We start from the raw sequence: 72,089 nt of genomic DNA, 5'->3' as shown, positions 1-72,089 counted from the left end.
GGTTCAATTCCTGGGGTGGGAAGATTCCCTGGAGAAGCATGCTAACCTTAAGCTTACAGTTATATGTCAATTACAACTCAATTGAACTGGAAAAAAAATAGGGAACCTAAAGTTGAACACACACACACACAATTCTCTCACTTGAATTCTGTATCTTCTGTTAAAACCTCTTTGGCCCCTGTCTTGGAGCTCTCCTAATTAGAAAGTTTAGCATTGCTTGATTCAAACTGATGTAAGCTCAAATAAAATTTTGACATATTTAGCACGCCTCAGTTTATCTTTAAACACCTACTGTAGCTCTATATTTTCTTGCTATACAAGAAGTGACCCTTAAAGCAGGCTCTCTGTGCATGTTCATTTACATCAACTTGCAATGTGAACTGGTATCTTCATGATTTTCACAAATGCAAACATCCATGAGGATGTCACACTGTTAAAAACTCTACATCTAATCAATTTGGAGAAAAATTATTATAGGAGAACAATACCTCACATTGTCAAAGGTTAATATCCTTAAAAGTCAATGTATTACTACTCTTAGGTTGTCTGAGCTCTTACACACATTTCTGCTTTTGAAATTGAATATAAAACATAGAAAAATAGTTTTAAAATAATCTAATGAAAATAGTATGTCAACTAATATGCATTTTGCCATGCAATGTGCTTACTCTCATGACTATGTTAGATCATTCTAACATGAATCCATTTTAAATAGAATCTTACTCTAAATTTAATTACAAACTCATCAAGTATTTGTGTAACATATATTAATAAGTATTCACATTTATCTTTATTACTGATCTTTTATTTTTTATTATGTGCAGGTTCTTTGGAAGGAACTATTGTAGATAGATATAGTGGATGAACAGACATGGATTCATTAGTTACTGAATGTTGACTAAGGGTGGGTGACTATTCTATATTCTTTACATGTATTAATTTATTTAATTTTTCAACACAATGATATATGATTAATCATTAGTATCTGTAAGGAAAAATCTCAACATTAAAAAATGTTCCAATGGAAGATTGGAAGAATAATGCATAATGGATAATGGATAAAAAGATAATGGAAGAATCCAGATATGAGATTCAAAAGAACCAAGAGTATCTTTTGAAATGTTACAAATAAATAGATTAGCAACATATGAGAGGCTCAGGAATTAAACCTACAAGTAAAAATATCAGTAACCAATTTATACTTGGTAGCTTTTACCTATGACATAGCTGGAAGGTGTCTCTGCAAGGTGAAGAAAGAGTTTCATGCTATCCCCATTTCATTCAGAAGAATTATAAATTCTGCTTACCACTCTGTTTTTATAACACCAATGACACTTGTATGATCCTGTGGCAATAATATGTGACAAAAGTTATTATACACTGAAAATAAAAATGGCTATAAATTGCAATACATGTTATAAAGGAAAAAATAGGGTACTTGGGCTTTAATACTTGTTTTATTTAATAATAGAACAAAGAGTCGCCAGCTAATCTTTCAATGGACAATGTCACTGGAATTGGAGTGTGACATAAGAGTAAGGTTCAGTTTGCTCTAGGGGTAAAAGCAAGGATTCCAATAATAGGGACCATGTGAGTAAATGTCTGTGAATGATGGGACAGTGTTTGCTCTAGGAACTGACAGAGGACTAGGGTGCATGAAGAGGAATGAGAAAAGGGAAAATGAGTTAGAAATGAGTATTGATAGCAAGAAGAAATTACCTTCAACCAATTATTTTTGGCCTTTATTTTAGCTATTTTATCTATGATCCAATGAAATATGAGCCACCACAGAAACACCAGAACTTACAGAGGACTGGGGAAACAGACTCTTGGAGGGCACAAACAAGACCTTGTGTGCACCAGGAGAAAGGAGCAGTGACCCCACATGAGACTGGCCCAGACTTGCCTGTGAGTGTTCAGGAGTCTCTGGCAGAGGTGTGGGCTGGCAGTGGCCTGCTGCAGGGTTGGGGGCTCTGAATGCATGGGACCTTTTAAAGGAGGTCACCATTGTCTTCATGACCTCCACCATAGTTTGGCCTCAGGTCAAGTAACAGGGAGGGAACACAGCCCTGCCTATTAACAGAAGATTTACTGAGCATGGCCCCACCCATCAGAACAAGACCAGCTTCTCCCCCAGTCAGTCTTTCCCATCAGGAAGCTTCCATGAGCCTCTTATCCTTCACCACCAGGGAAGCCCTATCCTTCTCCATCAGACAGCAAACAGACTGAAAACCACAGTCACAGAAAACTAACCAATCTGATCACTTGGACCCGGCCTTGCCTAACTCAGTGAAACTATTAGCCATGCCATGTAGGGCCACCCAAGACGGATGGGTCATGGTGGAGAGCTCTAACAAAATGTGGTCCACTGGAAAAGGGAATGGCAAACCACTTCATTATTCTTGTCTTGGGAACCCCATGAACAGTATGAAAAGGCAAAAAGACAGGAAACTGAAACATGAATTCCCCAGATTGGTAGGTGCCAAATATGCTACTGGAGATCAGTGGAGAAATAACTACAGAAAGAATGAAGAGATGGAGCCAAAGCAAAAATAACATGGGTTGTGGATGTGACTGGTCATGGAAGTAAAGTCCAATGCTGTAAAGAGCAATATTGAATAGGAACCTGGAATGTTAGGTACATGAATCAAGGCAAATTGGAAGTGGTCAAAAGGAGATGGCAAGCGTGAATATCGACATTTTAGGAATCAGCAAACTAAAATGAACTGTAATGGGTGAATTTAACTTAGATGACCTTATATCTACTACTGGGCAAGAATCCCTTAGAAGAAATGGAGTAGGCATCATATTCAACAAAAGAGCCCAAAATGCAGTACTTGGATGCAGTCTCAAAAATGACGGAATGATCTCTGTTCATTTCCAAGGCAGACCATTCAATATCACAGTAATCCGAGTCTGTGCCCCGAACAGTAATGCTGAAGAAGCTGAAGTTGAACAGTTCTATGAAGACCTACAAGACCTTCTAGAACTAACACCCAAAAAAGATGCCCTTTTCATTATGGGGGACTGGAATGCAAAAGAAGGAAGACAAGAAATACCTGGAGTAACAGGCAAATTTGGCCTTGGAGTACAAAATGAAGCAGGGAAAAGGCTAACAAGCGTTTTGTCAGGAGAATGTACTGGTCATAGCAAACACCCTCTTCCAACAACACAAAAGAAGACTCTACACATGGACATCACCAGATGGTTAACACTGAAATCAGATTGATTATATTCTTTGCAGCCAAATATGGAGAAGCTCTGTACAGTCAGCAAAAACAAGACCAGGAACTGACTGTGGCTCAGATCATGAACTCCTTATTGTGCAATTCAGACTTATATTGAAGAAAGTAGGGAAAACCACTAGACCATTCACATATGACCTACATCAAATCCCTTATGGTTGTACAGTGGAAGTGACAAATAGATACAAGGGACTAGATCTGATAGACAGAGTGCCTGAAGAATGATGGATGGAGGTTTGTGACATTGTACAGCAGACAGTGATCAAGACTACCCCCAAGAAAAAGATGAAAAAAGGGAAAATGGTTGTCTGAGGAGAACTTACAAATGGCTGAGAAAAGAAGAGAAGCAAAAGGCAAAGGAGAAAAGGAAAGATATACCCATTTGAATGCAGAGTTCCAAAGAATAGCAAGAGATGAGAAAGCCTTCTTCAGTGATCAATGCAAAAAAAATAGAGGAAAACAATAAAATGGGAAAGACAAGAGATCTCTTCAAGAAAATTAGAGATACCAAGGGAGCATTTCATTGAAAGTTGGGCACAAAAAAAGACAAAAATGATATGGACCTAATGGAAGCAGAATATATTAAGAAGAGGTGTCAAGAATCACAGAAGAATTATACAAGAAAGATCTTCATGATCCAGATAATCATGATGGTGTGATCACTCACCTAGAGCCAGACATTCTGGAATGTGAAGTCAAGTGGGCCTTAGGAAGCATTACCATGAACAAAGCTAGTGGAGCTGATGGAATTACAGTTGAGCTATTTCAAATTTTGAAAGATGATACTGTGGATGTGCTGCACTCAATATGACAGCAAAATTGAAAAACTCAGCAGGTCACACGACTAGAAATGGTCAGTTTTCATTCCAATCCCTAAGAAAGGCAATGACATAGAATGCTCAAACTACCACACAATTGCACTCATCTCATACCAGCAAAGTAATGCTCAAAATTCTCCAAGCCAGCCTTCAACAGTACATGAACCATGAGCTTTCAGATGTTCATGCTGGATTTAGAAAAGGCAGAGGAACCAGAGATCAAACTGGAAACACCCGTTGGATCATTGAAAAAGAGGGAGTTCCAGAAAACATCTACTTCTGCTTTATTGAATATGCCAAAGCCTTTGACTGTGTGGATCACAACAAACTGTGGAAAGTTCTTCAAGAGATAGGAATACCAGACCACCTGACCTGCCTCCTGAGAAATCTGTATGTAGGTCAGGAAGCAACAGTTAGAACTGGATATGGAACAACAGACTGGTTCCACATCAGGAAAGGCGTACATCAAGGCTGAATATTGTCACCCTGTTTATTTAACATATATGCAGAGTATACCATGAGAAATGCTGGCCTGGATGAAGCACAAGCTGGAATCAAGATTTTTGGGAGAAATATCAATAACCTCAGATGAGGTTATTTTCATCTGTCATATGCAGATGACAGCATTTTTATGTCAGAAAGTGAAGAAGAACTAAAGAGCCTTGATGAAAGTGAAAAAGAAGAGTGAAAAAATTGGCTTAAAGCTCAACATTAAGAAAAATAAGAGCATGGCATCCAGTTCCATCACTTCATGTAAATAGATGGGGAAACAATGGAAACAGTGACAGACTTTATTTTGGGGGGCTCCAAAATCACTGCAGACGGTGATTGCAGCCATGAAATTAAAAGACGCTTACTCCTTGGAAGGAAAGTTATGACCAAACTAGATAGCATATTGAAAAGCAGAGACATTACTTTGCCAAAAGGTCCATTTAGTCAAAGCTATTGTTTTTCCAGTAGTCATGTATGGATGTGAGAGTTGGACTATAAAGAAAGCTGAGTGCTGAAGAACTGATGCTTTTGAACTGTGGTATTGGAGAAGACTCTTGAGAGTCCCTTGGACTGCAAGGAGATCCAACCAGTCCATCCTAAAGGAAATCACTTCTGAATATTTATTGGAAGGACTGATGCTGAAGCTGAAACTCCAATACTTTGGCCACCTAATTTGAAGAAGTGACTCATTTGAAAAGACCCTGATGCTGGGAATTATTGAAGGCAGGAGGAGAAGGGGATTGACAGAGGGTGAGATGGTTGGATGGCATCATCAACTCGATGGACATGAGTTTACTCAACTCCAGGAGTTGGTGATGGACAGGGAGGCCTGGTGTACTGCAGTCCAGTGTGTTGCAAAGTTTTGGACACGACTGAGCAACTGAACTGAACTGAATTACACTCTTTAATACTTAGTAGTAGGACTGAGCCATTATTTATTTGATTATTGGTCTCATGGGTTTCTTCTGTGAACTATACATTCTTATACCTCTTATCCATTGAAACTTCCCTTCCTGAGTTGTGGATGGTCTGATATTTGCACAACAAAGGATTCTGGGCACATAATATATAGAAGGAAATCCTTATCTTCATCTTGGGATCCCTTTATAAGTCTTTAATTTGTCAGAAGCAGAGATGCTGTGATAGACTAAGCACAGGAAAAGGGGGCAAAAATGGATGAGATGGTCGGATGGTATCATTGAGTCAATGGACATGAGTTTGAGCAAATTCCAAGAGATAGTGAAGACTGGTCTGCTGCAGTCCATGGGGTTGCAAAGAGTCAGACAAGACTGTGTGACTGAACAACAAGAGAAAGTTTATTAAGTGTTACTTTTACTTCTCTTTCTCCATATTCCCAAAGAACTTCAGCTAAGTTTCTATATGCTCTGCTGTATAAATTAGGAAATTAAGTTAGTTTTGCCAAATATATCTGTGGTCTCTTTCTACCAATCTGAAATTCTCCTGTGGTACTCCAAAAATCTTAATCTAAGAAATAAGAATATAAGAAGGTTGGTGTTTATTTAAATAAAATGACTACAATTTTACTTTTTGATTCCTATTTTAAAAATTCTAATCAAGAAAATGTGTGCTTCAGAAACAGCCTTTCTCATGTGTAATGAAAAGGAGCAACATTCAAAAGAGACTTTAATTCTAACACCCGATATTCACAGCTACTTGAAGTTCAAATAGGAGGACTAAACCCAACAGGTTGTTTTGAATTCTGTTCCTGTTTTTGTTGTTTAGAAACTACTTTGCTGAGAATGCTTATGAGCCTGGAAGACTCTTTAAACCAAATTGCAAAATAATAGCAAAGAAAATGATAATCAGGGTAACAACAAAACTGCTTTTTGCATACTCTGACTTCTCTACTAGAAAAATCAAGATATGGAAATATAGTTTTCCATTGACAAAAACTAAAATTTTATTCTGAGAAGTATTCAGTTAAATCAGTGAAGCAATCACCTCAATCAAATATAATGAACTGGGAAAAATACACAATTAAATTCCATCAGAAAAGTTTGTTTCTTGAGTTGTAGAACAATCTAAAATTATGAGTAAACCATCATTGAAAAAATTATGCAACATTTAAATCAATTATGCCCTTAAAGGTCTTGACAAGTAAGTAGTCAAATCAGTAAAATCTGCTACTCATTCAAAAAACAGTGCATCCTGATCATTGCATTATGGTGTTCTATCACCAATGGGTAAATGCACATTGAAATTAATAATATTTGTTTTCAACTTTGTACAGGTTCAAAATCCTAGCCTAACAACCATGCCTATAGAGATCATATTACATATATATTTCTTCCCCACATACAAACCTGATACATATCAAAGTTCATCATTAATTATATCTGGGACCCAGATAATACAGGAATAGATATTAAAGTAAATACTAAATATAAATATAGCCTTGATTTCTTCAGACAGTCTATGAGCCAGAAAAAAAGTAAACTCATTTTGTACTTTGTAGGTATGTCAGCCACACAGAGTTTCCAGATTCTATTCTTTAGCTAGATCTACAAATGACTCCACTATGATCCCACTAATTTGCAGAGAATAGATTCAAGGTTATCTTTGTGTGTGTGTGTGTGTGTGTGTGTGTGTGTGTGTGTGTGTTTTAATTTGGAAAAGAAGATCTTATTCATGATTTTAGACAAAGGACTTAGGGCACAATACTAGCTTTCTTCAGTTTTCAATGTAAAATGAATTTTTTCATCTAATTGGAGTCCTTATAACAGAAAAATTACAAATGTTGGGAGGTAAGTACTAATCTTTTTTCGCTCTTGTCACTTTTTGTTCCTCCATCCTGGCTAACTTTTAAAATTAGTGTTCTTATATTTCCAATTTTCCACATTTCTAATTTAGATGGTAAACAAAGATCACTCTCCTATACTTATGATTCATCACTCAAGTACATAACTCACAAATATAAACACCCACATGCCTGAACACATGCTTGTCATGGTGGATCAACTTCCAAAAATGTCAACAATGTGATTGGAGTTATGAATCATAGTGTATGTGAAAGGCCTTTAATATTAAAATAATATGCACTGTAGGTTGTAGTTAGGTGCCAAGTCACCCACAGATTCTCATTCAAAAAGAGTGAAAACAAGATAGAAGTATGAAAGAAGTAAATGTATGATGATATAACAAGATCAAAGTGTGGCAGTTGAGGGGGTATAGTGGGGATGGATAAATAAAAATGTGTAAAATTACATCCAAGTACTCTATACAACATTTTGACCTAAACCATAATAAACTTTTGAATATATCCTTAAGTCCTACCTTTCTAAATGCTGTAGTAATGAATCATACCAAGAATTAATTGCCAAATTATGGTGAGTTTTATAGGATGACCTCCTGCCCTGTAGGAAGCAATTGCTCTGGAAATATGTCAAAATGAATACTGTATCACTTGTAAATATTGAAGGTAAAAGGTAGTGGTATACATGGTGAAGAGGCAATGTAACAACCTTCTTGGCTTCTCTGGATATAAATGATTACTTTATCTAATATATATTGAGTCCAAAAAATTTTAGGAGTCTTAACATAAGGATAGTTTATGTAACAGAAAGAGTGTCTACTGTTATTTACACTGTATGTCAGGTCCTGTGAATTTAAGATGGGTGATCTAATATAGCATAGTCCATAAGGGAAAGTCTATCTCTAAGCAAAGAGTGGCATATGAGGTAAAAAGTATAATTGGGAACTTAGAAGTTAATTGTTTTCTGGAGCTGAAAGATTTGAGACAAATTTAGTGTGAATCATGAAACAGTTTGAGTACAATAATAAGAGGCTTAATTTATTTCAAACAAAGTGAATAACATTTGCAGAGACACAGATTACAAACCTGTGTGATATGGTGAAAGAACAGAGGTTTAGTTAATATGGATGGAGATTGATTATAACTAGAAATTCTCTCTGGAAGCTGATTATGAAAAACTCTGTATGTTATATTTGAAGGTCTTATAATTGGAAGGAAAATCATGCATTTAAGATTTTGAGAAAAAGTTGGGGGGAAATGTCTGGGAGCTGACTTTCGCTCAGATCATGAACTCCTTATTGTGAAATTCAGAGATAAATTGAAGAAAGTAGGGAAAACTCCTAGGCCATACAGGTATGACCTAAATCAAATCCCTTACAGTTATACAGTGGAAATGACAAATAGATTCAAAGGATTAGAAGTGACAGAGAGAGTGCCTGAAGAACTATGGACAGAAGTTTGTAACACTGTGCAGGAGGCAGTGATTGAAACCATACCCAAGAAAGAGAAATGCAAAATGGCAAAATGGTTGTCTCAGAAGGTCTTACAAATAGCTGAAAAAAGAAGAGAAGTGAAAGGTAAGGGAGAAAGGGAAAGATATGCCCAACTGAATGCAGAGTTCCAAAGACTAGTAAGGAGAGATAAGAAAGGCTTCTCAAGCAAGCAATGCAAAGAAATAGAGGAAAACAATAGAATGGGAAAGACTAGAGTTCGCTTCAAGAAAATTAGAGTTTCCAAAGGAACATTTTACGCAAAGGTAGGCACAATAAAGGAAAGAAATGGTATGGACCTAACAGAAGCAGAAGATATTAAGAACAGGTGGCAAGAATACAGAGAAGAACTATACAAAAAAGTCTTATTGATCCAGATAACCTTGAAGGTGTGATCACTCACCTAAAGCCAGACACCCTGAAGAGTGAAGTCAAGTCAGCGTTAGGAAGCATAACTATGAACAAAGCTAGTGGAGGTGATGGAATTCCAGTTGAGCTATTTCAAATCCTAAAAGATGATGCTGTGAAAGTGCTACATTCAATATGCCAGCAAATTTGGAAAACTCAGCAGTGGCCACAGGACAGGAAAAGTTCAGTTTTCATTCTATTCCCAACAAAGAGCAATGCAAAAGAATATTCAAACTACTGTCTAATTGCATTCATTTCACACATTAGCAAGGTAATGCTCAAAATTCTTCAATCTAGGCTTCAACAGTATGTGAACTGAAGAACTTCCAGATGTACATGCTGGATTTAGAAAAGGCAGAGAAACCAGTGGTCAAATTGGCAACATCCGTTAGATCATAGAAAAAGCAAGAGAATTCCAGAAAACATCTACTTCTGCTTCACTGACTATGATAAAGCCTTTAACTGTGTAGATCACAACAAACTGTGGAAAATTCTTAAAATGATGGGAATACCAGGCCACCTTACCTGCCTCCTGAGAGATCTGTATACAGGTCAAGAAGCAACGGTTAGACCCGGACATGGAGCAATGGACTGGTTTCAAATTGAGAAAGAGTATGGCAAGGATGTATATTGTCACTTTGCTTATTTAACTTCTATGCAGAGTGCATCATATGAAATGCTGGGCTCTATGAAGCACAAGCTGGAATCAAGATTGCCAGGAGAGATATCAATAACCTCAGATATGCAGGTGACACCACCCTTATGGCAGAAAGTGAAGAGGAACTAAAAAGCCTCTTGATGAAAGTGAAAGAGGAGGCTGACAAAGCTGGCTTAAAACTCAACATTCAGTAAACTAAAATCATGGCATCTGGTCCTATCGCTTCAAGGCAAATAAATGGGGAAACAATGGAAACAGTGACAGACTATTTTCTTGGGCTCCAAAATCACTGCAGATGGTGACTGCAGCCATGAAATTAAAAGACGTTTGCTCCATGGAAGAAAACTAGACAGCATATTGAAAACAAAGACATCACTTTGCTGACAAATGTCTGTCTAGTCAACGCTATGTTTTCTCCAGTAGTCATGTATGGACGTGAGCTCTGGACCATAAATATGACTGAGTGCTGAAGAATTGATGCTTTCAAACTGTGGTGCTGAAGAAAACTACTGAAAGTCCCTTGACAGCAAGGAAATCAAGCCAGTCAATCCTAAAAGAAATCAATCCTGCCTATTCAATGTAAGGACTGATTGTGAAGCTGAAGCTCCAATACTTTGGCCACCTAATGTGTAGGCTGACTCATTGGAAAAGATCCCGATCCTGGAAAGTTTGAGGGCAGGAGGAGGAGGAAGCGACAGAGGATGAGGTGGTTGGATGGCATCATCACCTAAGTGAACATGAGCCTGAGCAAACTCTGGCAGATAGTTAAGGAGAGGAATGTCTAATGTGCTGCAGTCCATGCGGTAGCGAAGAGTCGGGCATGACCGAGCGACTAAACAATGTATATTAAAAGCAAAATAAAGCAAAAAAATTCAGCTACTCTATATTGAGCTAGAGTAATTATGTTACTATTTATTCAAATATCTAATTCCAGAGAAATATCTTAGTGGCTGTTCTCAGCACATGAATTTTCAAATACCAATTAATTATGTTACAATTTAAGATATAGAAGGCCAAAGTTTTGGGAAACATGGTGCTGTTAATCGTTTGTTACAACCAACAGTGTAACCTAAAATGATGCAGAAGACATCTTTAGCAATTTCCTGGGTAACACATTATAGGTGTGAAATCTACAATTCTTAACAGCACTTCAATGACTGTTCTGTACAGTTGATGATCAACATACTGTTCTTGATTTCAAGGAGGATAGAAAGACTCAAGATCGAGAGCAATGAATGGAATTTAAATGTCAAAGGCTTAGTTAGTTTGGACTATTTCCTGAAAGAGTTTGGTCTATAGATTCTTTTTTTCAGCAACAGCTGAAATATAAAGTGAAGATTTTGGAGCAGTCTATGAAGGTAATTTTATAAGAGATGTAAAAACTATTACATCAGTTAAACAAATACTTCACTTGAATCCCAACAGTAAGAGTTGGCTTTGGGATGCAGCTGGTATTACAAATGTGGGTAAAAGTTGTAACATAATCTTGGGCCTCTAGAAGGACTCTCTAAGGATTCCTAGCTCTTTCATTTCCCAGACACCTTTCTGAAGACTCTCCCACCAAGACAGTCTTCCTCCCAAATGGAGAAATCAGACAAGAGTCCTTTATAATAATATTCTTCCACAAAAAGGAACATTTGGATGGCAGATAGTGTTTAGTCGCTTTCTACCACTGTCAGTCTTCTAAATTGCTTTGCGCTGGTCACATTCTTTTGATGACCCTACACTACAGATCTCTCACTTGCCACACAGGGGAAATTAAGTGTGGTCACAGTGTGCTTTTCTTTCATTACAAATGGTTGCAGTGGTTTAATTTTTGCTGGTTTCTAGCTTCTGTTTCTAGTTTCTGTTCGGAATAAACTTTAGATCAATCCTCTCTCTGATGTCCCTCAACTGAACTAGTTTTCCTAATTCAAAACTGAAGTGACATTTCTTTCTTTCTAACAATAGTCTTGCTGTTGGTTCTTTACCTCTGAAACTAAGTTTCAAAATAATTTCTTTTAGCTGTACCAACCCAGAAAAATCTCAACCCATTCCTTTTTGTCAAGCAATGCTATTGTTTTATTATTCATCCTTTTTGGAAATTTAGGCTTTTTAGATAGTATTATCTCTCCATTTTATCACCCTTTCTTATATTCTGATGACTGATTTCCTCATCCATAAAGAGAATGTGCATCCTCTTCTTATTTTACAATATAGTTGAGCACTATATATATATATATATATATATACATAATATCTGTGAAAGTTTTTTTTTTTTTATCCCTTAAAACACACAAAAATGGAAGCAGTTTAATACTCTTGAAGTATGCTGCACAATTTTAGAGTAATATGGTTTTTAAAAACATACTTACAGGTATTTCTTGAATGTTTTTTTTGTTGTCTCAGTCCTGGATCCTACTCTGTCATTAATTTAGCTTTTCTGTGCCTCTATTGCACAAAGAAAGGAAAACATTGACTTGGGCTAAAAGTGAAACAGACTGGGACCTGAAACCCTTTGCTGCAACGCTTGCATCTGGACAAACCTCTCCTCAAACAACAAAATACAAAGAAACTATAAGGAACTAAAAATAACTATGTGCCTGTATGTGCAGTTGGGGCAAGTTATTGATAAAAAGATGCAAAAAACGAGAAACTCAATAGCCACTTCCAATGAGCCTGGAGCAAAAACAGGGTATGGGGAGCAAAAACAAGGAACTGTGCATGTCCACTGCACTCCACCCCACAACAGGAGTGGACAAACCACCTAAGCCACCCCACTGGCCTGATCCCTGGATACAGCCCTACAATTGCCCCATGAAAAAAGTGAAAGTTTTAACTCCTCAGTCATGTTTAACTTTCGCAACCCAATGGACTCTAGCCTTCCAGGCTTCTCTGTCCTTGGGATTTCCCAGGCAAGAATACTGGAGTGGGTAGCCATTCCCTTCTCCAGGGGATCTTCCTGACCCACAGACTGAATCCAGGTTTCCTGCATTGCTGGTAGATTCTTTAATGTCTTAGCCACCAGGGAAGCCCCTCCTTATCCTATATAAGAAACAAACCCTCCATTAGGGAGTAAGCAAGCAAGGAAACCTGTTACTTGTTCTCACTCTCCTCCCTGCTGCAGCAAGGGCCGCGATAATGCCTGAGTTTATTGTTTTGCCTCTTATCAATTGGGGAAGGCCAAGAACCATGGTTGGTATCAAAAGTGGTGAGGAAATTAGCATGAAAACAGATCCCAGGCTTAAAATCAGTGGAACAAATTATTTCCATTCTTGATGACTTTCATTTGACTATCTTCCTACATTATTTCCACCACATTCTTCTTCACACACTACAGGAGTCAATTGCTTCCAATCAAACTGAATTTTTCATATGCTACAGATAGAGCTTAGCCTTCCCCATCTCATCAAATTTGTTCAATATAACTTTCATCATGTTAGTATCATGACATTCCCAAAAGCCATCACCACTGTCATGATTATTACTGATCTACTTTATCAAATGTGATCTCTTTCTCCTCACGTCTCTAGGACTTTGCATTTCTCTTACGGCACTGCTCATACTCTGTCATATATTAGGACTATAACTTCATCTCCGGGTTTATCTTCTTCCCACATTCTTGTAAGTTCTTTGGAGCCAAAATCTACATTTACATGTTTCTACATTGTCTACAAATCTCAAGTTTCCCACAGATTAACAATTAACATTTTTAACTGAATAAAATTGAGAGATGATTTAGAATAATATACTATAATGAACATTTTAGAAAGGATGTTAAAATGCTTATAACTCAGCTAAGAAAATTCTTAAGCCTAAATTGTCCTTGTGAGATTGATTGTATTAGAGAAAATTTCTGATTGAGAAAGGAATCAGGAGAATTTGCCACTAAGCTATGGCCATTCAGAAATTTAGGTGACAAGAACATCCCATTCCTCTCTCTGTAAACATGCTGCACTGGTTCCCTTCTTCCAGACATCCATGAAGTAACCAACTGCAAGTCTATAAATTGAAAGGTTTGTGGCATTTCCCCCCTAGAATGGGTTTGCTTTCTCTGGGAAGTTAGAACTACATAGGTAAGAGTTACAACTGTACCTTTGGGTGAATGCTGTGGAAGGCATTTCTCAAATAATGATAAGGCATGAAATAAAATTTTACCTTCTAAAGCAAAGTTGTAAAGAAATTTCCAGAACTTCCTCAAGCATCTTTTTATTTCTAGTACTTTAAGATATATTTCTGACTTAATCACATCTTTGCATTTGCTTTCTAATGTTATCATTGTTAGGTCTTAAAAATTACTTTTTTTTTTTATCTTTTAAAATGTACTGGAAAAAAATGTACTGAAATATAGTAGATTTATAACGTTGTGTTAGTTTCAGAGAAACATAAAAGTTATACATATATACTCTCCTTTTACATTCTCTTCCATTACAGCTTATTACAAGATATGAAGTATGGTTTCCTGAGCTGGCCCCATGGTCCTTTTCCCTGAGCTGATTCCCTGGTCCTTTGCCTAGCTTACTTCTCTTAGGATGATAATCTCTAAGTCCATCCATATTGCTATAAATGGCATTGTTTCATTCTTTTCTATGGCTGAATAATATTCCACTGTGTATGTATACTAAGTTTTGAATAATACTTTCATGGAAATCCATGGCAATAGAATCTACGTTAATCTTTAGGACTACTTGCTTTATCATCACCCAGTACTCGTCAGCTCTCCAGGCCCCCTGAACATAGCAGATTTGGCTATGTTTGTACAAGTGAATAGCATAGAAACCATTCCTCCCCTCCCATAGTTTCTGACAGAGATAGAGAAAAGGATGAAAATAAAAACTTAATAACTAATATACAACAATATCGTAACTGCTATATAAGTTCTGAGCTAAAAAAAATTCTTACTATCATTTAAAATAATTCTGATAGCTGTGTAAATCCTTGAGAATGCTATGTCTAATCTTTTATAATAACTGAGCATTATGAATTTCAGGTCCCATACCTCTGAGAACCTAGAGATGAAGAAATAGATTGTTTCATAGCTATGTTTATGATGGCGCCCTAAAATCTCTTCCCTGACAGTTTGTCTGTTACCTTACGAAAAACCCATGCTCATAAATTGTCTTGCAGGATGTTAGCATAAACATTTTGGTAAGCAATTTGGTCATGGTTATAATGATAATGAATAAAATGAAGTGAAACTATAGGATCCTATAAGAATCTATCACAGAATTTAAAAAGAATAAGAGATAAAGATACTACAAAATAGACATTTTCAGGCACAAGCATGATTCAGTTTTTTTCTCTGAATATTAACATAATGTTACACGAAAAAAGAAGGGTAACAGAATGAACATATGTGCAGATTTTATCAACAAACTATATATTCATTATATAATTACATTTTATATATGTTAAAAAAACTAAAGTTGCCTAAACCAAAAACATAAAGATATCAAAAATGACAATTATTTCTTAATAGTGATATCTTTATTTTTTTATTTTTTGCAGTACACAGTATCTACCAAAAATTCAAGACAAAATTTAATAGGAATAACTATAGACTTTTTATTTCACAGGTCAACAGACTATGACCTGGTAGCCAAACATATTTTTTAAATAAAATTTTATTAGAACACAGGCATGTTCATTTATGCCTATGATTATTTACTGTCTGTGGCTGCTTTCATAATAACAAATTTGAGTAGTTGTTAAAGAGACCACATACCTAGCAGATCTTAAAATGTTTATTATCTAAGCCTTTTTACAAAAAGTTTGACTATTCCTGCTTTATATCATCAATTATTTCTCAACCTAGATAGGATAGTCTAGAGAAAAATTTATAGGCCAACACTTTCTTAAAAGTATAATCTCACTTTACAAGGAACAAGGCTGTTTCTTAGAATTAAGTTGTTACACAGCCAGTTTAAATTCACAGGTGGAAGAATATGTCAACAGATGCAAAATTTTGACTGCTGCTATATTTTTGTAAGCTATTTCAACAGTAATTTGTATTTAGTTAAAAATATTTTTATTACAATTCAAGCTTAAATAAGCTCTGTGTCTGTCTGTTATGATACTTTCATATTCTGGCCTTTCCTTTGAAGTCTTTTCTGAATAAAAAACAGATGGGATCCCAGAACTAGGGAAACTGAATGCATATTTGAGTTACTTGTTTAAAAAAAGTTAAAAAAGGAGAAAAGTCTATAGATAATTTAAAAGTAAATGAATAATCCGAAAATTTTATATTTTGTGTGCACATATTTTATGAGGAAAGTTGTTGAACTTTAGTTTTTGTATAATTTAATAATATGGTTATAAAATATGTGATTAAGCAACACAACAAAAGATTACACAGATATTTAACAGAGGTATCCACCCAAGGCAGATGGTAACAAAGGTAAAAAATGAAATAGAATCAGAAAAAAATGCTCAATATTTTATTCATGGCCTACAATGCTTACAGATGGGCCACAAAATCAATTAAGATTTCTCACAGACAAAGTGGAAAGGGAGATTTGCTTAGAAACAGAGTACTTTGTTCATAAGCTAAACAGAGATATATTACCCAAAAGAAGTACAAACATCCTTATGTACTTCATAACCAGGAAGGAAATTTCTCAAGAGGCCTCATAAAGAGGACCCTGAGTTATTGCAAGCCTCCTCCACCAATTCACACAATAGCTAAAAAAAGAAACTTTATAGAATCTCATTCTAAACTGAAGAGGTCATACAATGAAATATATTTATTCTATTAATTTGTTTGTAATGTTTTTAATGGGAGCCCAGCTCTTTGCTACTTAGGTTTGAGGCAAGAATAAATGTTGGAATATATATAAAAATAAGCAACAAATTATTTACTGGTATATAATACATGGGCTTCTCTGGTGGCTCAGATGGTAAAGAATCCACCTTCAACACAGCAGACCTGGGTTTGATCCCTAGGTTGAGAAGATCCCCTGGAAGAGGGCATGGCAACCCATTCCAATATTCTTGCCTGGAGAATCTCCATGGACAAAGGAGCCTGGTGGGCTACAGTCCGTGAAGTCTGAAAGAGTCAGACATGACTGAATTACTAAGTACACATATACTACATAGCATATGTTATACATATGTTTTATGTATATAAATGTACATACATAAAATTTTTTTCTAAACTTCTTTTTTATATAACAGGTAGGAGAGATCTCATAAACTGAAATGGCAACAATGCTAACAATGGATTTCTCCTTTTTAGAAGAGAATTGTGTCTGATTTGGTTCATTTTTGCTTTTTTGTAAAGAGGTTAAAATAATCATGTTACTTCTATAATAAAAGATAAAATTTCAAACTGCTTTTTACCTTAATCTGTCCACTATACCATTCTATCAAATAACTACTTTTCCTTCATTAAATGTATTATATTTAATGAGGTTGTATTCTTCAGACATATATTTTTAATTAATTTCCTTTAATTGGAGGATACTTATCTTACAATATTGTGGTGGATTTTTTCCATACATAGACATGAATCAGCTGCAGGTGCACATGTCTACCATCCTGAGAAACAAATCAGAGATTTGAAGCATCTTTGACACCACCAAGTATTAGTGCACTAAAATCACATGAGCAAACTTAGAAGATAATATTAACTTCAAATACGAGAGAATGTATCGTAATATAATTATGATACATGTTGCTGTCATTATTTAGTTCCTAAGCTGTGTCTGACTCTTGCAACCCCATGGACTGTAGCCTGTCAAGTCCCTCTGTCCATGGGATTTCCCAGGCAAGAATAGGGGGGTGGGTTGCCATTTCCCACTCCAGGGGATTTCCCTGGTCCAAGGATTGAACTTGCATCTCTTGCACTTGGCTGGTCGGTTCTTAACCACTAAGTCACCAGGGAAGCCCTATGATACATGATCCCAGAGGTACTACCCAATGCAGAGAGAAAAGAAGTTTTCTGTCTCTGTTTCTCTTGCCTTTCAATGTTTCATTGATCCATCCAGCAGAAATCAACTGACATAGGGCTCCCCACACATAAGTTGCAGGAGTCTCTGTCCTGAGATACAGCCAATAGGGTTGAAATGATTCAGAGAGCTAACAGGATGAGAACTAACAAATTAGAAGCAATTATTATTATGTCAACAATTATTGTGAAGCAATATGATGGAACAAATAATACACATTCATGGAATATTTTGTATTAGAACTTGTAAACATATTCAAGATGCATGAAAAATCCATAAGGAAGCATATTTTTAAAACTATGATTCAAATGTTTTAATTTTTATTTTTAAAAACCATATTATCATTCATTATACACAGGCTCTTTCTCTTATAACACAAAACAAAACAGGAAAATAAGTTATCAGGCACATATTTACCACATATGGTTTGGTTTTGTTGTGTGTGGATGATTATAAAGAACTTGTTTAAATGGTCTGAGATGTAGACTTTGTGCCCTCCACACACATACAGCGTAATTACTTAACTTTACGTTTTTAGTGAAGAGAAGAGAAAAAAATGCCTTCACAACTTTAAGAGATGTATTAATTTAACATATCCAAACATAAATATTAGATGCCACATTTTTTTTTCATTTGAATTAAGCAATTTTGTTTATGCAGAACTTAGAAGACACTATAATTGGATTTTTTAGAGATAAAGTGTACATATATTTTTATAAAAGGACTTAAAACAAAATTGTGCTATAAAAAGTTTATTCCTGTTTGATTGAAGACAGAGAAACAAGGGGAGAGTGAACAAGGAGAGGGTGAACAAAGAGAAAGTGAAAATGTTTTCATTGCTACATGGCTTGATTAAGGACAAAACCAGGAGTTCAGTTGTGAAAAGTAAAAAAGAAAGATCAAACGGAGGTAACCATAGAAATGATTAAAGTGATCTACGCCTGTATTCCTAATACAAGACAGGCATGTTGAAGAAATCAAAACCCTTTTATCAGAAGAAATGTTTTTCGATGAAAAGTTTTTATAGAGACAAGGCAACACTTCCCAAATATTTGTTATAAACATGTCCTTCAAATACAATTCTTTTAAAGTTTCATCAGTTATTATTGTGTCATCTTCTCTGTAGAAGATCACAACCCGTATCTCATATCATTCTCATGCCATGAACTCCACCCATCCTGAGTGTGAAGAGGTCTTCTTCATCTGATTCACACAAAGCTTTTCTCAGAAAGTGTATTAGGTGGTGCTCTGGATGCAACATATCTGGAGTTCAATGTATTGGCGGGGTTGACACCAGACCCTGATATATAAACTTTTTTTCCTTCCTTCCTGCAATTCAGAGGTTTTTTTTGTTTGTTTGTTTTTGTTTTTGTTTTAATCCTTAAAATATTCTATTGAAAATCTTCAAAAGGTAGAAGATTTTCAGTCCTAAGACTGCTGTCTTATTTGACACTGTAGCAAGACTGGGCAAGACTGGAGAAGGAGAAATAAGATAACATGCTCATGTTTTGACACTTCAAGTTTTTATTATTTTAACAAGATATGTACATGTGGATGTGTATTTTTGAAAATGGAGCTACAGAACTTGATTAGATTTTAAATTTATAAAAGTGAGAGTTGATTCAAAAATGTCATAGGGACTGCAAAATAATTCAGAATTTTGATTGTTATTAAAAATAAATTAGATTTTCATTTGCTTCAGCACACTTAAATGTTCTTCATTTTAAAAGGAGTTAATGGAATGTTTTTGCATCATTACCATTGTAACTAAAAAAATTTTTTGAGAATAGCTCATATATTGTACATTTGAACTTTGCTACTTAATGTATACTGTATGACAAATTTTATGCAATTTGCTTCCTTATAGACACAAAAATTTATTTTTCTTCTTTCTTTGTAAAAACAGAAGCAGGAGGATTTTTGTTTGTAATTATGACCAAAAAACTGTATCTGAACAAATAGATAATTAATTGGTAAAACATTAAAATTGCCATTACATTGTTTTTTTTTTTTTTTTTTTTTTTTTAGAGAATGTAACTTCTTAAGTATATTCAATTTTGAAACATAAACTAAAAAATGACATGTAGTTTTGTAACTTTCTATATTGTTTGAGGGTTGAGCCTATAAATATTTGAGGAGGGAAGAGGTTGACTACTGTCTCATCATTCTGATATTACAAATCTATATTTACCATGCCAGAAATGAGATAGAAGCTTATCATTCTTTTTTTTTTCATTTATTTTTATTAGTTGGAGGTTAATCACTTTACAATACCGCAGTGGGTCTTGTCATACATTGACATGAATCAGCCATGGATTTACATGTATTCCCCATCCCTATCCCCCCTCCCTCCTCCCTCTCTACCCAGTCCCCCTGGGTCTTCCCAGTGCACCAGCCCCGAGCACTTGTCTCATGCATCCAACCTGGGCTGGTGATCTGTTTCACTATAGATAATATACATATTTTGATGCTGTTCTCTCGAAACATCCCACCCTCGCCTTCTCCCACAGAGTCCAAAAGTCTGTTCTGTACATCTGTGTCTCTTCTTCTGTTTTGCATATAGGGTTATCATTACCATCTTTCTAAATTCCATATATATGTCTTAGTATGCTGTAATGTTCTTTATCTTTCTGGCTTACTTCACTCTGTATAATGGGCTCCAGTTTTATCCATCTCATTAGAACTGATTCAAATGAATTCTTTGTAATGGCTGAGTAATATTCCATGGTGTATATGTACCACAGCTTCCTTATCCATTCGTCTGCTGATGGGCATCTAGGTTGCTTCCATGTCCTGGCTATTATAAACAGTGTTGTGATGAACATTGGGGTGCATATGTCTCTTAAGTTTATTGTTCTGATGCTTTAAAAATACAAAAAGATCAATATATTTCATCATTTTATATTGCATCCTTACCCAGGGAAAATACTTGTTCAGGGGCATATATTTGAATTCAATTTTTAGAATTAATTAAATTTTTTTCTGAAGCAATATGAATTTCGGTACATATAAAGAATGAAATTCCATGGATGTTTAATAGATATTCTTGTGTCATAGATCTGAACAAATCTACATTTCTTTCATACATAACACGTGCCACTTTTCTTAAGCTTTTTTTTTTTTTTCCCTTAAGCAATGCAAGTTTTAAAACAGACTAGGCAACAAAATGATCTGACATTATAAAATTTGATTTCCATATTCCAATGGTTTATGCTAGGGAAAACACAACTTATAATTCATACATTATTAAGTATTTAGCTTAAAATTTATCTAAAATTATAAAATGCATAGTACTTCCAAAGTTGAAACTAACTTTAACTTTGAACCATCTTTGAACAAAAATAATTTCTTGAAATAACTGCTCCTTCTGACATGAGCCAGATAAGCCTACTACTTGAAAAAAAATTAAGTTGTAGAAAATTACTTGATTTTGCTTTCATCTAAGAGAGATATTATGTCAACATATCATATGATTTTAATATGTACTTAATCTTCCCTAAGATGGGAAAGACTAGAGATCTTTTCAATAATATTAGACATACCAAGGGAACATTTCATGCGTAGATGGGCACAATAAAGGACAGAAAAAGTATAGACCTAACAGAAGCAGACGATACTAAGAAGAGATGGCAAGAATACACAGAAGAACTATATGAAAAAGATCTTAATGACCTAGATAACTATGATGGTGTGGTCACTCATCTACAGCCAGACATCCTGGAGTGCAAGTCAAGTAGGCCTTAGGAAGAATCACCATGAACAAAGCTAGGGGAGGTGATGGAATTCCAGTTGAGTTATTTCAAATCCTAAAAGATGATGCTGCAAAAGTGCTGCACTCCATATGCCAGCAAATTTGGAAAACTCAGCAGTGACCACAGGACTGGAAAAGGTCAGCTTTCATTCCAATCCCAAAGAAAGGCAATGTCAAAGAATGTTCAAGCTACCATACAATTGCACTCAAAACACAAGCTAAAGTGATACTCAAAATTATCCAAGGTAAATTTTAACAGTATGTGAACCAAGAACTTCCAGATGTTCAAGCAGGATTTAGAAAAGGCAGAGGAACCAGAGATCAAATTGCCAACATCTGCTGGATCACAGAAAAAGCAAGAGAATTTCAGAAAAACATCTACTTTAGCTTCACTGACTACACTAGAGCCTTTGACTGTGTGTCTCACAAGAAGCTGTGGAAATTTCTGAAAGAGATGGGAATACCAGACCACTTTACCTGCCTCCTGAGAAATCTGTATGCAGGTCAAGAAGCAACAGTTGGACCCAGCCATGGAGAAATGGACTGGTTCCAAATTGGGAAAGGAGTATGACAAGGCCATATATTGTCACTCTGCTTATTTAACTTCTATGTAGAGTACATCATGTGAAATGTCAGGTTGGATGAACCACAAGCTGAAATAAGATTTCAGGAAGAAATATCAATAACCTCAGATATGCAGATGACACCACTTCTATGGCAGAAAATGAAGAGGAACTGAAAAGCCTCTTGATGAAAGTGAAAGAGAGAGTGAAAACCTTGTTTAAACTCAACATTCAAAAAACTAAGACCATGTCTCATACATCCAACCTGGGCTGGTGATCTATTTGACCCTTGATAATATACATGTGCATCCGGTCCCATCACTTCATGACAAATGGATGGGGAAACAATGGAAACAGTGAAAGACTTTATTTTGGGGAGCTCTAAAATCACTGCAGATTGTGACTGCATCCATGAAATTAAATGATGCTTGCTCCTTGGAAGAAAAGCTATGACAAAAGTAGATAGGATATTAAAAAGCAGAGACATTACTTTGCCAACAAAGGTTGGTCTAGTCAAAGCTATAAGGTATGCATTTTCCAGCAGTTATGTACTGAAGTGAGACCTGGGCCATAAAGAAAACTGAGCACCAGAGAATTTACGCTTTTGAACTGTGATATTGGAAAATACTCTTGAGAGTCCCTTGGACTGCAAGGAGATAAAACCAGTCAATCCTAAAGGAAATCAGTCCTGAATATTCATTGGAAGGACTAATGTTGAAGCTGAAGTTCCAATACTTTGGCCACTTGATGAGAAGATCTGATTCATTGGAAAAGACCCTTATGCTTGGAAAGCTTGAAGGCAGGAAAAGGGGATGTCAGAGGATGAGATGGTTGGATGGCATCACTGACTCAATGGACATGAGTTTGAGTAAGCTCCTTGAGTTGGTGATGGACAGGAAGCCTAGTGTGTCACAGTCCATGGGCTTGCAAAGAGTCAGACATGATTGAGTCACTGAACTGAACTCAACTGAAGAGAGATGGTATAAGTCAATATACCATATGATTTTAATATGTACTTAATTTACCTAAGAGATTTCAATTGTAAAAACAAGAGTGTCTATATATTTTAATCAAAAGTTATTGCTGTAGAGTTATTGTGTGTTAATTAACACAAAATGATTTGTAATGAAATGAAAGCCTTTTCAATAACCTCAGAAGGCATTCCCATGATCTACAATGCCCTGATTCCATTCTCTCTCTAAAACCCTCTTCAGCAACTCTCACTTTAACTCACACTGCTCCAGACTCTATGGCTTTCTCATGTTCTTTCAACATGCCAGGTTCATTCCCACCACCAAGTCCAAACTTATTGCATGTTATGTAACAGATGACTTTTTACTTTCTCTCTTAACCTAGTTTCTTAATGTAGTCTGTTAAACTAGTCTGAGTTTATTTCCTTAAAATGAGCTATAAAGATTTCCTCATAGTTTTCAAACATAGTTATATATATCAACAAACACAAAAATATGCATAAACACTTTAAATTAAATTATTTCTCAAATCCTCATGCAAAAATTTGTAATAAAACTAAATTATCTATCTAGTTTCTTCATTAAAAATGTTATTAAGGAGTTTACAGACAAATTACTGATCAAGTATAAAAATAGTAATTGTATATCTAATCTATTTTATTGTTCCTGTTCAGTCACTCAGACATGTCCAACTCTTTTCGACCCCATGGATTGCAGTACCCCAGGCTTCCCTGTCCTTCACTATCACCAAGAGTTTGATCAAACTCATGTACCTGACACTATCCAACCATCTCATACTCTGTCGCCCACTTTTCCTCTTTCACTCAACATTTCCAGCATCAGGGTCTTTACCAATGAGTTGGCTCTTTGCATCAGGTGGCCAAAGTATTAGAGCTTTGGATTCAGGATCAGTCCTTCTAATGAATAGTCAGGGTTGATTTCCTTTAGGATTCACTGGTTTGGTCTCCTTGCCATCCAAGGGACTCACAAGAGTCCTTTCCAGTACCGCGGTTCAAAAGCATCAATTCTTAGGTGCTCAGCCTTCTTTGGTGTTGGAGAAGACTCTTGAGAGTCCCTTGGATGGCAAGGAGACCTAACCAGTCCATCCTAAAGGAGATCAGTCCTGGGTGTTCATTGAAGGGACTGATGTTGAAGCTGAAACTCCAATACTTTGGCCACCTGATGTGGAGAGCTGACTCATTTGAAAAGACCCTGATGCTGAGAAAGATTAAGGGCAGGAGGAGAAGGGGACGACAGACAATGAGATGGTTGGATGGCATCACCGACTCAACGGTCATTGGTTTGGGTGATGGACAGGGAGTTGGTGATGGACAGGGAGGCCTGGTGTGCTGCGGTTCATGGGGTTATAAAGAGTTGGACATGACTGAGTGACTGAACTGAACTGAACTGAACAGCCTTCTTTATGGTCCAACTCTCACATCCATACATGACTACTGGAAAAATCATAGCTTTGACTAGATGGACATTTGTCAGTAAATTGATCTCTACTCTTTAATATGCTGTCTAGATTTGTCATAGATTTTCTTCCAAGGAACAAGCGTCTTTTAAATTCACGGCTGCAGTCACTTTCTGCAGTGATTTTGGATCCCAAGGAAATGCAGTCTGTTACTGTTTTTTTTCCCATCTATTTTCCATGAAGTGATGGGACCAGATGCCATGATCTCAGTTTTTTGAATGTTGCGTTTTAAGCCAGGTTTCTCACTCTCCTCTTTCACCTTGATCAAGAACCTCTTTAGTTACTCTTCGCTTTCTGTCATAAGGGTGGTGTTACCTGCATATCTGAGGTTTTTTATACTTCTCCCGGCAATCTTGTTTCCAGCTTGAGCTTCATCCGGCTTATATTTTGCATAATGTATTCTGCATAGAAGTTAAATAATTTGGTTAATAATATACAGCCTTGATATACTCCTTTCCCAATTTGGAGCCAGTCTGTTGTTCCACATCCAGTTCTAACTGTTGCTTCTTGACCTGCATGTAGGTGGTCTGGGATTCCCATCTCTTTAAAAATTTTCCAGTTTGTTGTTATCCACACAGTCAATGGCTCTGGCATGGTCAATGAAGTAAAAATATATGTTTTTCTGGAATTCTCTTGCTTTTTCTATGATCCAACTAATGTTGGCAATTTGATCTCCAGTTCCTCTACCTTCTCATCTGACTTGTACATCCCGAAGTTCTCCATTGCATACTGTTTGAAGACTAGCTTGAAGGAATTTGACCATTACCTTGCTAGCATGTGAAATGACTCAATTGTGTGGTAGTTTGAACATTCTATGAGACTGCCCTTCTTTGGTACTGGAACAAAAACTGTTCTAATCCTTTTCCAATCCTGTGGCCAAGGCTGACTTTTCCAAATTTGATGGCATATTAAGTGCAACATTTTTACAGCATCATCATTTAGGATTTGAAATAGCTAAGCTGGGATTCCATTGCCTCCACTAGTGTTGTCCCTACAAATGCACTCTAAGACCCACTTGACTTCACATTCCAGGATGTCTGGCTCTAGGTGAAATGATCATACCATCATGGTTATCCAGGTCATTAACACATTTCTGTACAGTTCTGTGTATTCTTGCCACTCTTCTTAATATTTTCTGCATCTGTTAGGTCCATATCTTCTCTATCATTTATTGTGCCCTCTTTGCATGAAATGTTCCTTTGGTATCTCTAATTTTCTTGAAGTGGTCTCTATTGTTTTCCTCTGTTTCTTTGCATCGTTCACTAGGAAGTCTTTCTTATCTCTCCTTGCTGTTCGTTGGAAATCTACATTCAGATGGGTATATCTTTCCTTTGCTTTTGCTTCTCTTCTTTTCATAGCTATTTGTAAAGCCTCCTCAGACAACCATTTTGCTTTTTACATTTCCTTTTCTTGGGGATGGTCTTGATCACTGCCTCTTGTGCAATGATATGATCCTCCTTCTATATTCTCCTGGCACTTCCATATCTAATCCCTTGAATCTATTTGTTACTTCTGGTGGATAATCATAAGGGATTTGATTTAGGTCATACCTAAAAAGCCTAGTGGTTTTCCCTACTTTATTCAATTTGAGTCTAAATTTTTCAGTAAAGAGTTCAAGATCTGAGTCATAATCAGCATCCAGTCTTGTTTTTTTCTGACTGTATAGAGCTTCTCCATCTCTGGCTGTGAAGAATAAAATCAATCTGATTTCAGTATTGACCATCTGGTTGATGTCCATGTGTAAAGTTGTCTCTTTTGTTGTTGGAAGAAGGTATTTGCTATGACCAGTGTCGTTTCTTGGCAAATTTCTGTTAGTCTTTGGCCTTCTTCATTTTGTACTACAAGGCCAAACTTTCCTTGTACTCCAGGTATCTCTTGACTTCCACTTTTGCCTTCCAGGACCCTATGATGAAAAGGATATCCTCTTGGTGTTAGTTCTAGAAGACTTTGTCGGTCTTCATAGAACCATTCAACTTCGGCTTTAATGGTTGGGACATAGGATTGGGTTACTGGGATATTGAATGGTTTGCCTTGGAAATGAACAGAAATCACTCTATGGTTTTTGAGATTGCAGGCAAGTATTGCATTTTGAACTCTTGTTGACAATGAAGGCTACTCAGTTTCTTCTAAGGGATTCTTGCCCACAGTAGTAGATACAGTGGTCATCTGAATTAAATTTGTCCATTCCAGTCCAGTTTAGGTCACTGATTCCTAAAATCTTGGTGGTCACTCTTGCCATCTCCTGTTTTCCACTTCCAATTTACCTTGATTCACTGACCTAACATTCCAGGTTCCTATGCAACATTGTTCTTTACAGCATCAAACTTTACTTTCAACACTACACAGATCCACAACTGTGTGTCATTTCTGCTTTGGCTCAACCTCTTCATTCCTTCAGGAGCTATTTCTTTTCCCTTCTCCAGCATCATTTAGACATGCTCTGACCTGAGAGGTTCACCTTTCAGTGTCATATGTTTTTTTGTCTTTTCATACTGCTCATGGGGTTTTCAAGGCAAGAATGCTGTAGTGGTTTTCCATGCCCTTCTCCACTGGGTGTTTTGTCAGAACTTTCCACCATGACCCATCTGTCTTTGCTGGCTCTATATGGCATGGTTCACAGTTTCATTAAGTTACACACAGTTTTGATCCATGTGATCATTTTGGTTAGTTTTCTGTGTTTGTGATTTGCATTCTGTCTGCCTCTAATGGATGAGGATAAGAGGCTTGTGGAAGCTTCCTGATGAGAGGGACCGGCTGTGGGGAAAACTGGGTCTTGATATGGTGGGCAAGGCCATATTCAGTAAGTATTTAGCTCAATTTTCCTGGTGGCTCAGAGGTTAAAGCGTCTGCCTGCAAGGCGGGAGATCAGGGTTCAATGCCTGGGTTGGGAAGATCCCCTGGAGAAGGAAATGGCAACCCACTCCAATATACTTGCCTGGAGAATCCCATGGATGGAGAAGCCTGGTAGGCTACAGTCCACGGGGTCGCAAAAAGTCGGACATGACTGAGCGACTTCACTTTCACTCACTTTCGGCTGGTGGGTGGGGCTGTGTTCCCTTCCTCTTCTTGGCCAAAGTAGAGTGGACTAATAGCAAACTTTTCCAAAAGAACTTGTACCAGCAAACACTGCCTTACAGTACTGCTGCTGTCAGGGCCCCTGACCCCATGGCAGACCTCTGTCAACCCACGGCTCTGCTGAGGAATCCCAAATACTCACAGGCAACTCTGGCTCAGTCTCTTGTGGGATCACTGCTCCTTTTTCCTGGGTCCTGTGTGCACAAGGTTTTGTTTATGCCCTCTAAGAGTCTCTGTTTCCCCAGTCCTATGGAAGTTATAAAATCAAACCCCACTGATCTTCAAAGTCAGATTCTCAGGGTATTCTCAGTCTCTTTGTCAGATGCCTAGGTTGGCACGTCTGTTGTGTGGCCTAGAACTTTTGCAACAGTGCTAGAACTTCTTTGGTATAATTTTTCTCCAGTATGTGAATCATCCACCTGGCGGTTCTATGGGGGGGCTAACAGTGACCTCATTTAGGAGGACTTATGCCACATGCCATGCCTCCCAGGACTGCTGCTGACAGAGCCCCTGTCCCTACAGCAGGCCACTGCTGATTCATGTCTCCCCAGAATACCCTCAAACACGCCCAGGCAGGTCTGGCTCAGTCTCCTGTGGCGGGGGTGGGGGGTGGGGGTCACTTTCTTATTACTTGATTGCATAAAAAGTGTTTGTCAACATCATATAATTTAAGGTTATATAATTAGCTAAATAATATTTGATAAATTAAGTTTAGATCTTAATTTTAAACCAATGCAAACAACTTTGTCTAGATTTTATGTTACAAAGCCTTTGGCAAATTAGTACTAGGATGTTAGTGATGCAATGTCCTAAATTAAATTTATAAACCACTAAGGGTTTTATTCATAGAAAAAATTTTCCAAGCTCAAAAGTGAAGCAGGACATAGAAAAAAAACATTGCAAGTTATTTTGTAATACCAATAGCCTCGATACAAAATCATAATAATGACTTTGCTGTAAAGAAATCTACAGTCCCATAATTTATAAGAATATGGATTTTTAAAATACTAATACATTTAAGTAAATTTTATTGAGCGATTTTAACTGAATAAAGTAATATATCCAAAGAATTAAGTATCTTAGAATTTCAAGTTATAGCAATTCATTTATTCAGTATATTTTTATTGAGTATGTACTAATGACCATGTGATACAATAAGTACAAAGTTACCTGTCCTCATAGGACCTGCATTTTGGATAAGGAGAGAGCAAGTGATGTAAAGAATAATAATTAATGTATATAGTAAGTTAGAAAGGGAAAGTATTTTCAAAAGATGCCAGAGATAGGAAGAACTGGAATTATTCACATTGATAAATTTCATAAGAATAAAAGTATGAATATTGACAGTTCAAGTTTCAGAAAATATGACAAATACTGAAAAAACATTTGGAAAATGATATACCTATCTCAAATACAGAGAACATTGGTAAACCTAGTTGTGAAGACAATCAAGGATTTCCTGTAATATTATATTTGGTTTGTTAGAGAAAAATGAGGAAATGTTAAGCTTGAGCAATTAGATTAAGAGCTGTTATTAACTCAGAAGGGTGGTTTATGTATGTGATATGTGTGAGAGACAAAAACAAAAGTTCACTTTCGACATGAAATGTTGATATTTATTAGACCAAATGGATACACTGAGGAAACAGTGTATATGAATTTGGATTTAGAGAAGTAAATCTGAGCCATAAACCTAAATGTGTGAGTCACTAGCATTTAGAAGGTTTTTAAAGACATCACAAAGGGAGTTAGTGTAGTTAAAGCAGAGAAGAAAACCAAGAATTGAATCATGGCATTCTTCAATGTTAAGGTCTTTGTGATAAAAAGACAAAGAATAAAAGATAATTATAGCAGACACTAACATACACTGTAAAAAATTTGTACTCCAATAAAAAAAAAAAAATAGCACACACACACAAAGAAAGAATCAGTGTGGTAAGAACAGAGCCAAGTGAGTGTGGTATATCAAGAATCAAGAGTAGAAAGGAAAGAGAGATAAACTCTGTCCAAGGTTTCAAGTAATATAGTATTTTTAAATAGCCATGTTATATTGATATAGCGGTTAGGAAGTTATTGATGACCTACACATGAACAAGGAATGGTGGAAACAAAAGCATGATTTGAGTAAATTTAGTATAGAGAAATTAGAGGAAAAGATACAATGAATAAACATATTTCTTTCAAGGAATTTTCTGCAAATGGAGCAAAGAAGTGGGATAAGTCTGGTAGAAAATTCAGGAAATTATGGCATATTATTTTTTATATAATATTAGAGAGTTAACAGTATATTTCCATTTTGAAAGAAATGATAAACAGGGAAAATTAACAAAGCCGGAGAGAGAGAAGAATCCTTGGAACCACTTGCTTAAGTAACTGAGAGGGGATGGCATCTATACACAAGTGGAGATTTTGGCTACATATAGAGCACAGATGGTTCACTATAGTAACAGGTGGGAAGGTAGATATTATGGGTGCAGATGGTAGAGGGTTGGAAAATGAAGTTGTGGGAGTTTGTGGAAGTTTGCTTCTGATTGCTTAATTTTCTCAGTGAAATAGGAAAAGTTCATCAGCTAAGAGTGAGCATGGGGGAAGCTCTGTTGTAGGTTTCAAGATAAGAAAAGTGAGTTATCTAGGGAAATGGTGGAATATATGGTTAGAAAAATACAATGGAATTTTTGTACAGCATTTGTATAACATTGTAAACTTTGTACGTCATTTGGAGACTATTTCATGATAACAGTCATGTTTTAAAGTGGAATTTGTCAATGCAGTTTTTTGTTGTTTTGTTTTGTTTTTTTTCCCACCTACAGCACTATTTAGTTTCTGGGGTGGGTGTGAGGTAGGCTGGATTATATTTAATCAGAATGATTTTATCAAGTGAGCATGATGATCACAATCTACAGATGGGAAAACAGGATATTTGCAAGAAAGTGATTATGATGATCACAGAATTTAAGCTGAGGAAGTAGATCAGAGTCAGGAGGGTGAACAGGTAATAGATCACAAGTGTTTAGTGGATAAGGAATTGTGGAGATTAAGTGGTAGAGGGAATGAGACAGATATATATGAGCTTGTGATCATGTGTAAGATGTGCCAAATAAAATTTGAGGAATGATTTCAGTTATTTGAAAAGAAAAATTGTAGGGTATGACAAAGCAATATGTACTTGAGACTGGATGATATAAAAGACCACTTTATAAAATGTGATGGGTGAAGACTACAGTGGCATCAGGCTTGCACACACATTGAAGCTTCTCACGTTGGGCTTGTTGGGTGTATTTCAGGCAGTTGGGCAGGTATTTTCCTTTAAAAAAATTTAATAAAATTTGATGAAAATGGCACTTTACTATAGTGATTGTCCTCCTCAAAACTCATAACCCACATCTAATTAACTATGAGAACATCAAATGGATTTCAGTTGAGAAACATTCTATAGTAGTATACCTGATCAGTACTCCTCTCAACTGACAAAGTCATCAGAAACTGGTAGCCTGAAAAAATGTCACAGCCAAGAGGAGCCAAAGGAGACATGACAGTGAAATATAATGTGGTATTCTGGATGGGATCCTGGTTCAGAAACACTACCTAAAAACAAAGGACATTTGAATAAGCTGTGATCTTTAGATTATAATGGTAATTAACATTGATTCATTATAACAAGCTTAGGATCCTGTTTTAATAACAAGGGGAATTGGATATCAGTGTATATGGATATTCTGTGTATTATCTTATTTTTATGTAAATCTAAAGCTTTTCTAAAAATAAAGGTCATTAAAAAAAAAACTGATCATAAAAATCACATTTATGCATTGACTGATTGCAGTTAGAGCCCCCTACATTGGTAGTAGATAGAATATTGGTAACCCCTGAGGTCCTCTTTTGTATAATTATTGAATCTTTTCCAAGGTTAAATACTAGATTAGTGATGCAAGGAGTGTAATGGCCTCCAATATCTCAGGCATTTGGAATTTGGTACAAAGCATACATTTTTAAAAGAATTGTAGAGTTGAATGCTATTTTTATAGTTTCTAATTATTTGTATATAGTCTAATACCCTTTAATTTTATTAACTTTTACATAGATCTATTTCATATCCCTTCCTGACAGTATCTATACCTGAGATACTCATAGGTCTAATTTTTTGGTTTACTTCTGTTTATTCTCTGAGGTTTTCATGTGTATTATTTTTTCAGAAAACTGTTGGGTGACCTGATGAGTCTAAATTTAAGCTATATTCCTCCAGGGAAAATTTTCAGTTGCTTGTGTCTAGTGGACTGGGAGGCTGCTAACTAGAGAACACTTAAAAATATTTTCTGGGCTTGAGGTCTTCAATTCAGAGATAATGTACATTCAAATCCTAAGTATACATTGGACAAGTCTGGGTTTTAAATTCTTGTGGGAAATTGCCTTTATTCTCCAGCCAGATGTATAATCAAGAAATACAATTTGTCAAGAAGGAAGATATTTTTCTAGCAAGCTCCATCCTACAATGAAAGCACTGCAGTGTCTTCAAAAATGTCAATTTTACCTTTCACATTATTGTTGGTCCATGAATTTTTGTCAGCAATATCTTCTAGGCAGCTTTTAATTCATGCAAAGTTTGTACTGGCTGCTTATCCCTTACTGTCTTACTACCAAAGCCTGTATGCTTGTGCTTGTGTGGAGAGACTGCACTATTTTATCCAGCATGTTTAGGAATTCAGTAGCTGGAAATTTTTTTTCAGAATATATAGTCCGCTATTTTTCTGAAGTCTGTAAATTCCGGGGACATCTAGTTTTCAGTATTGTGGATGAGAAGTTGATCCTTATGCTAATATTTTTTCCTTTTATACATATACTCTTCTCTCTGTATAGGTTATATATATTTCTCTTTATCATATGAGTTCATAAATTACACCAAGGTACAAGGGGATATTGTTAAAGTTAGTATATCTGACATTCAAACTTTTTTAATCTAAAAGCCTAAGTTTGTCATGTTGGAGAGTTTATTCTATTATTTATTTCTTCTTTATTATTAATATTTCTTCAAGAATAGCTTTTTATTTTGTATAATATTTTTTATTTCTTCTCTTCTATTCAATCATTTTCTTCAGTAACAACTCACTTGTGGCTCTCATATCTTTTAGATCAATATTCCCATTTAAATTATTTGGTCTTTAGTGTAAGGAATGTCCTCTAACCATTATCTGTTGTCTCACTGCCTCCACTGGTGAAATGCACATGCCATCTTCTAGAAGATAATTTTCTGAGACATACCCTTCTTCTGAATCTTCACAGAACAGTTTTCCTTCCTGTTTTTATTCCCGGAGGCCTGACTTCTGATTTGTTATGATTATTACTTTACTTCTTTAATTTTCTATTTTTTCTTGGTCTTACATTGCAAAGCAGCGAGTTGATGATTACAACCACAGGTCACCTTCTACTTGTTAAATATTCTCTGCTGGAGATCTAGTCTCCAGAAATGAAACCTTCTCTCACCTCCATGTCCCGACTGTTTCACTGTTTTATTTTGTTCTAACACAAACTTTTTTTTTTTTTTAGCGATCATCAAAATTGAGTACCTTACTATGTTTGTTCCTCCCAAAGAACTTCCAAAACAGCGCTTTGGTTCCCGTATATCAATAGATTTGAGAGCAGTGCTATTTCATAAATCAAGAGAACACATTATAAGAGTGATAAAGGAGGTTAGGTATGGAATAGACAAAAGTAAACCAAATTCTGGCCTATATTTACAAGTCATGGAAATTCAGTTTCCTTGATAATGTTGGAGCAGGCTCCCTGAAATCTTCAATATATGTATATGCAGTGTGGGAGATATAAATAATCTTTCATATTTTGTAAGTGGTCTGTTTTATGAGATGGTAATTGAATAACTTTTTCTTAATTAGCATATTGTGAGTATAGAATTTCTTCAAGGACTTGCTATTAAATCTGTCATTTGGATGGTGAGTTGAGCTTGATGTATTTTATTTTGAAAGTTTCTTTTATGTTTTTAGTATCTTCATAGTTATTTTCAATGACAATTTGGAGAGACTGCACTAGGGACCACCATTCAGATTCTCCTTTTAAGGATTTTATGTTTTCATGCAGATATACCTATTATTGGCTTTAGAACCTAATTGCTTCATCCAGGAATTGGAAACTGTAAACTTGTTTTTATCATATTTCAACTTGTAGCTTTTAAATGTCCCTTCTATTAGAGTGAAATTTGAATTTTTAAAGGCCCATGTTTTAAAAGCTCCTACATTTTCATATTCAGAAACTAAATAGATTGATTTTGAAAGAAATTAATAACAATAAGGACTAAGTACATTTTCATGGGACATTTGGATGTTAGAGATGTTTGCTAATTTCATAGAAATTATGATCAGGTATTTTTAATGCTAAGGTAAAATTATATAGTGTTTCATATTTCACTTACTTTTCTTATTTTACAAAGTTAAAGGGAAATATCTAAAGTCAGTGCCACAGTGCTCAATTTTAAAACAAGATTGCTTGGTTGGTTTGTGATTTTCAAGAGTATAAGTGATAAAAATGGTGGAGCAGGGAGAATAAGATATAGATGGTGAAATAAAAAGTGTTAGTAAACCTCATCTACAATTTAATTTTGAATTTTACTAAAAACAGTTAGTATAAATAACCTTTCTTTATTTCCAGTTCCTGTTTCCATGAAAGTTCTATTAAATCAAGTCCTTCCTAGCAGTAGAATACAATGGCAGTCTTATGTTTCTGTAGGTATATATGTACTCAAAACAAAACAAAAGAAAATAGAAGCATCAGCGATGTCCTCAGAATGTGAGAATGTTGCCTAGGTACTGATTGCTGTTCTGTCGTCTTTTCTGTTTCTTAACAGAGGCTCAGAGTTTATGCCAGCAGACTCTGTTTAACTGGCAGACACAGTTATAAAAATTAAAAATGAAAAAATGTGAAAAATTGCATTTCTAGATAACTTAAGACTAGTAAGACTGAGACTGTGTTTTGTCTTTAACTTAATAACAAAAACAATAAATAAATAAATGCAGAGATACATTGTGCACACCCGCGCACACACATACATATGCCATATTTGTTCCTTAGGGAGATTTTGAACAGAAGCTGTTTTAAATTATGTTACTTTCATTCTAAACATAGTTGTTCCCATTCTTAATCTACCACACTTACTGATTTCAAGAAAGGATTATTAAAGGAATTCATAATGATTATAAGATAGAATGAACTTAATACAAGATGTTTTATGACTTAAATATTTAACTAGTAGCTGAAGTACATCAATGTTATTCCTGTAGTTTCCACAAAATTTTGGATTATCTAATACCAAATATAACCTGCATCTTGATTATAGGTAATAAGTGCTCTGAAAGGAGTCTTACTATTGTCACTGGTCATCTATCTGACCAATTGATGTTTAACTGTGTTTCAATGATCTTTTGCTCTATACCCAGCAATCTTCAAAAGTTAGTGGACTGAAGCAATAGTCATACAAATATATTTCATTATTGTGTGCATTTGAAATAATGGGGAAAGTTCTACAGTGGGATCTTTTAGCTCCAACACAGCATTGACAACAATCACTCAGTGGTATTTAGCTTGTGGTTCAGACGGCCAAGATGGCTTCATTGAGATGTCTTTCACTTTAGCAGAGATGGCTTGAACACTGGGCATACCTGGGCCCTTTACTTCTCCAAATAGTCTCAGACCTCTCATTCGGTCTCTGAAAGAGTGTAGCTAGATTTTTTTACATGATGGCAGAGAGCTCTATGAACATGAGTTCCCAGAAACCTGGGCAGGATCCCAATACGTTTTTATGATTCAGCCTCAGAAGTCACGGAGTAAAAAGCATTCTAGCCACGTTACATTGGTCAAGCAAGTCTCTGAGATCAATTCATATTCAAGGCCAGGGGAATTAGACCTCACCTCTCAGTGGGAGGAGTGACAATAAATTTGAAGTCATCTTTAATAGTCTACAACTGTGTTAGATACCTCATGCTTAACTCCAAGACATCCTGCAGAAATGAATCAGTAATGTTTGTTTCTAACATGTAAGTTCTTTAAAAACAATCACTGATGTTTCCTGGAAAATTACATTCTGGTAGCACTTCTAGGAATTAAAGTATACATAAAATTAAATATGCAACCTTTTCTCTGAGGTTGAGAGCATTATCAGGGGATTCTAAATTATGAGATAGAGGAAGATACAGAAAAAATGAATAGAAAAGCAGTTGGTATGGCAAATCTGAAGACCAATGGAAGGACAGAGTGAAGAGGCAAATTAGGACATCATGAGATTTAGATTGGCAATAGCAGAAAATTAGATCCAAACCTACTCATCTGCTGTTTGGAAACTATAGCAAATTCATTTTTTAAAGTAGAAATTGATTTTCTAAACGAGACCCACAGTTATAGAAGTTGGTAACAGTTTGACTCTATACTTCATCTATTTGTTAATACTAATGTAAATTTTATTTTACATTGTTTTACTAAAACATTTAAGTAAAGCCTAAAATTTTACTTCAAGACTTAGTATATTTGAATTACAATTCATAGTGTCTTGATACTAGCAAAATTAGATTATGGCCAGAGAAGTTGATAGAGCACAATGCAGATTGCTGTTTCCAGGTCCAATGTGGCCCCATCATCAAGACAGAATTTGGTCATTGTATATAATGTCATGATATACAAACGTCAGAACAAAATACATATATGAGTCAAAAAACAAGGATTACTGGAAGCTAACAGTGTCCAGGAAATGAGATGTTAACAAGCCTAAAAAACTTTACATGCCTTCCTTGGCTATTTGTCTATAAGTGATATTAAAGTCAAAAGAAGAGAATAAAATGAAAGTTCCTGTAACCCCTTAAGGTCATCAGTGTCCTTAATTAGACATTCTACTTTACATCCCCAAACTACTAGTTCCCTGTTTATCCATACAGATCATTGAGGCCCAGAAACTTCAACTTGTTGGTCTAGAGGTACAGCACATTATCAAGACTATTCCAGATCAAGAGCAGAAGGACCTCAGCTGAATTTCCTGTCACATCTTGAGGCCATCACTGATGCTGCTTTTTGTTTTGCTTTGAGTACATGGATAAAGGAGACTGATGGGCTACTGTTCATGGGGTCACAAAGAGTTGGATGCAACTGAGCATATTGACTTGAAACCTGAAATACCTTTCAATTCACCAGGGCATACTGTGAAACACCTTTGTTGAAGAAGATGTAATTGGAGACACTGAAATGGTCCACATTTCTAAATATATGTGTCCACTCAGCTGGAATGATTAAGAGATTGTGTCAGAGGCTTACATCTATATCTTACAAATTATTAATTTGAATAAAATGTTTCTGTACAAAATCTTAATATTTAACTGAAACATCTACTTTGTGTCAAGTACCATATGAAGTTCAATGCACTGGATTTACTTCACATAGCTAAATTCTAGTGGACACTTCTTTGTGCACCTGTCAATGAGATTGTTCTTAAGGAAAACTGACTTCACTTCATTGGGTCTATCTACTTTAAACTTACTTTGATCTAAGAGACAGAGTCTTCAGTGTTTAATTAAATGCATTAAAATATTAAGTGACTCTTGAATTTTGATGAGGCTTGAAAAATAGCATTGAATAATATAGATATTTTTAAGAAGTTTTTTTAAAGTTTAAGAAGGTTAAAAACCATCATGCAGACAAGACAGATTACAAAGCTAGAGATTTGACAAAGTATCTGTTTAATAAAATTATATGAAAATTTTCTTTGTAGACTATAGAATTCCTTATTTTTCTTCTTTTAAAAAGATTAAGTAGGATAGGAATAGTTGTCAAGAACTTGCTTTTATTATGGATATTTAATCATACAGCTGTCTTAAATTTATTTAGCATTTTACTAGTATATAGCATTTACTATATACTCCTTACTTAATTATGTTCAAAACAGTATTTTAAAAAAATTTGGAAATACAGTTAATGCACAATGTTGTGTTAAATTCATGTGTATGGCAAAATGAATCAGTTATACATATACGGTGATCAAAACCATCCCCAAGAAAATGAAATGCAAAAAGGCAAAATGGCTGTCCAAGGAGGTCTTACAAATAGCTGAGAAAATAAGAGAAGTAAAAGGCAAAGGCGAGAAGAAAAGGTGTACCTGTCTGAATGCAGAGTTCCAAAAAATAGCAAGGAGAGATAAGAAAGCCTTCCTAAGTGAACAATCCAAAGAAATAGAGGAAAACAATAGGATGGGAATGACTAAAGATCTCTTCAAGAAAATCAGAGATACCAAGAGAACATTTCATACAAAGATGGACACAATAAAGGACAGAAATGATATGGACCTAACAGAAGCAGGAGGTATTAAGAAGAGGTGGCAAGAATACACAGAAGAACTATACAAAACAGATATTAATGACCCAGATAACCATGATGGTGTGGTCACTCACCTGGAGTCAAACATCTTGGAGTGGGAAGTCAAGTGGGCCTTAGGAAGCATCACTACAAACAAAGCAAATGGAGGTGATGGAATTCCAGCAGTGTTACTTCAAATCCTAAAACATAATGCTGTGAAAGTGCTGCAGTCAATATCCAGCAAATTTGGAAAACTCAGCAGTGGTCACAGGGCTGGGAAAGATCAATCTTCATTCCAGTCCCAAAGAAGCAAAATGCCAAAGAATGTTCTAACTACCACACAGTTGCACAATTTTCACATGCTAGCAAAGTAATACTCAATATTCTCCAAGCCATTTTTCAACAGTACATGAACAGAGAATTTCCAGATGGATTTAGAAAAGGCAGGGGAACCAGAATTCAAATTGCCAACATCTGTTGGATCATAGATAAAGCAAGAGAATTCCAGAGAAACATCTACTTCTGCTTCATTGACTACACTAAAGCTTTTGACTGGATGGATGACAACAAACTGGAAAATTCTGAAAGGATATGAATCTCAGACTACTTTACCTGCCTCCTGAGTAACCTGTATGGAGGTCAAGAAGCAACAGTTAGAACTGGACATGGAACAATGAACTGGTTCCAGACTGGGAAAGGAGTATGTCAAGGTTGTATACTGTTACCCTGCTTATTTAACTTATATCCAGATTACCTCATGAGAAATGCTGGGCTGGATGAAATCCAAGCTGGAATCAAGATTGTCAGGAGAAATATCAATAACCTCATGTATGCAGATGACACCACCCTTATGGCAGAAAGTGAAGAACTAAAGAGCCTCTTGGAAAGTGAAAGAGGAAAATGAAAAAGTTGGCTTAAAACTAAACATTTAAAAAACTAACATCATGGCATCTGGCCCCATCTCTTCATGACAAATTGATGGGAAGCAATGGAAACAGTGACAGACTTTATTTTCTTGGTCCCAAAAATCACTGCAGATAGTGACAACAGCCACAAAATTAAAAGACGTTTTATCCCTGGAAAAAAGAGCTATGACAAATCTAGTGAAAAGTGAAAGTCACTCAGTCATGTCCAACTCTTTGCAACCCCATGGGACTATACAGTCCATGGAATTCTCTAGGCCAGAATACCAGAGTGGTTAGCCTTTCCTTTCTCCAGGGAATCTTCCCAACCCAGGGATCAAACCCAGGTCTCCCGCATTGCAGGCAGATTCTTTACCAGCTAAGCCACAAAGAAGAGACATAACTTTGCCTATGAAGGTCTGTATAGTCAAGCTATAGTTTTTCCAGGAATAATGTATGGATGTGAGAGCCAAATAAGTGATGCTTTTGAATTGTGGTGTTGAAGAAGACTCTTGAGAGTCCCTTGAACTACAAGGAAGTCAAACCATTAATCTTAAAAGAAATCAATCCTGAATATTCATTAGAAGGACTGATGCTGAAACTGATTCTCCAACACTTTGGCTACCTGATGGGAAGTGCCGGCTCGTTAAAAAAGACCCTGATGCTGGGAAAGATTGAAGGCAGAAGGGAAAGGGGACCACATAGGATGAAATGGTTTAATGGCATCACTGACTCAATGGACATGGGTTTGAGCAAGCTCTGGAAGGTAGTGAAGGACAGGGAAGCCTGGCATATTGTAGTCCATGGGTTTGCGAAGAGTCGGACATGACTGAGTGACTTTACAACAACAGCTCCATACTGATTTTCATAGTGGTTGTATAAACATTCCCACCAGTATAATAGGGTTCACTTTTCTCCATGTCCTCTCCAGTATTAATTTTTGTATTTTTTTTTTTTTTTTTTTTGATGGTCATTCTGGTGGGAGGTGAAATCTCATTGTAGTTTTGATTTGGGTTTCTCTAAAAATCAGTGATGTTCGAACCTATGGACACCTTATCTTTGACAAAGGAGGCAAGGATATACAATGGAAAAAAGACAACCTCTTTAACAAGTGGTGCTGGGAAAACTGGTCAACCACTTGTAAAAGAATGAAACTAGAACACTTTCTAACACCATACACAAAAATAAACTCAAAATGGATTCAAGATCTAAATGTAAGACCAGAAACTATAAAACTCCTAGAGGAGAACATAGGCAAAACACTCTCCGACATAAATCAAAGCAAGATCCTCTATGACCCACTTCCCAGAATATTGGAAATAAAAGCAAAACTAAACAAATGGGACCTAATGAAACTTAAAAGCTTTTGCACTACAAAGGAAACTATAAGTAAGGTGAAAAGACAGCCCTCAGATTGGGAGAAAATAATAGCAAATGAAGAAACAGACAAAGGATTAATCTCAAAAATATACAAGCAACTCCTGCAGCTCAATTCCAGAAAAATAAATGACCCAATCAAAAAATGGGCCAAAGAACTAAACAGACATTTCTCCAAAGAAGACATACAGATGGCTAACAAACACATGAAAAGATGCTCAACATCACTCATTATTAGAGAAATGCAAATCAAAACCACAATGAGGTACCATTACACGCCAGTCAGGATGGCTGCTATCCAAAAGTCTACAAGCAATAAATGCTGGAGAGGGTGTGGAGAAAAGGGAACCCTCTTACACTGTTGGTGGGAATGCAAACTAGTACAGCCGCTATGGAAAACAGTGTGGAGATTTCTTAAAAAACTGGAAATAGAAGTGCCATATGACCCAGCAATCCCACTTCTGGGCATACACACTGAGGAAACCAGATCTGAAAGAGACACGTGCACCCCAATGTTCATCGCAGCACTGTTTATAATAGCCAGGACATGGAAGCAACCTAGATGCCCATCAGCAGATGAATGGATAAGGAAGCTGTGGTACATATACACCATGGAATATTACTCAGCCATTAAAAAGAATTCATTTGAACCAGTCCTAATGAGATGGATGAAGCTGGAGCCCATTATACAGAGTGAAGTAAGCCAGAAAGATAAAGAACATTACAGCATACTGACACATGTATATGGAATTTAGAAAGGTGATAACGATAACCCTATATGCAGAACAGAAAAAGAGACACAGAAATACAGAACAGACTTTTGAACTCTGTGGGAGAATGTGAGGGTGGGATATTTCAAAAGAACAGCATGTATACTATCTATGGTGAAACAGATCACCAGCCCAGGTGGGATGCACGAGACAAGTGCTCCGGCCTGGTGCACTGGGAAGACCCAGAGGAATCGGGTGGAGAGGGAGGTGGGAGGGGGGATCGGGATTGGGAATACATGTAAATCCATGGCTGATTCATATCAATGTATGACAAAACCCACTGGAAAAAAAAATAATAATAAAAATAAATAAATAAATAAATAAAATAAAAAATAAAAAAAAAATAAAATTTTACTTTTAAGTCTAAATTTTTTAAGTGAAAATTATTCCCAAGTATATAAAGGTACAAAATATTTGACTATGTTTCCCATCATTTAAATAACAATAAAATATGTTTTTAAAATTCAAAAAAAAAAATAAAAATCAGTGATGTTGAGCATATATTCATGTGTTTCTTGGCCATCTGTATTTCTCCTTTGGAGAAATTTCTATTTAGATTTTCTGCCTAGTTTTTGATCAGGCTTATATATCTAAGCTGAATGAACTGTTCGTGTATTTTGGAGATTAGTCCCTTGTTGGCTGCTTCATTTGTAAATATTCTTTTTCCTATTTTCATTTACCATTTCAACAAAGAATAAAACACCTTGGAATAAACCTACATAACAGGCTAAAAATCTGTACTCAGAAAACCATAAGATAAAAGAAATAAAAAATGACTCAAACAAATGGAGAGATAGTCCATGTTCTTGGATTGGAAAAATCAATATTGTGAAAATGACTATTATATCTAAAGCAATCTATAGATGGTAGTTTTCACAGAATTAGAACAATTTTTTTTTTTCTTTTTACAATTTGTGCAGAAACACAAAAAACAGTGAAGAACCAAAGCATTCTTGAAAAAGAAGGAAAAAAAGGACCTGGAAGAATCAGGCTCCCCGACTCCAGACTATATTACATAGATTAAGTCAGATCTACTTCAGTCAGGGATAGGACCTTATGAGCTCACTCTCTGATAGTTATTCAAGAGTTTTCATTTAGCTGTTAACATAATAGATCTATTCATTCTGTCACTTATTTAGATAAATGGACATTGTACATGTCCAGCAGGAGAGCCGAAACTGAGTGGAGGAAAAAACCTTCTTTCTTACATTCCAGAATGAACATTTAAAGTGCTATGCCTGAGAATCTAATTGAAGTTGAAACCCAGCCACTCATACAGATTCATTCAGATACACAGATACACTTCAAAACATATCAGTCTAGCTCAGGTCAGAATAAAGAGCCCACTCTAATTAGTTCAACACATGCAATAAACGGGGGCTTCCCTGATGACTCAGAAGGTAAAGAATCCACCTGAAGTGCAGATGGCACGGGTTCCATCTCTGGGTCTGGAAGATCCTCTGGATGAGAGCATGGCAAGTCACTCTAGTATTCTTGCCTAGAGAATCCCATGAACTAAGGAGCTTGATGTGCTACAGTCCAAAGGGTTGTAAAGAGTCAGGGATGGTTGAATGACTAAGCTTGCAATTCCGTATGCACACAATAAATGAAACTAGTAACTAAAAATCTTTTAAGAGATCAATACGCAACAATAGCAACAAAAGGTAATGTAATTCAAATTGACTATAGTAGTTCCTACCTTTCTGGGAATGGAAGAACAAGAGGAAAGGGTCTTACCAAAACCTCTAATTTAACTTAGATGAAGTTAAAACAACAATGAGGGCTTCAAGTGGTAACTGTGTCCATGGATGGAAGAGCTGTTCTTGGGTAGGAGTGCGGGTGGGAATGGGTGGAGGCTCAAATCCAGCAAAAATGTAGACAATGACATAGATTCAGCCCAAAATAGAGTGGGGTCATGAAACCCCTGTCTTCAGTCTCTCACATATCACCTAATTAAAATATATATATTTTTTAATTATATATATATATATATATGGAAAGGTGCCAGGTAAATGTTATTTGCAATAATATGGTGAAGCATAATAGACAGCATATTAAAAAAGCAGAGACAACTTTGCCAACAAAGGTCCATCTGGTAAAAGTTATGGGTTTTCCAGTAGTCATGTGTGGATATGAGAGTTGGGCTATAAACAAAGCTAAACACAGAAGAACTGATGCTTTTGAACTGTAGTGTTGGAGAAGACTCTTGAGAGTCCCTTGGACAGAAAGGGGATCCAACCACAGTCAATCCTAAAGGAAATCAATCCTGAATGTTCACTGGAAGGACTAATGCTGAAGCTGAAACACTGTGGCCACCTGTTGCAAAGAACTTACTCATTGGAAAAGATTCTGATGCTGGGAAAGATTGAAGGCAGGAAGAAAAGGGAACAACAGAGGATGAGATGGTTGGATGGCATCAACAACTCGATGGACATGAGTTTGAGTAAGGTCTGGGAGTTGGTGATGGACAGGGAAGCCTGGCGTGCTGCAGTCCATGGGGTAGCAAAGAGTCAGACACGACTGAGTGACTGAACTGATGGTGAAGAATAGAGGAAGTACAGTAAGTAGATGTGACAGCAATGTGCACAGAAAAGGGTATATACTGTATACAATCTAAGAACTGTGGTTCTTGTGTAATAAGTATTCACTGGCTAGAATTTAAGTTTTATGTGCAGAAATTCTTTAAATAGTGTTTTGGATAATCTGTTGATCTTGCTTGTCTGAATTACATTTCTACTTTGTATAAACAGACAGGATTTTTTTTTTTTGCTCTATAAATTGCTGCATCTTTAGGAGATAACCATGTAGCTAAAATCTGGTTTGGTCAGTTAGCTGTAATTTGGAAACTTAATCAGCAGTTCATCAGTGGATGATTGGCAGTTCCACATAGGATATCAAGAAGTTATAGCCTCTGGTTTGCCTTCAACTATCTTCCTAAAAAACTATGACAATAACAAGGAAAGGGAGAGAGAGAAAAGGAGAGGGGCTAAATAAGCTCACAGACTAAGATTGGAATGTGATAAACTACTAAAAATAAAATGAGAAGACTATCCGAAGCTAAAATCTGGGATACTAATACCAGATAAAGCCAGAATAGGACCATGATATTGATGTGCTGGCAAGGAAGGAAGGGGGACTTTGAAAGAGGCCAAGAAAGGCTATGTCTGAAGTTATGTTAATTGTATTGATTAAAGAAGCTAGTCTCTTTTCACATCAAGAAAGTGTTAAAGTGACAGAAAAGAAAGGCACTACCACCTATTCTTTATTACTTGTGTTTTATGTCTGTAACTAAGGCCATGCCAGAGGATACACTTGCCTCTCCACTCTGTTTTTATAGTATTTGGAAACTGCAAAATACATTTTAGTCCATTGTAGTAAATCAATGTTTTTCTAATGTATTTTATGCTAATGAATTTGTCATTCTCCCTTCAAATAAGGACATAGAAACTAATACTTTATTTCTCTGCACATATAGCCTTCAGATCTTTCTGTTCAATCATAATCTTCTCTCCTGAAACCCATTGATATAGTCATGGAGTCTTCATCCACTAGGGAAGGCTAGTATTGTGCTTTTCAAAGTTTTTCTCTGAATGTCTAGGATGTTACCATAAGCCAATTCCCACTCCAATGCTTATTTAATTGATCTGTTTGGACCCAGTGATGCATGACATTTAAATTATGGCATGTGAAATTGAGAGTTGGAAAAAATGAGTTTGGAAAGGGCATTGGAATGATACAAAAATAATTTTACCTAGAAGAAAAAAGAAACTCTCTGTTTCAAGTTATCCCCAGTTAAACTTTACATGGTAGAAAAAGAGTTATAATGGCAACTTCAGATCTGTATAGATTCATAAAAGAAAGGCATCAAAACAGCAGGAAGTTCCGTTAAAATGGTGACCCATTAGTCTTCCAATAGTAATTTATTTATAACATAAAAATGTTGGGTTAAGATGAACAAAAAACAACACAATTAGGTACTCAAAAAAAAAGTGTTAAATAAATGAAAAATATATATGATATAATACAGGTCTACTTGGCACTGTTATTAAAGATTTTATAGTCATTGTAAGCTAATTTCATTCTTTTAATTATTGTAATAAGCCATCAATTCATTTCACTGGACTGTGCCACCAACCACAACAGACTCGCTGTGTCCAAATCCCTTCTCATTCAAACCTGGAGTCACTACGTAGATGAGAGTTTTTTGTTTAATTATTTTACTTTATTTCAGTTGATTTTTCTAAGAAGAGAAAATTTTAGATCACTATTCTAGATTTTCACCTCCAATGAAAATTTCATTTAAAGAAAATATTCTTTACACCACACATTTCCATTTTCAACTTAAAAAAAAATACCAAAGACAGTCTAAGTGACCTATAATAGATCATTTGGAGGCATATGCTTTGGAGAAAGTATGTTGGCTGACATAATCTATCAACTTTGAGCAGCTTAGCAATTTTTTTTTTTTTTTTTTTTTTTGGTAAGCACTATTTGAAAGTCATCTCAAAGATGAAATTCATAGTTTAAATCTGCATTTTATGTCCCATAATAAATTTTTCACAAGTGACAATGAGCCCAGGTAAAGGGGATATGAAAAGTCTGAGAATAAAAGTTTTTAATCTTAGGAGAGTTAGAGTTAAAATGAGTTAGTGAGAGACAACCTTTAAGAATTGTGTTAAGTTCTGTACAAAGTACTATAATGACAATGTAATGACAGTGTGAATTCCAGAGAGTAAATGGAAGAAAAAAAGATACTCAAGATCATGTCATATGCAAGTTACTAAATAACCAGGCTATATATATTTTAGAATAAATAACTAAGTTGGCACAGGAAATAGTTCTTCAAATATTTGAGATGTTCTGTAGGAAAGAACATATGGATGCCAGATTTCACATCAATGATAAGACAATTAGGTTTCAGAGTAGAATTGTTGCTCAATAGCAAGAGGGAAGCTCTGTATCTCAACAAAAGCTAACAAAAATTATAATGAATTTTATTAATTGCATAGAATGAATATAGACAAATAATACTATATTTGAGTGTGAATAAAGCAAAAGATAATAACTAATACTAGGTAATTTGTAGAATTTCTTCATCTCAGTTTCTATGATATGGTGAAATGACATAACCAAAGATACTGACTTTTTTTATATATAAGATTAATTGACTATACTAAAGCCTTTGACTGTGTGGATCACAACAAACTGTGGGAAATTCCTAAAGCGGTAGAATACCACACCACCTTGTCTGTCCCATGAAAAGCAACAGCTAGAATCAGACTCAGAAAAATGGACTGGTTCAAAATTGGGAAGGCAGTATGGCAAGGCTGTATATTACACGCAGAGTACATTTTGTGAAATGCAGGCTAGATGAATCACAGGCTGGGATTAAGATTTCCAGGAGAAATATCAACAACCTCAGATATGCAGAGAATACCACTCTAATGTTAGAAAGTGAAGAGGAACTAAAGAGTCTCTTGATGAGGGTAAAAGAAGAGAGTGAAAAAGCTGGCTTAAAACTCAACCTTCAAAAAACAAAGATCATGGCATCCAGTCCCATCACTTCCTGGCAAGTAGATGGAGGAAAGGTGCAAGCAGTGACAGACTGTATTTTCTTGGGCTCCAAAATCACTGCAGATGGTGACTGCAGCCACAAAATTAAAAGATGCTCCGGCCTGGTGCACTGGGAAGACCCAGAGGGAGCGGGTAGAGAGGGAGGTGGGAGGGGGTATTAGGATGGGGAATACATGTAAATCCATGGCTAATTCAAGTCAATGTATGACAAAAGCCACTACAATATTGTAAAGTAATTAGCCTCCAACTAATAAAAATAAATGGAAAAAAAAAAGATGCTTGCTCCTTGGAAGAAAAGCTATGACAAATCTAGGCTGTGTACTGAGAGGCAGAGACATCACTTTGCCAACAAAGGTCCAATAGTCAAGCTATGGTTTTTCCAGTGGTCATGTATGGATGTGAGAGCTGGACCATAAAGAAGGTTGAGTGCCAAAGAACTGATGCCTTTGAATTGTGGTGCTGGAAAAGACTTCTGAGCGTCCCTAAGACAGCAAGGAGATTAAACCAGTCAATCCTAAAGGAAATCAACACTAAATATTCATTGGAAGGACGGATGCTAAAGTTGAAGCTCCAATGCTTTGACCACTTAATGCGAATAGCCAACTCACTGGAAAAGACCTGGATGCTTATAAAGCTTGAAAAAATTGGGCAGTAGAGGATGAGATGGTTACAAAGCATCACTGACTCAATGGATATGAATCTGAGCAAATTCTGGGAGATAGTGAAGGACAGGAAAGCCTGGCATGCTGCAATCTGTGGGGTCACAAAGAGTCAGACATGATTTAGCGACTGAATAACAACAACAAAAAGATGGGGCAGAAAATTTTACCAAAAATGCTGTGCCAGATAGCCACAGAAATGATTTTCAAATTGTGGGTTGCAATCTATTACTAGGCTTGAAATCAATTTAGGGAGTCAGGTGAATAAAATGGAATAGGTAAAATATGGGAAATTTCACCTAAAAAGAATAAATATTGTTTAGTACAATGTGTGTGTGTGTGTGTGTGGGAGGGTGTCTCTGTGTGTGTGTACTCTGTAATGACATAAAGTATATTTTCTACTGCGGATCACGTTCAAGAACTTTGGAAAATCACTTTCTTGGATCATGTCTCTATATGTAACTTGCACAAATTTGATTAAATTGGATAATGATGCAATAGGAACATTCTTGTGAACAAGTGGTAAATTACCTGATTTTTTGTCAATGAATTAATTTGATTTATTTTATTTACTCTCTGCATCATTTTATATTAGTAGTCTTCTCCCATAGTGTTCCCCCCTTGAAAGTAACTTCAATGTTTTTGAGATTTGACTGATATCCTTTGAAACATAGGAATGCTTGTGGAATAAATTTCATGCAGCTTTAGTTAACTCCCTGGGTTAAATGCTCATATAATTTTGAGTTTTAATCAGAACCAAGTTGAGATGAGTTAGTGAGAGAATGAGCTTTAGAACAAGGCATACCTGGGTTCAAATATTAACACTTACCAGATTTTACTTAACCCTGGACAAATTACTTCACTTCTCTTCTCCTGTATATTTACATATGTGTGTGTATGTTTTCATAAAGTTCAATATCTATGTCATGTTCCTCCACTGCTAACTAACTTCATTAGTAGCATTTAGGTCACAGAGAATACCGGTACATTTTCTCCTTTTGGTGGAACTTTCAGTAAAAATTTTAAAAAGAAAGGAAGGAAGGAAAGAAAGAAGGAATAAAAGAAAACAAATGGAGTCAAATTCTGTTCCTTTGTGTACTGTATAGGATTATACTATCTGCTGTTGAGGAGATTATTCCAATCTATTTGTGAAATCCTTTTCTTAACATGGGCATTTGAAGACAGAATAAGGTTAGGAAGGAAGAAAACAAGCAAGGAGAATTTTTCCTGATAGAAAAAATTGATGGTATTTTCGACAAGAATTTTACTATAGCACATCAAGATAGGACCCTAGCTATTATATTCAGACAAAAGTATCATGTAAGAATTGAGTATTATTTTGGCTAATGACAAGTATGTTTGTGTTCTCAGATATCCTGTATTTAGTTTCAGATGGCGCTAAGTAGTGGAGGTTTAGAAATTTAGCGCTCTGTTTTATAAGGAGCCTTAAAAACAGTCCTCTAAGCTGTAAAGCAAGGCTCGCAAAGGAAATAGTATTTTACAAGGAGATTTACAGACCTTAGATATAAGGCTAACTACTACAATTTGTTTGTAACAGAGCAGCTTGAATTAAGATGTACATACATTCACACCATATATGTATATGTAATTGTATTTGATAATCTCCTAGAGCTGGCTTAAACTGACTCATAAGAAAAAAATTTTCAATTTTCAGGAAGTTTTCAAACTTATTATTAAAATTAAATTGAAAAAATGTACATTTTAATACATTATTTTTAAAGATGCAAATCCTTTAAATATGCAAACTTACTTCCTAGTTCCTATATTTTACTATTATACATACCCTTGAGATTATATATTCTATTGTTTCAATATGTTATAAATAAAATATGATGACATGCTATTGCCTATTTTCCCCCAATGTCCAGTAATATACTCTTAGCTTTAAGTAAACATAGATGGGAATAGTTATATCACAGAAATGGCAAATCAGGGCATTTTTTTATTGAGTCGTTTGTAATATAATTGTCATCATACCAATGAGTTTTTATTGACTGATTTCACAAAATATCGGTGGCATGCATTTGTCTAGACAAGTCCAGACCAGAAATTTCTACCTATTTGAATTTCATTAATGTGCTACCCTGCCTATTATCAGATCAGTGGGTAATGGCCCCTTTAGAGGGAAGTTCAGAAGGCTACTGTTCTAGGAGACCTGAAGGCCATAATATATGCCCCTATCTCATTCTGCTGCCTGAGAACAGTTGAAAAAAATGCTGTATTTTTTAGATAAAAAAGAATAACCAATATCCAAGCAGCATCATGAATAGTTCTTGAGACATAAACTTAGCTTCTGTCCGTTTTAGTTTTTTTCTTCTATCAAAATGAACTTACTTTTCCTTAAGTTGAATAATCTACTCTTGCACAGTTTTATCTGAAACTCAGATTAACATGTTTCACAAGGGAGATTTCCATAAGATTGCCTCTAAGTCATGACTGATCCATGAACATGTTCCTTTTACTCTTCCTTCACTTGAAAAGTTTTCCTAAAAACAATAGCTTTGTCCTAACCCTGAAGTTTAGTGAAAATACCAATATGTAACAAAGTAAAAAAAAAAAAAAAAAAATCATGAGACAATAAGAACTCTGTTAACACCTTCATAACAGAGTACAGAACATACTGGTTTTTTTTTTTTTTTTTAAGGTGGCTAGAATTCTACTCTTGTGATGAAAGAGAGTTCAGATACAAGGATTTTCTTTTATTGAAATGAATGTAAAAACTGTACTACTGAAATATAGTGAAAAGTTTGTTTGTTTGTTTTTCTTTTTCAAACTAGAAAGTCAAAGAAAGAGTAGAAGTAACAGCCTGTGAGCTTGAGTCAAACTACTTGCTATGTCCTCTGTGGATGCATGGGCTTCCCTGGTGGCTCAGATGGTAAAGAGCCTGCTTGCAATGTAGGAGACCCAGGTTCAATCCCTGGGTGGGGAAGATCCCCTGGAGAAGGAAATGGCAACCCATTCCAGTAGTTTTGCCTGGAGAATTCCATGGACAGAGGAGCCTGGTGGGCTGTAGTCCATGGGGTCACAAAGGATCGGACACACTTTTTGTGGGTGCATATTTAATGCAGTTTATTCTCTTATAATGTCTGTGAAAAAAATTTATAATATTGGGGTGAAAGAAAGAGATCTGAGAATCCATCTTTTTCAGTAGAATAGTGTGCTTATAGATTGATTTTTTTCCTATGAGAGTATATAGACTATTCTCTTCCTGGAGAGGCTCTTATATTTATTCTATAAACACAGGCAGTTAAGAACATCACAAATGTGTCTGATATAAAAGTATTCCACATTTATTTAAATCTTTTCCATGGATATGGAGAGCAAGTGATAATCATTGTCTAATAAGCTCTCTACTCAGGGGGAGATTTAACCAGTTCACACTGAAGTTTTCCATATCCTGAAAGATCCCATAGGATTAAACTTTGGACATGCACTCCATTTCAGCTTTTGTCAGTTTCCTTGACACTTTTCAAATTCCTCCTCCACTTTTTAATCTAGGAAGCAAGTAAACTTTATACTTTGTCTTTAGCTAAAGCATCTTCTTTCTTTCTACTAGGAATTTAAGACAAGTATATAAATATTTCTGACCCCCAAGTTAAATATGTTGTCTTAAATGCTCCAACTAAGTAACTAATTATATTTTTCACAGGCAAACAATAAACCAAATATGAAACTAGTCTAAAAACACCTGGATCTGAAGAGAGTTCCTTTAACATTGATTCTCTTCTGGTCTTCCTACTTTACATTATTTAATTTTTTTTAAAAGCATCATTGTAGATTGTTTTTGTTTGTTTTTAAAATCCAGGAAACAAAATTTTTTGCAAGCATATTTTTACTATGAATGATATACTATTTGTTGTCATGATATATTAACATAACTCATGTATGTTAACTTCACTGAACATTTTATTAACTCTTGGCATCTGTTCTCATCACTTCATGACAAGTAGCTGGGGAAACAATGGAAACAGTGACAGACTTTTTATTTTGGGGCTCCAAAATCACTGCAGATTGTGACTGTAGCCATGAAATTAAAAGATGCTTGCATCTTGGAAGAAGAGCTATGACCAACATAGACAGCATATTACAAAGCAGAGACATTATTTTGCCAACAAAGGTCCATCTAGTCAAAGCTATGGTTTTTCCAGTAGTTATGTATGGATATGAGACTTGGACTATAAATAAAACTGAACACAGAAGAATTGATGCTTTTGAACTGTTATGTTGGAGAGACTCTTGATAGTCCCTAGGACAGCAAGGCGATCCAATCAGTCAATCCTAAAGGAAATCAGTCCTGAACATTCATTGGAAATACTGATGCTGAAGCTGAAGCTGAAATACTTTGGCCACCTGATGTGAAGAATTTACTCATTGGAAAAGACCTTAATGCTGGGAAGAATTGAAGGCAGGAGGAGAAGGGAACGACAGAGGATGAGATGGTTGGATGGCATCACCAACTCGATGGACATGAATTTGAGCAAGCTCTGAGAGTTGTTGATGCACAGGGAAGCCTAGCGTTCTGCAGTCCATGGGGTTGCAAAGAGTCGGACAGGACTGAGCAACTGAAATGAACTGATTAACTACAAAGCCTGCTGTATGAAAAAATATTTCACTGTGTCTGAAAATGAACTTAAATTTCAAGTGATGTTTTTTTACAGATTATAGTCATTTAAAATTATTATAATAACTCTCTCCCCCTGTGCTATACAATGTATTCTTGTAGCTTATATATTTTGTATTAATATATAGTAATTTGTATCTCTGCATCATATACCGCCAAATTGCCCCCTCTCTTGACTCTCTTCACTAGTGACTAGTAGCTTTTCTATATCTGTGAGTTTGTTTTGCTACGTACCTTTTTCTGCCTATTTTTTAGATTCAAAATATATTTTATTGTACATTACTTTTTATCTGATTTATTTCACTAAGCATAATGTTCTTCAGGTCCATTCATGTTTATGCAAATGGCAGAATTTCATTATTTTTAACTGCTGAGTGATGTTCCACTGTATTTATATACACACACATATACCATATCTTCTTTATCCATTCATTTGTTGATGGACACTTAGGTTGTTTCCAAATATTAGCTATTGTACATAGTACTGCTATGAACATTGGAATGTATATACCTTTTGGAAATAATGTTTCATTTCCAGATACATACCCAGGAGTGGAATTGATGGATATGTTAGTTCTCTTTTAGTTTTTTTAAGATATTCCATACTGTTTTCCATGGTGTCTATACCAATTTACATTCCCACTAACAGTCTACAAGGTTCCTTTTTCTCCATATTCTCTCCAATATTTATTATTTCTAGGCTTTTGATGACAGCCATTCTGACAGGTGTGGGGAGATATCTCAGTGTGTTTTTGTTTTGCATTCCTCTAATGATTAATTATACTGGATACCTCTTCATGTGCTTGCTAGCCATCTGTATATCTTCTTTGGTTTACTGAAATTGCTTCTTTCTTTTTTTTCTTCTTGATTTAGTCTTGGCAAGTGTATGCTCCTAAAAACTTGTCCATTTTTTTCTTGGCTTTCCTATTTTATTATATCTCCAATGTTAGATTTATTATTAATTTTGTCTTTCTCTTGCTTGCATTTTCCACATTTTATTATTAAAAACCTATAATAGGTATCACAAAGAATGTACATTGACAAGTATTGCAATACAATATTGTTAAAGCACAATGGCATACATTGTTGTTGAGTCAATGTCAGTGGTGTGTTACAAACAGTTTCTACTGGCTGGAAGAGCCCACTTGAGCATCTTTATTTACTCTATGCTCAGCAATGTCATGTTGGTTGCTAGAAATTGATATTGGTGAACTTCTACACTAAAGAAACCTTAAAATGCTGCATATTTGAATTTTTTATTAGAGAATGCTAATTGTTAAACATTTATTGTCACACCACAGCACTAAGAAAAGCCAAATAAAGGTATTTCAGACACTATATTTAGTAAAAAAAGAAAAAATTCTCCTGAAAGTGATAGTTAGAAATCTATATATTTATTACTTCAAAAATAATAGCATTCATACTTAATAGCAGCTAGCAAACATATTCATTTCACAACTATTATTTTGTTACTCTTGTCATCTTATTTTCCACTTAATCCAAGTTACTATTTTCATTTATTCTTAAGTCATTTTTGTTTAATGTTTACTCTCACATAGTTATGCAAAAGGCTCTAGTAAGATTCACACCTTTAGCAGTCATATTTATTAAGTAAACAGGTCCTAGAGAAATAACTATACATTTGGTTGCACATAATAACATCATAAAGTGAGAGATATATAAATATAGCATGTATTAATAAAACTGCATCTTGCTGGGAGAAGCTCAGGCTTTTTAAATCACAGGTGCTAATGAGGCCTTACCTGCTGAGAGTAACAGAAGCTGAACATTTTATGTAGATATATGGAAACAACAGACACTGTGGACTTTGTACCAGTGTTAGTCAGTCTAATCAATGAAGATTAAAAAGGTCATACAGCAAAATGCATTTTACTGCTTGCTATTTTTAATATAGTTTAAAATTATTTATGTAGATTTCTATAAGCATTTTAATAGCTCCTCCTATAAATAAAGGTTAGCTTTTTGAATTGTAAATGATTATACCCTATAATCCACTGTTACTTAAAGTGTAGTTCATGGCTAAACAGCATCAATATCACCTAGAGCTTGTTAGAAATGTAGCTCCTTAGGACCCCCTCCAGACCTACTGAAACAGAATCTACATTTTAACAAGATGCCCATGTAATCTGTATAGGAAGTTTGAGAAACATTGTTCAAATCCATTCTCAGTATGCATCTTAGTAGGCAAATTCTTTTTACTTGCTGTGCTTTTAAATATCAAAAATTTATTTATAAATAAAATATTTTAGTGAAGGTGATTTACATTTTTTGATTATATCATTATAAAGCTTTAAGAAACCATGTATGTAATAAATATGTTTTTTTATATAATGTTACCTATTTACATGTCATTTTGCAGACCTATATTTAAGCAAATACATTCATAGGTGCATTCGAAAGAGTAGGAAGAACCATGTCTTTGAGGATCAGATTTTGTTTGTATTGTAGCACGGATACCAACTAGGCATCTCTCTCTCTATGCCTCAGTTTCCTGAGTCATAAATTACAGGGACTACTTTGTGTATCTTTGGGGAAGTTAAATGTTTTTATAGAAGAAAATAGCTGGGATGTATTTCTTGATAGAAATCTATCTGTTGAAATCCATTAGTATCTAATTGATGACGTCTGAAACTTCTTCCCTTCTTACCTCACTTTATCAAATGAATATAACTCATTTTTATAATAATCTAAGCCACTAGGAAAAAGTTATATCAATTATGGATATTATGAATACTTTCAAAAAATAATAAGTTTGCAAACCCAGCATGGTCCATACACTGCGAGCGCTCCCCACACACGCCAGTGATATTTGTTTGCAGAATTCCTCCCTCCCCACAACACAGCTGAACAAGTGAGCCTGAATAAGTGACCACCTTCTTCCCCTGGTGTCAGGTCAGAAATTAGACCCTGAAGAGACTTGCAAATGGAGGAAGCCAAAATAAAGAAGAGGGAACGACTCTGGAAGCGACAGGTGCAACAGATTAAAACTCTGTAGTTGACATTGGCTAAGCCTTGGAAGGGGTCTATAGACCTTGAGAAGAAGTACAAGCTGGGAGAAGGTACTATCTGAAACCAAACTGACCCCAACAACTCCAGAGAAATTCCTAGATATATTTTTACTATTACCATTTTAATGTTTTTTTTTTTATTTTTAAGTTCTTTATTACACCTTTAATTTTCATTTTTATAGCCTACTATTATCTTGCAAAAAAGACCCTATTTTTAAAGCAAATTTCATATATATATATTATAATTTTTGTGATTGATTTTGTTTTGTATTTTTAATATTGTATTTTTGATTGTCTAACGTCTCTACTCTAGATTTTTAATCTTTGCTTTTTGGTATTTTCTGTCAATTTTGCACCTTTAAGAATCTAATCTTCAGTACTCATTTTTACTTAGGGGTGCGATTACTGGTTATATTCCTCTCTCCCTTTTTTACTCTCCATTTTCTCCCCCAGGTCACCTCTATCTCCCCCTCCCCCCTTCTCTTCTCTACTTAAATCTGTGAATCTGTCTGGGTGTTCTGGGCTGTGGAGAGCACATAGGGAATTGATTACTGGCTAGATTTCTCTCCCCTCTTTTGACTCCCACTTTTCTCCTCCTGATCACCCCTATCTCCCTCCTCCCTCTTCTCTTTCTCTGGGTGTCCCTCACTGTGGAGAATCGTTTCACCACTAACCTAGATGTTTTATTATCTGTGCTGTATAGATAAAGAAGTCTTGAGGCTACTGTAAGAAAAAGACTGGAAGCCAGATGTAAGAGAGTTAAATCCAAAACTTGAGAACATCAGAAAACTCTACACTCCAGGAAACATTAATCGACAAAAGCTCAGCCAATGCATGAGACAAGTGCTCGGACCTTGTGCACTGGGAAGACCCAGAGGGATCGGGTAGAGAGGGAGGTGGGAGGGGGGATCAGGATGGGGAATACATGTAAATCCATGGCTAATTCATGTCAATATGACACAAACCACTACAATATTGTAAAGTAATTAGCCTCCAACTAATAAAAATAAATGAGAAAAAAAAAAAAAAAACTCATCCAAAAGCCTCCATACCTACACTGAAACCAAGCTCCACCCAAGAGCCAACAAGTTCCAGAGCAAGACATGCCACACTACTTCTCAAACAACACAGGAACACAGCCCTGAGCATTAAAAAACAGGATGCCCAAAGTCACACCAGGCCCATAGACACCCCAAAACTCACTAAAACTCATGCATCCCAGAGAGAAGAGATCCAGTTCCACACACCAGAACACAGATGCAAGCTTCCCTAACCAGGAAACCTTGACAAGCCACTAGTCCAAACCCACCCACAGGGAGGAACCTCCACAACAAAGAGGAACCACAAACCTCCAGCCTACAAAAAGGCCACCCCAAACACAGCAATCTAAATAAAATGAAAAGGCGAAAAATATTCAGCAGGTAAAGGAACATGATACATGCCCACTAAACCAAACAAAAGAGGAGGAGATAGGGAGTCTAACTGAAAAATAATTCAGAATAATGATAGCAAAGATGATCCCAAATCTTGAAAACAAAATGGAGTTACAGATAAATAGGCTAGAGACAAGGATTGAAAAGATGCAAGAAATGCTTAACAAGGATCTAGAAGAAATAAAAAAGAGTCAATCAGTAAAGAATAATGTAATAACTGAGATCAAAAGCACTCTGGAGAGAACCAACAGTAAAATAACTGAGGCAGAAGATAGGGTAAGTGAGATGGAAGATAGAATGGTGGAAATAAATGAAGCAGAGAGGGAAAAAGGAAAAAAAGAATAAAATGAGGACAACCTCAGAGATCTCTGGGACAATGTTAAATGCCCCAACACTTGAATCATAGGAATCCCAGAAGAAAAGACAAAAAGGAAGGGTGTGAGACAATACTTGAGGAGATGATAGTTGAAAACTTCCCTAAAATGGGGAAGGAAATAGCCACCCAAGTCCAAGAAACCCAGAGAGTCCCAAACAGGATAAACCCAAGGTGAAACACCCCAAGACACATATTAATCAAATTAACAAAAATCAAACACAAAGAGCAAACATTAAAAGCAGCAAGGAAAAAGCAACAAATAACACACAAGGGGATTCCCATAAGGATAACAGCTGATCTTTCAACAGAAACTCTTAAGGCCAGAAGGGAATGGCAGGACATACTTAAAGTGATGAAAGAAAATAACCTACAGCCCAGACTACTGTGCCCAGCAAGGATCTCATTCAAATATGAAGGAGAAATCAAAAGCTTAACAGACAAGCAAAAGCTGAAAGAATTCAGCACCACCAAACCAGCTCTTCAACAAATGCTAAAGGATCTTCTCTAGATAGGAAACACAGAAAAGGTTTATAAACTCAAACCCAAAACAACAAAGTAAATGGCAATGGGGTCATACTTATCAATAATTATCTTAAATGTAAATGGGTTGAATACCCCAACCAAAAGACAAAGACTGGCTGAATGGATACAAAAACAAAAACCCCTATATATGCTGTCTACAAGAGACCCACCTCAAAACAAGGAACACATACAGACTGAAAGTGGAGGACTGGAAAAAGATATTTCATGCAAATGGAGATAAAAAGAAAGCAGGAGTAGCAATACTCATATCAGTTAAATTAGACTTTGAAACAAAGGCTGTGAAAAGAGACAAAGAAGGACACTACATAATGATCAAGGTATCAATCCAAGAAGATATAACAATTATAAATATATATGCACCCAACATAGGAACACCACAATATGTAAAGCAAATGCTAACAAGTATTAAAGGGGAAATGAACAGTAACACAATAATAGTGGGAGACTTTAATACCCCACTCACATCTATGGATAGATCAACCAAACAAAAAATTAATAGGAAAACACAAACTTTAAATGATACAATGGACCATTTAGACCTAATTGATATCCAAAACAATGAATTTCACCTTCTTCTTAAGTGCACACTGAAGCTTCTCCAGGATAGATCACATCCTGGGCCAGAAAACTAGCCTTGGTAATTTCAAAAAGATTGAAATCATTTTAAGCATTTTTCTGAAATAATGCATTAAGATTAGATGTCAACTACAGAAAAAACAAACAAACAAACTATTAAAAATACAAACATATGGAGGCTAAACAACATGTTCTGAATAACCAACAAATCACAGAAGAAATCAAAAAAGAAATCAAAATATGCATTGAAACAAATGAGAATGATAACACGACAACCCAAAACCCATGGGATTCAGTAAAAGCAGTGCTAAGGGGAAGGTTCATAGCAGTACAAGCTTACCTCAAGAAACAAGAGGAAAGCCAAACAAATAATGGAACTTTCACCTAAAGCAACTAGAAAAAGAAGAAATTAAGAACCCCAGGATTAATAGAAGGAAAGAAATCATAAAAATTAGGGCAGAAATAAATAAAAAAGACTCAAAGGCGTCTATCTCAAAAAATCAACAAAACTAAAAGCTGATTCTTTGAGAAGATAAATAAAATAGACAAACCGTTAGCCAGTCTCATCAAGAAAAAAAGAGAGAAGAATCAAATCAACAAAATTAGAAATGAAAATAGAGAAATCACAACAGACAACACAGAAATACAAAGGATCATAAGAGACTACTATCAGCAACTATTTGACAATAAAATGGACAACTTGAAAGAAATGGACGAATTCTTAGAAAAGTATAACCTTCAAAAACTGAAGAATAGAAAGAAATAGAAAATCTTAACAGACCCATCACAAGCACAGAAATCGAAACTGAAATAAAAAATCTTCCAACAAACAAAAGCCCAGGACCATATGGCTTCACAGGTGAATTCTACCAAAAATTTAGAGAAGAGCTAACACCTACCCTACTCAAACTCTTCTAGAAAATTGCAGAGGAAGGTAAACATCCAAACTCATTCTATGAGGCTACCATCACCCTAATACCAAAACCAGAAAAAGATGTCACACAAAAAAAGAAAACTACAGGCCAATATTACTGATGAACATAGATGAAAAATTCCTCAACAAAAGTCTAGCAAACAGAATCCAACAACATATTAAAAAGATCATACATCATGACCAAGTGGGCTTTATCCCAGGGATGCAAGTATTCTTCAATATTCACAATCAATCAATGGGATACACCACATTAACAAATTGAAAGATAAAACAATATGATTATCTCAATAGATGCAGAGAATGCCTTTGACAAAATTCAGCATTTGTTTATGATAAAAACCCTCCAGAAAGCAGGCATAGAAGGAACATATGCCAACCTAAGAAAAGCCATATATGATAAACCCACAGCAAACATTATCCTCAATGGTGAAAATTTGAAAGCACTTCCGCTAAAGTCAGGAACAATATGAGGGTGCCCACTCTCACCACTACTATTCAACATAGTTTTGGAAATTTTAGCCACAGCAATCAGAGAAGAAAAAGAAATAAAAGGAATCCAGATTGGAAAAGAAGAAGTAAAACTCATCTGCAGATGATCTTCTACATAGAAAACCCTAAAGATACACCAGAAAATTACTAGAGCTAATCAATGGATATAGTAAAGTTGCAGGATATAAAATTAACACACAGAAATCCCTTGCTTTCCTATACACTTACAATGAGAAAACAGAAAGAGAAATTAAGGAAACAATTCCATTCACCACTGCAATGAAAAGAATAAAATACTTAGGAATAAATCTACCTAAAGAAACAAAAGAACTATATGAAGAAAACTATAAAACAATGATGAAAGAAATCAATGATGACAGAAATAGATGGAGAAATATACCTTTTTCATGGATTGGAAGAATTGATATAGTATAAATAAGTATACTACCCAAAGTAATCTATAGGTTCAATGCAATCCCTATCAAGCTACCAACGATATTTTTCAGAGAACTAGAACAATGTCACAATTTGTATTGAAATACAAAAAAAAAAAAAAAAAAAAAAACTCAAATAGCCAAAGCATTCTTGAGAAAGAAGAACGAAACTGGAGGGATCAACCTTCCTGGCTTCAGACTATACTACAAAGCTACAATCATCAAGACAGTATGGTACTGGCACAAAGACTGAAATATAGATCAATGGAACAAAATAGAAATCCAGAGATAAATCCACACACCTATGGACACCTTATCTTGGACAAAGGAGGCAAGAATATACAATGGAGAAAAGAAAATCTCTTTAACGAGTGGTGCTGGGAAAATTGGTCAACCACTTGTAAAAGAATGAAACTGGAACTCTTTCTAAGACCATACACAAAAATAAAATCAAAATGGATCAAAGATCTAAATGTAAGACCAGAAACTATAAAACTCCTAGAGGAAAGCATAGGCAAAATACTCTCTGACATAAATCACAGCAGGATCCTCTATGACCTACCTCTCTGAGTAATGAAAATAAAAGCAAAAATAAACAAATGGGACCTAATTAAACTCAAGGCTTTTTCACAACAAAGGAAACTAAAAGCAAGATGAAAAGACAGCCTTCAGAATGAGATAAAATAATAGAAAACGAAGCAACTGACAAAGAATTAATCTCAAAAATATATAAGCAGCTCATTCAGCTCAATACCAGAAAAATAAATGACCCAATCAAAAAATGGGCCAAAGAACTAAACAGATATTTCTCCAAAGAACACATATGGATGGCTAATAAATCACATGAAAAAATGCTCAGCATCATTCATTATCAGAGAAATGCAAATCAAAACCACAATGAGGTACCATCTCATGCCAGTTAGAATGGCTGTCATCAAAAAGTCCACAAGCCATAAATGCTGGAGTGGGTGTGGATAAAAGGGAACTCTCTTACACTGTTGGTGGGAATGCAAACTAGTACAGCCATTACGGAGAACAGTGTGGAGATTCCTTAAAAAACTGGAACTAGAACTGCCATATGACCCAGCAATCCCAATACTGGGCATACACACTGAGGAAACCAGAGCTAGAAGAGACACGTGTACCCTAATGTTCATCACAGCACTGTTTATAATAGCCAGGACATGGAAGCAACCTAGATGTCCATCAGCAGACAAATGGATAAGAAAGCTGTGGTACATATACACAATGGAATATTACTCAGCTATTAAAAAGAATACATTTGAATCAGTTCTAATGAGGTGGTTGAAACTGGAGCCTATTATACAGAGTGAAGTAAGTCAGAAAGAAAAACACCAAAACAGTATATTAACACATATATAGGGAATTTAGAAAGATGGTAACAATGACCCTATATGTAAGACAACAAAAGAGACACAGATGTAAAGAACAGACTTTTGGACTCTGTGGGAGAAGGTGAGGATGGGATGATTTTCAAGAATAGCATTGAAACATGTATATTATCATATGTGAAATAGATTGCCAGTCCAGATTGGATGCATGAAACAGAGCACTCAGAGCTGGTGCACTGGAAAGATCCTGAGTGATGGGATGGGAAGGGAGGTGGGAGGGGGTTTCAGGATGGGGAACACATGCACAGCCATGACTGATTCATGTCAATGTATGGCGCAAATCCTTATGATGTTGTAAAATAATTAGCCTCCAATTAAAATAAATAAATTAATTAGAAAAAAAGAAAATAAAATAAGCTTGTTATTTTAGGTTTGGTACTAAGACTGCTTTCTCTAGTCAATCCTAACAAATAGCTTGAGATTGCACAAGGAACATTGCTATATCTTGCCAATATTGCCAAAATAGAAGATTTTATGTAAAATACATTTAATATGTTTACATATTTTGTCTGTGCTGAGTATAGAAGATGTTATCAGTTTACTGGTTAATAGAAGTTAATACAGTTATTTAAAAATAAATGAATTTAAAAAAATACAATTACTTCAAAGCATTACCATTTTAATGGGAATAAAATCTCAATCTAGAAAGATCTCTATGGAAAAAGTGGCACTGTAATCTTGAAGAGGAAAAAGTAGCTGAGCTTCTTTACTTTCCTGGAGTTTCTCTCATCTAATGTTATTAACAGTAACTTAAATATATTTGACAATAGAAAAATAAATCAAGTTAAATCTTAATGCCTTGCAAAAAAGTCAGTTTGTATTTTCACAAATTTAGTTCTCTTAAGCATAACATGTTTATAAGTTAACAAAATATATAATTGCATAGAAAATAAAACTAACAATATTAGTGAATATTAAGCTTAGGTATTACTATATTCAGTATTTTCTATAAGTAGCATTTCTAGGTATATCACCCTGGATTTAAATACTACTTCTGTGATTTTAAAAGACTGGATAAGAATATCTGTAGTTCTGTTTTTAGTTTTTTAAAGACCTTCCATACTGTTCTCCATAGTGGCTGTACAATTTACATTCCCATCAACAGTGCCAGAAGCTTCCCTTTTCTTCATGTCCTCGCATTGATCAATTTTTCATGTGTTAGTTGGCCAATTTTATATCTTCTTTGGAGAAATGTTTATTTTTATCTTCTGCTCATTTTATTTTATTTTTTTTTATTTTTGATATTGAGTTGCAAGTACTTCTTGTATATTTTTGAGATTGATCCTTTGTCAATTGCTCTGTTTGCAAATGTTTTCTCCCATTCTGAGGATTTTCTTTTTGTCTTATTCATCATCATGTGTGTGTGTGCCCAGTCACTCAGTCGTGGCACTCTTTGTAACACTATGGACTGTATGCCACCAGACTTTTCTGTTCATGGGATATTCTAGGGAAGAATATTAGACTGGGTTGCCATTTCCTCCTCCAGGGAACCATACTCCAGACCCAGAGATCTGACCTGAACCTGTGTCCCCTGTGTTTACTTAAATGCAGGTGGATTCTTTACCAATGACTAGGGGAAAGGAGTACTACTAGGACTACAGGATTTAAATGGGATAGATACAGAAGCACTTATTTTAGCTCAGTTAATCCAACAAAATTAAAGACATATGCTTCAGAAGAGTACCAAAAAAAAAAAAAAAGGCAGGGTGAGGAATTGGACAAAAGTGAGAAATTCTTCAATTTTGAGTGCAACGGGTATTACTACTAGAATTCATTTCAAGAATCAAGATTCCACTTCTGTAGCTTTCCTTAATGCACACTTGTTTAGATATCTGTAGATACTTTAGTTTTAATATAGTTTCCGTTTTTCTTTTCTTTCCGCTTATATGAAGTCCATTATAGAAAACTCAAACAGAAAATAAAACTGATACAATAAATAAGATAAAACTGCAGATAATGTTTTTTAATATCATCTAAATTTTCTATATTAACATGAAATATCAATTTGCATACCCATGCATACAAGAACATGCACACACTTACATACGCATAATGGGATAATACCATTCTGATTTACTACCCCTTTTAACGCTTGCACTTCAATTCATTTAGAGAATATTACTTAGTCTTCATTGTTCAGTCGCTAAGTTGTGTCCAACTCTTAGTGACCCCATGAACTGCAGTGCACCAGGCTTCTCTGTCCTTCACTATCTCACTGAATTGGCTCGAACTCATGTCCATTAAGTTGATGATACCATCCAACCATCTCATCCTCTATCATCCCCTTATCTTCTTGCCCTCAGTCTTTTCCAGCATCAGGATCTTTTCCAATTAGTCAGCTGTTCATATCAAGAGGCCAAAATATTTCTCACAGAGAGGGTTGGTCTTTGCATTGTTGAATTAGTGTCATCTTTGGGGTGAGGACAGTCTGGAGCTTCCTATTCCTCCAGCTTGCTGGCTTTGTGCTCTCTGTAAGTCCCATTCTTAAAGTTTTCCTGTTAACATGTATAAATGCAAAGGATCTTTCTAAAAATAAATTATAGCCTTAAAACTCTCTAAATTGCTTAGTTCTGCTAGCTTTTTTAGTATGTTTCTGAGATCTTTCTATACATATGATGATGTAATTTGTGAATATAGATTTATTTCTTTTCTAATACCTGTATTTTTAATATTGATTTTTGTCATTTTGTACTGTTCAGATTTTCTGTACTATAATGAAAGAAGTATCAAAAAACTGCATTTAGATATCCTTACCCTTTCCCCAAGTCTAAGCATAAGTATTCAGTCTTTATCCATTTTGCTCTTTCAAGATCATGGCCATCATTTGTAGAGACCTTGGTTAGGGGGATGAAAACCACAGAATTCCCTTATCGGTCATTGGGAGTGATGGTATGTGGGGTCATATCCTTATTTGGAGACAGAACATGTTCTAATAGTCTCTGATTTAATAAATACACCGATTTTGGTGTTCAGTACCATATACTTTCAGAGTTATTTCCTTTGAACTAATGGTTTAACTGAAATTTTGTAAAGCACTTGGAATCTTCACATAAGTAAGATGTCAATGATCCCAAATCATTCTCCAAAAAGTGTTAATCTTTGTAGAGTCAAAACAGCAGAATTAAATGAAGATGTGATAAGAATCTTCACAGTTTCAAAATTTAAGACCTTTTATTAACTGTTTAAATTCCCTATAGGCTGAAGTATTGTTTGGAATTAACTAAATGGGAATATTAGTTCTTACTGCTCAAGGTCACTGCCTACCATAAATACCCCTTATTATAGAAGACAACACATGATTCTGAATATTATTCCAGACAGTCAAGTGACCAAAATTTAATGAAGTGGAAATACCAAAAATTTCTACATGTAATTCAAAAAAAGAAAGAAATCCAAAGATTTAAGGAGAGAAGAATGTTCAGCTAGATAGCTCAGTCATGTCTGACTCATTGCAACCCCATGGACTGCAGCATGCCAGGCTTCCCTGTCCATCGCCAACTCCCAAATCTTACTCAAACTTGTCCATTAAATCAGTGATGCCATTTAACCATCTCACTCTCTGTCATCCCCTTCTCCTCCTGCCTTCAGTCTTTCTCAGCATCAGGCACAGCCTTTTCCAATGAGACAGTTCTTTGCCTCAGGTGGCCAAAGTATTTCAGTTTCAGCTTCAGCATCAGTCCTTCCAATGCACATTCAGGACTGATTTTCTTTAGGACTGACTGATTGGATCTCCTTGCAGTCCAAGGGACTCTCAAGAATCTTCTCCAACACCAAGTTCAAGAGCATCAATGAGAGGAATGTTAGATTTGATTTAATCAAAGACCCATTGAATCAGTCGATCCAACTATGCCTCATAAGAGGACATGAAGCACAATATATTTACTAAGTCTTCAAAAAATATTTTGAAGTGCAAATGTAGCAGTTTTTGTTTGCATGATGGCTGAATGTTTATGTTTTGCTTGCATGATGGAGAAAATGACTACAGGTTGTTCATGGACTCACTGGGATCACTATGAGATGAACCCAAGCTAAAATTCCATTTATTATTCGATATCCTTAACTTTCTACTCTAACTGAAGGACCAAATAGGTGTTCTGAGTTTCCCAAGAATAATATTAACAGAGAGCAAATGTTCAGTAATTCTCAAAAGATCTGGAAATTTTATTTTCCCCTTGAGCCTATTTACCTTGCAAACAACTTCTGGTCACCTTGAAGCATGCTAGGAAGAAGATTTACAGTAATTGTGTGTGTAGTACTGCAAAGCCTTTCCTTATTACTATCAGTGTCTTTATTTGAGAGTATCTAGGTCTGTGAACTGAATCATTCTGGGAACTTAATGAAAAATCATGAAGGCATCTCTTTCCCGATCAGATTAGGAAGCTATTGTCAGGTCTAGTTTTTTGTTGTTGCTGTTGTTATTGTCACAGAAGATTTTTTCTCCAGTTACAGTGTTGATAATAGATCTTAAGATTTTCCCGTATATTTAATTTCCTATGAGCACAAAGATCCACTAACAACCATCTTTTACTGCTTGGGTCAAAGCAGTCTGACCCAAAGGACCTGCTACCTTTATGAAAACTGCTAAAGTCCTGGTCCTTAAATGAAACTGTAAGCTCACATCTTCCATGGAGAAATGGAGAAGACTACTTCAGCGGAATAATCTCCAGTTTCACACATAGCTGACAAAGCTTTATAAATAATTTTTCATCTACACTCTTTTGTGGTGCTTAGTAGAGATTGAGTTTATGGGTCGAAAGTTTAAATCAAACCAACTTCTTTATTCCCATAAGGTTTTGAGTTTCTTCCTCAATGTTAGACTTTGATTCCTGGCATTTCAACTTATTTTACTGTTGGCCACTGTTAAATCTAGGTTGTACTCTCCCAACTGAGCAAGGAAATAGAATCGTCTCTAGCTAGTGGATGATAACATATGCAATATATTTGATACATATATCAAGTTCACAAACTTGTCCTGATGAAAAATTGTTTCTTCAGCTCTACCATAGCATGTTTGAAAACCATTTGGCATTATATTTCTTTGAATACTTGGTAAAATTAATCAAAATAGTAAGTCTTTTAGTCTATAAGCATTGCTTTCTTTGGTTAAACATTGTATACAATTAGTGAGTCGTTTTGCTTGTTTTTATGTCTGATGATAGTAGAGGTGATGTAAGAGGAAATAGGCATGCTTTTTGAGATGTTTAAATTATTTCTAAAAAGAAAGGGTAATCTTCATCATATAGTGGAAGACGGACTACTATCCAAACAAAGAGACTCATAATTTTGGATTCAAGTACTTAAAAACATCTTAACTTTCACATGGGATATTTGAAATGACTGCAAATTCATTGTAATAATTGAACAACCCAAAGGGTTTAACTTTGTCTGTATTTGGTTCCTTACTTTTAAGATAAATAGCAAAAGAAGTTGTTTTAAGGAAGATATGAATGAATACTGGTCTTCTAATCATACATAGATCTAAGCTTTATTAGTGTAATTTTACTTAGTTAGGTTTTACTACATAGATTGGTTTAATTAATTCCCTCTTGTATCCTGTATTCTTCATTCTCATTGCCTTGTTGTTGATAGGCACTTTATTCTAGGCCACTAGAAGAAATTTTGTAACTGATTCTTTTCTCTTTACAGGTCACAGCAAACATGGTCAAATGAATAAATATAACAGGTAAATCCACTTCAACATTTCTGTATTCCTAAATCTTTATATTTATCCTTTCTAATTTTTATAATAATATTATTTTCTTATTGGAACAAGTCATCACTGTCTACAAACGATATCACATGAGACAGCTAATCATGGATTTTCACTCTTGAGGTTTCATTGTCTGAATTCATTTCTTAAATCAAACACTTTTAAAGTCAGAATTAGATTGGAGAAAACAGAAACAGTGGTAGTGTTTTAAATCAAAATGTGCTATAATGCAGAACATCAATTTTTACACAGTGTTTAGAATAGCTGAAAAAATATTCTGTAATGACTTTACGGAACTCCATGAATGACTTTCAGAGTAACATTGCCAATCTGGGCTTATCAAAGATGACATTATCCCTGTATAATTACAAAGATGAGAAATAAGGAATCTTTATATATGATCCAGACATCAGGAATCTGATACGATCACAAGTGGCTGAACCACTGTTTTGACCCAGGGAGGATGTTTGCACCTTACTTTTGACACCCAGAAAAACTCAGGGCTTCCTCAGTTATGTTAGAGAAAAGAAACATTGGAAGCAAAGAGCAAAGTCTCCTTTTAAAATCATATACAAGTCCTAGTTGTAAAATTGTCTGGAAAAACTGCGTTTTAGCTGACTTGCCTCTTCAGTGCAGGTGGACACTGTAGGAGGGTGGAACAGATGCTGAGCCGTTCAACCATATTTCATTTTAGATATTTCTAGGTGGGCATATGACATAATTTGTTACTTCAACTCAGTGAGCTCTTTAGATATGATCATATAAATTATTTAGCAATTCAAAAAAATTTCTGCTGCTTTTACTTCTTTCCTACCCTTGTCTTTTCACTCACTCATTAAATCCCTTAATTCTGTTTCAAAAGGACTGTAATTAATTTACCTCTTCTAGTGCCTAGTAAATGACTATTGAAACCAAAATAAACCCTGAAACTCTTGGAAGGATGCTATTGAAGAAGGACATTTTAGAAATTTCATGATATAAAAGAAATGCCATTAAATTAGCAACTGATAAGACCACATTCAGTATAGCATTCACATCACAGTAAGTTCTTCCAACATAAAAGCTCAGTTCAGTTTCTGTGTTTCGTAAGAAACAGAAAGTAAGGAAGGTATTGAAGAGCTAGGAGGAATTAATTTGTAACTTTTGGGAAAATTGCCTCATACTCCCACATATTGTGACTTTTTGCCCCAGATAATATATAGAAATTTTTCTCTTTTTATAATGAAGATAAACTATCAGAAACTTTCATTGCTAGCTAGCCCTATATATGAGAGGAAAAACATGTCAATATTTGCATGATATTTCCAGCTTCATGAATGAATATAAAGCTTTCTCTGGAGACATATACAGTAATGTTTATCTCAGTATAATTTGTTGATGGCCCAAGCTGAAAACAATGCCCATGAACCATAGAGTTAATGCAGAACTACATTATGGAATATTCATAAAATGGATTGTTATGCAGCAATGAAAATGAACTAACTGATGCTATATGAAATGACATGGATGAATCTCAGAAATATAATATTTAGTAAAGAAAGCATATACATATTAATGCATATTACATGATAAGGGTTATATTAATTTCAAAGAACAAACCTAAATGATGGTGTTTACATGTTTAGTGATACGTTTTTCAGAGGATGTGAGAAACATTTGCCTGCTGGATACTGAAGGCCCCTTCTCCCAGATTCACTTATAGAGTTTGGCTCTCAGCTCTGTAACACATTCTCTTTTAAACCTCCTCCTTCTTCTTTTTCTTTTTTTTTTGAAACAGCTTTTTTATTTTTAAGTTTTAATTGGAGGATAATTGCTTTACAATGTGTCGTTTCTTGCTGTACAACAAAATGAATCAGCTCCAAGTATACATATATCCCCTCCATCTTAAACCTCCCACACACCTCCCTCCCTCCCACCCCTGAAGGCCATCACAGAGCACCGGATTGAACTCCTTGTGCTATATAGCTGCTTCCCACCAGCTATTTATTTCACTCATGGTAGTATATACATATCAATGCTACTCTCTCAGTTCTTCCCACCCTCACCTTCCCCCACTGTATCCCAAGTCTGTTCTCTGTCTGCATCTCCATACCTGTCCTCCAAGTAAGTTCATAACTATTTTTCCAGATTTCATATATGTGTCAATATATGACATTTGTTCTCTTTCTTAACATGCATAGTAGATACACAGATATTCAGCTTGTAGTAAATCCTCAAGCTGTACAATTTAATTTGTGGACTTTTAAAAAATATGGCTGTCTTATGATATAGACATAGTCGTAAGATTTTTAAAAAATTGATATGAAATATTTTTTAAAAAGAAGATTTTTAAACAGTCTGAATCCAAATCTTTACTCACTATGATAGCCAGGGCTTCCATAATTAGCATGAGGAATCCATCACTGTCATCTCACTTATGAAAAGCCTCTGTCTACTCAATTACAACTGTATGTGTGTATGTATCCATGTAACAAGAATTAGAAAGCTTTTAATGATCACCAACAGTACTGGGACAGTTAATTAAGAAGAAAATAGGTATTATCAAGACAAAAATTCAGAAAGAGAGTATATTTTTGGAAAAAAATAATCAGGTTTGAGTTACTATCCTTCAGAAAAATAAGACATTTGGTTTATTTGAAAAAAAGAAACAGGAGTCAGGGACAGAGCTAGAGGAAGGGAGAGAGAAAGGAGACCTGTCTTTGAAACATTAAGCTCTTTAAGTAATCACCATGTATTTAGGCTAGCTGTTGATAAATAAACAGGAACAAATAGTTACCATACTAGTCATGTGAAAAGTTGATGAGCTCTCCCATAAAATAATCCTACACAACAGTTATAACGTATGAAAGAAAATTTAAGATCAACAATTGATCCAGGGTTTCCAATATTCATATTCATTTATTAAGATTTTGTCTAAAGGAAGATACAAGATAAAATACATGTGCAGAAATGCAAAAGCATAATTGAAAAAAATATGCCAAAATTTATGGGAAAAATAATCATGGAAAGAGATCAAAGTGTCTTTCAAAGGTAGTATCATAAATGTGAGAAAATGCATTAATATATACAAAAGAAACAGTGACTGTAAAGATAAAGAGGAAGGAGTAAGTGCTTTACAACTTGAAAAGAAGGAATATATTTACAAAATAATTATGTTATGGCTCTTTTCAGACTGTTTTTCAGAAATATAGAGTACTGAAAATAGTGTAACACTTATCTCAAATTTAAGAATAAATATTTTAACTTAGCATCCCATTCTTGGCCAAACTTTTAATCAAGAAGTAAGCAAGTTCTTGCCAGGTAAGGATTCAAAACATCATATAGTCTTTCTGAAAAGAAAACTTATATACATATAAAAAAGGAGAAGACATGGGTATAAGAAACATGAGAAGCCAAGCAAGCACAAAAGCATATAATTAGTCTTAAATCCTACAGACAGAGGAGCCTGGTGGGCTACAGTCCATGGGGGTCACAGAGAGTCAGACATGACTAAATGACTTAGTGTGAGCAATAATTGCAGATATTTCAACAGTGAAACTTAGTAATGTTAAGCAAGAATTCTAAAAATAGAAGAATCAAAATGTTTGAATGAATAAACTTTCCCTACTGAAATATAGAAACAGAAGGGGAAAAAAATGGCCAAGAAGATTTCAATAGAAAGCAGTGAAGAAGATATTTTAGGCAAATATAACATCAACAAAAGCAAGATCTATAATATCAATATATAAAATAAAATTGCACATAATTGTATTAAGCAATCTGCCAAAGTTAACAAAAAACTCTAGGTACCTTAAATTGTTAACCTTAAACCATAATGATGAAACATTTGATATAAAAGGACAATGGCTAATCTTAATGGGCATATTTAATAAACTCCTTTCTGAATTGTTAAGTAGATCAGATATGACTCATTTTCTGCCTCCCACTGGACTTCATAATTTGTTTCTTGGTTTTCTCCTATATTACAGAGCTATTTCCATCTGGACTGCAGCCTGAAGCTTCCTCCATTGTGTCTTTTGTAAACTTTCTATCATCTGCCTGTTCTTTCCTAAGAAATGCACTGAAACCTCTTGCCCATTATTGCTCAACTTCACTACTTCCTGTTTCTATGAGTTGCTTCCTTTTGTATTCCTTTACAGAAAATTAAATGTGGCCATCGAATGATTTGAAGCATTAGTTTAGTTCTCCATCTTGAATGAAAAACTACTAAGAGTGTTCAGTTTGTATCTTGCATTAAGAAACCAGCTGTGGGAGTCTTTCTAATAGGAATGTAAGGCCAGCAAGCTTACTAAAATAATTAATTTTTTGTTTGGGTATATGTGTTTTGAATAGCAAGTAGGATCATGACTAGTTAGTAAATAAAAATATATAAAGTGTTTTGCATTTTATTTCATCTACTGGTTTTAATTTAAATTTAAATCTCAAATATGATTTGAGACACATATAAAAACTAATGATCTGACTTTAAATTATCCTTTCTACCAGATATTATCAACAGTGATGATAAAAAAATAAAATGTACTTTTTTCCAAGAAAGGCAAACATTTGCCTGGAAAAGCTTATGGTAATTGACCAAATGATCAAAAATATTTTAGTTTTAATTCTATAACAGTGGATCACTTTGAGCTTACTTATTAAGGAAAGTTTTGTAAGAATATTTTATTATTCAGTAAAAGGAAAAGAGAATAGTTTCACTTAAGTAAATGTCTCAACTCTTTCCCCAGGTAGCATTTAATTTAAACATTGTTGGAAAGGAGAGTCAGAAAAAGAGAAAACATAAAAACAACTAGCTGGGCAATCTTGCAAAGGATGCAAAATGAATCACTCTCACTAAAAGTCTCCAGATAATTCATCGCTATCCCATTCTATGAGCCCATGATAAGAAAAACTTGAGTGTTTACTAGAAGACAAACAATGCAGTTGTCAAAGCTGAGATTCTAGGGCAGAGCTGCTTTGTATTCTCCTAAGCTAGGGACAGCAAATGATTTAATTAGTTAATTCTCCTGTACATGAAAATTGTCTCTAGTTTAATGATGTCTTATGAAATTTACTTATTTATGGACATATAATATTAAATTATCCTTTCTTAATGTTATAATATCATATTTATTTGAAAGAATTATCTCAATAAGCCCTATTGTGTTTGTCCATGATAGAACAAAAGCAGCCATAATTCCTTGCTAAAGAAAAAGCACTGTTTAGCTGTCTTAAGTGACTTTTGGCTGTTTCTAATAAATAATGACAA

The sequence above is a fragment of the Dama dama genome, chromosome 11 (assembly GCF_033118175.1).
Source record: "Dama dama isolate Ldn47 chromosome 11, ASM3311817v1, whole genome shotgun sequence".
Lineage (NCBI taxonomy): Eukaryota > Metazoa > Chordata > Mammalia > Artiodactyla > Cervidae > Dama > Dama dama.
The sequence above is the reverse complement of the archived record's forward strand: the minus strand, read 5'-3'. Positions refer to the sequence as shown.